This window comes from Urocampus carinirostris, chromosome 3 (assembly GCF_059441175.1).
Source record: "Urocampus carinirostris isolate Australia breed hairy pipefish chromosome 3, RoL_Ucar_1.0, whole genome shotgun sequence".
Classification (NCBI taxonomy): domain Eukaryota; kingdom Metazoa; phylum Chordata; class Actinopteri; order Syngnathiformes; family Syngnathidae; genus Urocampus; species Urocampus carinirostris.
This window is the reverse complement of record NC_142351.1, coordinates 16,123,327-16,180,097: the sequence shown is the minus strand read 5'-3', so window position 1 is coordinate 16,180,097 and position 56,771 is coordinate 16,123,327. Positions and strand designations below refer to the sequence as shown.

At 40.6% G+C, this 56,771-nt stretch overlaps 1 protein-coding gene and 1 pseudogene across 1 annotated transcript; both read right to left on the bottom strand.

Moving 5' to 3' along the window:
- Nucleotides 1-799: 799 nt before the first annotated feature.
- On the bottom strand, nt 800-56,286 carry LOC148368927 (protein bicaudal D homolog 2-like). Its single transcript, XM_088330846.1, has 10 exons — nt 55,755-56,286; nt 26,058-26,270; nt 13,889-14,041; nt 13,155-13,369; nt 12,847-13,078; nt 12,384-12,641; nt 12,107-12,310; nt 11,479-12,027; nt 10,788-10,939; nt 800-2,948 (listed from the first exon to the last, which is right to left on the bottom strand). Exons 1-10 carry the CDS (start codon nt 55,992-55,994, stop codon nt 2,615-2,617), a joined length of 2,550 nt encoding a protein of 849 aa, XP_088186972.1. The 5' UTR covers nt 55,995-56,286; the 3' UTR covers nt 800-2,614.
- LOC148368928 (U2 spliceosomal RNA) lies at nt 46,573-46,729 on the bottom strand (annotated as a pseudogene).
- Nucleotides 56,287-56,771: the final 485 nt, after the last annotated feature.

The window sequence follows — 56,771 nt, the reverse complement described above, 5'->3', positions numbered from 1 at the left end:
ATCGTAGCGTTCTAGTTTTCCCGAATCGCAACTTACCGATTCAAACGAGAGCGTTGTCAAGTTTCATCGAGTTAATTTGAACTATTCCTAGGAATAATAAATACGTCAACAACCCCAGAATTAGATCACCCTGGATTTTTGTAGCGAATATGGCAGTAGAACGAACAAAACAGATAAATAACAGCACAAAATGCAAAGAAATATAAAGTAACTTATGTAGAAATCCTTAAAGATTAGGCAAAGTTGTAGCTCTGTGGTTTGTGGAGTAAACTTTTGTCGAGTACATATTGTAAGGGACACACACTTTAATAACTCATATGGAGAATCCTATATTGGATATCTCACAAACCATAGTACTACCACACTTCCCTAAAGGACAGACATGGGACCAAGTCACACATGTGCAAGTCTCAAGTAAGTCTCAAGTCTTCACCTTCAAGTCCCAAGTAAGTCCCAAGTATTTTTTTCTTGGGCAAGTCAAGTCACAAGTCAAGTCCCGAGTCTTAGATTGCCAAGTCCAAGTCAAGTCACAAGTCATAAAAACAGCGACTCGAGTCGACTCGAGTCCAAGTCACTAAGTCTCAAGTCCCCATGTCTGCTAAAGGATATCCGTAATCTGTTAAAATTCTATATATATAAAAGTGCACAGGTTAGAAACAAACTAAAACAAAATATAAATGGACAAAAAAACATGTTCTTCTCCTGCTGGATGTAATTATTATTTGTATGAGAAAAAAGAGAATATTTGTTATACACAAAATTAGAAGTTAATGCTTTGTGACATATAAGGTACGTGATCGAATGATGTGGAGAAAGACAGAATAAGAAGGAGGTAGAGAGAGGTGACATGCTATGATAGACGCAGATTTAGCCAGGTAGTGAAGACCACGTATTCGAGGGTCAATTTAACACTCAGGTTTTGCTTACCGAAGAATGGTCGACTCAGCTAATCTGAGACTTGTGTTCGGACAACCACTCTTCAGTTGTTTATACTCAAAAATTGAAACGCGCCTCATTCCAAGAAAAGTCACCCCTCTGTGCCCGACATTACTCCATCGCGTACGTGAAATAAGCCAACGGTTAACTGAAGCATGACTGAGGTTGCTTATCTTCTCCGTCTCCATGCTTTGAACTATCAAGCAGGGTTGACGCGATGCATACGTAAATACTTAAGCGAGATCCTGCAAGATCGCTCACCTGAAATAGATCCCTTTAAGAATATAAAGTTGGAAATTTATATCTCTCGGTATAAAAACAATTGCAAAATTTGCTCCATCTTGCAGGAATCCGTCACATCAACCCTGCTTTTTGGAATCATAAAGATAATGTGTTTATGATCCACAAGCAATACATCGAGTATTAACACGAGCCTCATTTTAACTATTTGCGTAACAGAAGTTCGGCAAAGGCCTTAAAGCTATTCTGGCTACTAGGACAGTTTTTTGCTGTCGTCCTGGCACACTGAAAAATAGAACGTGGTTCTCAATAGACCACACATTAGTCACTCACTCACTCAAGTTCTAAAAGGTTAACCACAAGAGTGAGGGCCTTAAACTGACACGAATCTTTTGACTTTGACCGCAGAAGGGAAGCTCTCAATTGAACGCTCCTCATGGCGGATTGGAGATAGAACAGGAGAGGAGGACACAAAGTTACTGGATTAATTCATCAAGTGTTTGCTTCGTCAGGCACTTTCACTTTGCGGTTTGGAGATTCGTCATCCGATGTGTGCTTTTTCTAAAATTGAAAAGAAGAATTTAGCTTAAATCGAACACACTCATGCCAGAATGTTAAACTTGAGGCACCTATGCCGAAGCGCACTTATTTTAGGTAGGGTGATCAATTTGTCAATTATTCCGAGTTCCTGTGAAGTAATCCACAGCAACATGATTAGGCCGCATTGGAAAGACCCCTGACATTTTAATGACTGTATAGTACACAAATTGATTATGTACTTTGATTAAAAAGCACTTGAAAGCCACTACAGCTGCAAAGCCATGCCTTTTCTACTTGTGCATGAGCCCTACTGCTGCACTAGCATCACAGCTTGTAAATGAAAGCAATCTCTGACTATAAACAGCTGTGATCAAGGGTGCTCCTTTGCTGGTTTTCATCGATTCAAACAGCACTCTCCTGTTCAGAATGCACAATATTCTTCTTGTAAACAATTACCGGCTGTATGAGCAGCACCCGTGCGTCACAAGATGTCATCTTCGTACATCATCGCGTTCGACAACACATCTCCATGGTTTGTGATTGTTGCTGGGCAACAGACTAACTCAGGAGACGGCCGCAAAACCCCGCCTGGTACTTGCCACGTACAGCACAAAGACTATGGAAAGAATAGACACTCCGTTCGGTATAGCCCTGAACGCAATCAGGGCTGGGCGACCCACATATTTGTCTACCACAGTCCAAACGTCTAGTGCACCCTGCACATATACCTGTGCGACACCACACCTTTACAGAAGCACACGCAAGCAGATGGTTAGTCACACATGATCTCATAAATGAGCACAGGCCAATCAGGGAGCGAAGCGAGCATGTGGGGCTCTTAACACTATGGCGGGGAGGTTCCGCCCTCCCCTCTGTACAAGGCGATCCCTTGCAGACTTCAGTCGCAGTAGATCTTGTATTTCTCACTGCAGAAGACCACCGGGCCTCCCAGCAATTCACTGGGCTCAGCGCGTCTGGTGACAGGGAAGGCCGGGACCTGGCTTAGGTTGGGATTGCCGGCGGCGCTTGGGGAGGCCTTGACACGGGTTCTGGATCGTACGCCCGTGCGGCGGGTCTGCTCGTGGTCGAACTCCAAGTCTTCCAGGCGCTGTGTCAGGGCCAGCTTCTGGTGGATGGCCATCCGCAGCAGAGAGTTGAGGGTTTTCTTTTCGTCCTCTGCTGCAGCCAGTTGCCTCTGCATGGCCTCCAATTGAGTCACGTATTCGTCACAACTGCAGAACAAAATAAAACAATGGAAATTAGGCTTTGAAGTGATGTGAACAAAGCCAGGGTGGTCAAGTCAAGTCATATTTAGCCCTTAATCACAAAGAGTCTCAAAGGGCTGCACAGACCACAAAATTATTGCAACCTACAGACTATTATTACACCATCCCCTGATCTAAAACCTACACGAGGGCAAGGAAAAACTCAAAAACCTCAACATGAGGAAAATGAAAAAACCTTGAGAATGGACCGCACATGAGGTAATCCCTGTTCTAGGATGACAGGGCTGCAATGGATGTTGCAATAACAATCAATACACAGATAGTGTCAACATAAAATATAGGTCATTCATAAGCTATAGACTAGAAGTGTGTTTTAAGCCTAGATTTAAACAGTTCCGCTGAGGTTGCAGATTGAATCTCAGGGGGCAGAGCATTCCACAGCACCGGGGCTCAAATAGAGAACGCTTTCAAACTTGCGGTTCTCTTCTTGGCTCTTGGGATCACTAGTAAACCAGCATTTTCCGAGCAAAGGCTCTGAACAGGAACACAGGGGGAAATTAAATCTGAAAGATATGAGGGAGCAAGTCTTTGCATGATTTTGTATGACACCAATGTTGGTGACAAGGTTCTTGTTTTGGATCCAGGAATATATATACTTTTGTTTGTTTAGTGTGTCTGTCTATAGGCAAAAAAGAAAACAAGACAAAAATGAAAAAAAATAAAAGTAAAAAATATGAAAGAAAAAGAGAAAAACGAACAAAAACAGGGTGGGAAAGGGGGGGCATGAAAAAGAAGTGGAAAAGCAAAAAGGAAAAAAAGGAAACTACAGGCCAAAAGAAGAAGAAAGGCAAGACAAAATAAGAAACACCTCAGGAAAAAAGAAATAAAGAAAAAAAGAGTAAATAAAGAAGAAAAACAAAAGCAAGAAAATTGACACGTTTTTCTGGGTCTCTGATCGCGCTTGGGTGACATTCAAATAATTCGTTAATTATTTAAATGTAACAGTCAATCTTTTTGCCAACATTGTACAACCACTAAAAAAGAGAGTGTGATTAAATACAGTCCTGTATTGTGCAACCAACTACATAAATCCACAAAATGTCAATTATGTAACAAAAGATACTTTTATAAAAACAAATATCTCATGTGATATTTGTAATAACTCCCGTCGGAGCCGGGCAACCTTCCCAATGAACTAACAATTCATTAAAGTTTAAAAAAGTAACCAGCATTGCCGGAAAGCCAGCAAAATGTAACTTGATTTAATGTCAGGTTTCTGACATGTTTGATAATGATTTGGTTGCCACACGCCAGATTAATGTTGCTCACTGTTATTCCAAGCGACTGTGAAAGCTTAAAGGGAATAACGCTTGAGGGTCTTTGTACAGTACTCTCCTGTTCTCCTTGCAAGTTCAAAATAAATGATGTAAAACTGTAATTGTATCAACTTGATAAGCTATTTTACATTTTCTGCAGTTAAATTGTATACAGTATGTGCTAATTTGATTGGTTGATTGGATTCCTTTACCACAGAAGTCATAGGGGCATCATTTCCTGTGGTGTGTCTTGGGCATGTACAGCCTGGTGGCGCCCAACATATGTTTCTACTCAGTTTTGAACCGAGGACCTTTCGCGTGTTAGGCGAATGTGCTAACCACTGCTCTACTCACCCACTATCGTACCAGTTTGTTCCGGACTACCACCAGGTGGTGCAATTGAGCCTCCAAACTTACACTCTGGCAGCAGCCAGGTTTTCTTTCAACCTTGGCCTAGCCTCTGTTTCTTTTAATACAATTAGCATTACTTATGGGACTTATACTCTCCCAACATGAAAAACAAGAGCCACTGAAACAATACAGTACACAGAAGAGCACAGGGAAGAGAAGGGAACTTAAAGCTTGTTTTAGGAATATTATAGAGACTTAAGTGTGTAAGCGTGTGTGTGAATGGGTAAGTGTGAAGCACATTGTAAAGCACTTTGGGAAGTCTTCATTGACTTGAAAAGCGCTATATAAATGCAGACCATTTACCGTTTACCATTCCTTTCAGCAAACTTGGGAGTGTGCTTGATGAACGGATGAAAAACCTGGGTCAAATTTTGTTTAAAAAAACAAAAACGCTCAAATATTAGGGTCTTATAGGTCCAAATAACTCCTAAAACTGGATTTTTTCACTAAACTGTAGGTTTTGATTGTCATCAATAACTTCATAATGTACATTGTTTCACGAGATTAGATTAGCACTCCAGGTTCAAAGTACATGTAATTAATGATTTGAAAGAATATTTATAGGAATAGACACTATTTACAAAATAAGGTTCATATTGTCTGTCCCTGTGTGCCCTGCGATTGGCTGGCAACCAGTTCCCAGAATGTCCCCTGCCCACTGCCCGATGATTGCTGGGATGGGCTCCAGCACCCCCGCGACCCTACTGAGGATAAGCGGTGCAGCTAATGAGAAGAGATGAGATTAGTAGACATTAGTAGCAACATAGTGCAAAATATAAGAAAATATGAATATAAATTTTATGCATAGGCAAGATGTTTTTGCAATGTTTTGTGTGCTTATTTAGGGTGGTGATGGTTCTGGGGAAGGTGGCCCTAAAGTTCTCCCAAAATAGTTATTTTGTACAAGACAAATAAGCAAGAATGCAGTTACCTCCCAAAAGTATGTCAAAATTTGCAATACAACCCAAAAAACGGCGGCGCAGTGGTTAGTGCGTGTGCGGCACAGTTCTAAGGTCTTGGGAACCTCCTCTGTGGGTTCAAATCTAGCTACCGGACTTCCCGTGCGGAGTTTGCATGTTCTCCCCGTGCGTGCGTGGGTTTCCTCTGGGCACTCGGGTTTCCTCCCACATTCCAAAGACATGCATTTCAGGTGGATTGACCGGTCCAAATTGTCCCTAGGTGTGAGCGAGTTGTCTGTCCTTGTGTGCCCTGTTCAGGGTGTCCCATGCCCACTGCCCGATGATTGCTGGGATGGGCTACAGCACCCCCGCGACCCTACTGAAGATAAGCGGTGCAGCTGATAAGATGAGAACCCCAAAAACTGGCTTGTGCAGTCAAGGAAACCCCTAAAAACTGGGACATTTTATGTAGAAATACTTAAAAATTTGGGTGTTTTTTACAAAAAAATAAATTTGGATAAAATGGATTGATCAAAATGTTTTGGGGTGTCAGATTGGAATTGCAATCCCTTTTTCAGAGGTTACAACCCCTTGAAAAAACTTCTCAGATGTTTGGCCTGTGGGGAGAATTCAAACTCATAACACCCTTTTCAAACAGTGAGCTCATATTGCTGCCATTCCTTTTGTGCAAAACAGATGCAGAAATGTCACCCGTCACATGGTGCAATTTAATGCTTGTCGCATTACAGTTCAAAAAGGGACAGTGAATTACTCACAAGGTTGCTAACAAAGACATCAAAGAGCCATTTCTGGTTGGACAACTCCCTGCCTTTGAAGGAGGAATCTTTTATTTAGTATGTTGTGCAATTATTACCTCACCCTTCTCTTCTTTCAAGTATCACCGCCACTGCATATTTACTTGGGTTTGGTTTGGGGATTCCTTAAATGTCTGCATTTATGTAGCACTTTTCAAGTCACAGAAGACCTCTGAAAGCGCTTTACAATGTGCTTCACACTTACCCATTCATATAGTTTTGTTTTCACCTCGATCAGGTCAAATCATTTTTCTTATACAGGAAAACGCGTTGCACGATGAATTGTAGAAATGGAATCAAAGAGAGTATGAGAAAAGTAAGACCCCATTGCCACAATAAGAATAATAGGAACATAGGAACATGGGTCTCACCAGTGCTTGGTTTTTGGGGTTCTCTAGTAAAATGATTTTCTTATTGGTTGAGAGTCTATCAGACCCCATTTTTAACAATTAACCTGGTAATAACATAGTAATAACATTATAAGTTGTCATTTTAGAAAAAAAACACCAGGGTTCCATTTCCTGTGGTTGGTTTTGGGCAAGTACAGCCTGGTAGCGCCCATCCTTGTCTAGGCTAGAAAATGCTTCCACCCGGTCTCGAACCTTTCACGTGTTAGGCGAATGTGCTACTGCACAGTGTATATTTCCCTAAAGGCATTTTGATTTGGTTGCTATTGTCTTCTATTGAAGTTTAATATTTCTGCTTCGTTCAAAAATTCACATTTTTCAATTTGGTCCCAAGACATTTTTTGAAGTGCAATTCGGAGAAAAAAGTTATTTTCTTTTCCAGTCATTAAACACATGGTCATGCTGTTGTTCTCAAGGGGCCCAATTTTAAGGGAGTGAGACCATGTGCAGATGTTTTTCCATGTGCGTGTTCCACGTGCATGCTGAGGGTGAACCCCGGCTGACTGCCAGACAAACACAACCTTAGACCCTCCCCTTGTGTATGCACTTTTATTCCCAGCGGGACACACACACCCAGACAAAAAGGATCAGTCTGCTTTATTAAACCCACCATGATGAGGGAGGGGCGGTCAAGTCGACTTAATGGTGGGTGGGTCTAAAAGAGGTTTTCCCGGGAAAAGACTGAGGCGCCTATTCTTTGGGCGGCTTGGACACAATAAGAGCGCTTCTGTGGTGAAGGTGGCGTGAGAACAACAATGCCAGAGGGAAAGCTGCAAACTAGTTATCGTATCAACATATGTAACAAACAACGACTTTTTAACATGATCCGATGACGATCTCCTTGACACATGATCCTTCAACTATTGCATCATTCATGCATCCGGAATTCTGAATCACTGAAAATGCACACAGCATTTGTTCTCTGGAACTGGATTGGTCATGGCGAGACAGAAAGATGACGAGGGATAATTAAATAATTAAGGTATACCAGCTCAGTAGCCTAGATGGTAGTGTGCCCGCTTTGAGACTGGGAGGTCGCTGGTTCGCGCCTCGACCGAGACATACCTAATTGGTATAATGGCGGCGCCCTCTGGCTGCGGCTGCATCGACCCGCTACAACGGGTCAGGTGTATCGACATTTCGTTCTGTGTACATTGTTACAAAGAATGACAATACAAAGGAAATTATTATTATTATAATTATTATTATTATTATTATTAGACAAAAACTGACAATGTAGCACCAAGGTCTGACCTGGGCGAGGAACCAAAGTGACTCAGGCGACTGGGCTGCAATGACAAAATATCTGAGGAATCTTTAAGAGGCAAGAGCTAACATGACACCACAAGCTGCAGCAGGGAAGACACAATCTCAGTAGTCCTGGTAAAAACCACAACCTAAAACCCCAAACTATGACTACAGCATTTACAAACCGCACATGCATGTCTCCCTTAGTTACCCTTCTGACAACCTATTCAACTCCAACAGTTCACAGGAAATGCCGAGTTGGGAACAACAAAATAATTGAGCATGTGAAGGACTCTTTCCTCCCTTTCTTTCTCGGATAAGAGTGTAAGGGGCTGAGGAAGGATGGAGACTTGGCTACACAAAAGGAAGGGAGTGTGGGAAAACTAGTCCCTTGCACAGTCCCCCAACCTAACCTCTTGCAGTATGGGACAACATTTACATACCAATATGCGGATCCCAAAAACAGAGTGTAATTCATGCGCAGGAAAAAAGAACACAGGCAGAACCAAACCCTGACAGATATCGTCATCAAGGGAGGTGTTTTGAATGAGAAAACGCATGATGAAGGGCAACAAGCGTGGTTAAAGATTTGGTTAGACAACCCGGCCATGTAGCTCCGCAGTTACAAAGCAACAACAGTCTTTCAAATTCGCAGCTAAGGGAGTGTTACCCACACTGAATCCCAGAGCACTAAAACGCAACCAGCATTCTGCAATGCTACCCCATCCCCCCGTTGACATCCAGATGAATTGCAGAGTAGTCATAAATCTGAAAAAGAGAGTAGTCTGGGGGTAGCCATATGAGCAGTAGATGATGTTTACAGTCGCATAAGGGTAATGGAAAGAAGGTATGGAACATGACAAAAGAGCTTGATATAGAAGGGTGGTAACTTTATTGTTTTTAATATTGGAGATTGCATGAGATGACAGTTAATTATATTGACTATTATACCTCACTGTTGTTTGTTATTTTGACTATTATGCACTGTTTAAATTATTGTTTCAATCTAACCTAGAAGATTTTACAAAAGGAAACAGAACAGAAGATGGCTTTTAAAACATATTTGGAATTTGCCATCGTAAGGGGTTTTTATACAATCCCCTCCCGTTTTCCTTACTAATTCAATCAAGTCTTCTCTCCTTATTACGATTGTCTTCTAAATTTTAAACTTATCAAAAGGAAAGGCGTTTTCAGAAAACTCAATGAACATGTCTGGGGAAGTAACATTTATGAGGTAAAATTGTGGGTGGGTTGTGTGAAAATATGGAATAAAAGACTGACGGGATTTTGATATGTTTAAAAGGCCCATTCTATTGTTTTTTGGCAGTCATTAATGTATCAATTTATTTATGTATTGTACTTTTGTTTGGGTTTCCTTGTGCCTAGCTGTACCAGAACTGTAGGGCTTGCCCACAAATGCTTTCACACACATCTTTACTATTTACCACAATTACCAGCAAGTCGCGACAGTGAACCCCATTGGATTCCAACACCTTCCTTAGTTTCAGTAAAGCGACTGAAAGTTCAATAGTAACAGTTTTCAGTGATTTACACACGAACACAGACACCCACAGAAGTCAACAAACTAACGAGATCCGGAAGTCCATAATGGGTGTAGTTGACTAGAAGGATAACTGTTGTTGTGTTTTGTTGAATAAAATAACCTTAAAAACCGTTTCTGGACAACGTATAACCATACTAAATGAATATTATATATGTGGATAGCGGCAGTCCTTTTCTCTCTCACCTATGGCCCTTGGCATAAATACTGAAAAGGAGGGGACGAAGTACTAAGCCCTGTGGAACGCCACAGGTAACACTAAAAGGCTTAGAGGTCATATTACTGTATATCTTGCACAATGCATCCTATCTGAGAAGTACGATTGAAGCAATGAGAAACCAATCCATTTTTCCAGCCCCTTCTCGAGTCTTCTTCAATTCCCTCAAGATGAGGTTTTGGAGTTTTTCCTTACCCCATTGTAGGTTTCAGATCAGGGAATGCTGTTATGGCGGTCTGTGCAGCCCATTGAGACGTTTTGTGATAAAGGGCTATACAAATAAACATGACATGACATATAAAATGAGAACAGAACACTAAAAATGCTGTCTGAGATGCCAAAGTTAAAGACATGAGCAGTGATTAGAAAAAGTTTTTCCCCCCATCAACTTGGGAATTATTTTTGCATATTTGATTTAACATTGTGCACATCTGAAATTTGCATGGTTCCATTATTCACCATCAAATCTGTTCATGAAGCATACTTGGCCTAAAAATGTCATTTTTTTCTCCCTCTTAGTTTAAGATGAAAGGAAAATGTTTGACGTATTAGTCTGAAAAGGGGTTTAAAAGGAGTTGTGATCAAATACATAATCTTAACAAATCAACTACCCCTGAGAAAATAACTTAAAAAAATATACAAAAATAAACCAATGGAAAAAAAAAGACATTTTTTTCAAGGAGTCGAGATGTAATCCAGACGGATAGAAATCATAAAGAAGACCCATCACATTTTACCCGTGTGAATATCCCCGCTGTTTGGGATCAACAGATTTTTTTTACTTTATGTTGGTTCTAGTACTGATATTGTCTGGCAACGAGTCCCGGGTAGCCCCTATCCACTGCAAGCTGGCATGGCCCCAGCACCCTGTGGCCCATTAAGAAGGCACATCTTAATTTTTGAAAATCCAAACACTGACAACAGACTACACAAAAGTCCGAGTGGTGGGACATTTCTGACAAGTATCTTACCGTGTGGCGAACATAGCTCGGAGGGAAGAAAAGGTAGCCGCATCCTCTTTCAGGGTTTTTAGCTCATTCCTCTGTTTCATCATAGTCTCTGTCACCAAAGCCTTCTCATTTTCGTACTTGCTCTTCAGGTTGGCAAGAGCAACTTCAGCAGTCTACAAGCAGTAAAAAGATCAGACAATAAGAGGGAAATTGAGAAACAAGTACAACTATTTAACTTGAACTATAGAAGTATTTATTTCTGCAATATGCATAGCTTGGTGACAAAGCTTGTTTTTATTTTCAGACAGTGTTGAAAACGGGGGTCATGTTTTAAACTTTGAAGGTTCAACAACTGTGTATACCATTTGGCTTTATTTATTTATGCAGCTGACACCACAGCACTGCTGTCCTTCCTATGTTAACCATGGCATCCACATTTGCTCAGCAGCTGAGAAGCCAAGAAAGACCTCCTGTCTTTTGTCCTTTTTCTCCTCAAAGTCTTCATTACTTGTTTAAACCCTGGAGTGCCATGTCTAATGTCATTGCATACAATGTTTCACAAACTGATACAATGACAATAAAAAAATTTCCGTTCTATTCTATTCTATTCAGTTTTCATTTTTGTACTCCATGACAAGCTGAGCTGTATGGCATAGTAAATTGTGTGCCAAAGACATCCACATTGGTCAAACTGTGACAAAGACAAACCAACCTGCTTGTTGGCCTTCAGAACAGTCCTCAGGGTAGCAATCTGTTCCCTCTTCGTGCTGAGGAGGGATTTCAGCTTGAGGATCTCCTCCATGCAGGCCTCTTTGTCCTTGTCGGCCACAGTGCCAAGCTCCAGAGAGGCCACCCTTTGGCGTGACAGTTCTGTGGTGCGGTCCACGGCCAGCTGCAAGTGCTTGATCTGGTCCCTTATGATGGCCACCAGGTTGTAGATATTCATGGGCTCACGGCGGTGGTCTGACACAGGGGAAGGCAGGGAGGAGGCTGGAGAAGAAGCGCCATCATTGAGCTCGGTCTTGGCAGGCTCTGGGAAGAGGCCCTTGGTGAGCAAGATGGGGGAACGGCGGCCACGGCCTTCGGGGCTGCTCCGTCCACCCTTTCCCTCCTTATAAAAGTCGAGCATCACACGGTTGGGGGTCTCGTTGTTACACATGCACACATGGTTGTAGAGGGTGGCCAGTTCTTCACTAAATGTGACCAGTTCATCCTGAGCCACACTCAGACTGCCCTGAGATTCACCGGCCACATCACTCAGCTGAAAGGGACAGAAATGAAGTGTGTAAATTGAGTGGATGTTGACTTCCTAGTAGGATGTAGTATAATAGTGAATTTACCTTGCGAAGCTCCTTCTCTAACTTAGCCTTCTCGTCTTTCTCGAAACCTCTTGTTTTCTCGAGATTGGACAGCTTTTCCCCGAGTGTAGTGACATCATTCTCCAGCCGTGTGCGGTCATCTTCATACTGGGACTTACACGCCTGGTATTCAGCCTTTAAGGTCTTGAGTTCTTCCCTCAGCTCCCCAGCTTCTGAAACAGCAACCTAAAGCAAAAACACAATGAGTAAACCTTTTTCAGAGGTTGCTGTTCCTACTCTATCCAAATTATCATCTCACCTTGTATTTGCACTCCAGGATCTCTGGCCCGTTAATATCCACCTCATAATAGTCTCCATCTTCATTGCTGTCACGCTCCTTCTCATTATCCAGGGCAGACTGGCGCTCTTTGCTGGCTTGAAGCTTGCGGATGGCATTTAAGTTCTCTGTCAGACGGTTCACCTTCTCTTGGTGTTCCGAGAGGGCACCGTTGGCTTGTTCAAGTTGTTTCTGGGAGTCCTGCAGAGTGGACAGCAGGTTCACCTTCTCGCGCTCAATCTGAGAGGGAAATGACCAAGTCAAAAGTTAGAGATATCGACCACTGAAAAACACAGCTGACATTAGGTTGAAGACAAACTAAGTACTAAAATCTATGTACAAATGTAAACTATACAGGAAATGACCTTGTAGCCCATTTAGTGTTCATCTCTTAGCTTGTGTTATGATGCCTTCAATTCCAAACGTGATGTATCAGAACACAAACCTGAATGAGCTGCTGCTTTAGCTTCTGGATCTCAGAGATGTTCAGTTCACTCAATAAGTCATTCACAAGACTGGGTGCCGGGTGGAAAAGCTCTTCCTCCTTGGTGATGCGATTGTCATCGATGAGGAGCTTGTTGAAACCATTCTCAAAACCATGAAGAGCGTCGTCATTGTTGGGTTCAGTGGTGGCATCATCAGAGAATTTCAGACCATCCAGGGAGATGCTAATAGGACTTTAAGGAGAGGAGTGAGGGTGCTGTGAGAACATTCAAAAGGTATTTGAAGATCCACGAACTGTTGGTTACCTACCTGTTGTAGAGTGTATCTCCGATGTTCATGTAATGGGACAGCTCTTTCCTCAGAGAGGCTTTCATCTCACGCTCTGTTTTGATGGTCTCCAGAGCCTCACCCAACTGCCTCACAGCAATCTCTTTTAAGCGGATGGCATCCTCCAGTTGGCTGTTGAGGAACTGCATATCCTCCTCCAGACGACGGATTTCATGTTTCAAACCCTCAAACTCAACCTAAGGGATGCAATAAAAGCAGATGCTCCGATGAAGTATTCTCTAGTAGGAACTGAATTTTAGTGACATAAACTTGACAAAAAATATATCGTAATTAGATTTTCGTGTTGGAATTGGTAGGTTTGGTTATTTATGTTTTTAAATTACAATTACTAGCAAAGCGGTAAAGATGAAAAAGTAGATTGACCAAAAAATGGCCTTTGATTTTCTACCTTGTAAGTAGCAGTATTGATAGGGCACTTGATTGACTAGAATATGAACCCAAAAGATTTTCTTCAAAGCCTCACGTCTCACATCCATGTTTGGATCACCAGGGCTGCAATCTACTTGGCCTAATAAGGTCCTCCTTCAGTTTGAGGGCATTACGATAGTTCTACACATGATTTAAAGCACACTGAAGGACAACCATGAAATTTGGGCAAGTTAGAAAATAATAAAGGAAGTATAAAAAAAATCTCGCTGTCTGTGTTTCAGAGTTAAGCAATCTCTTGCTTCTTTTCGGTTTCTCCCGAACCTCACCTGACTCTGCTTGAGCCCCGAGACCTGCTTCTGCAACGAGATGTTTTCCTCCTCCAGCTCGGTGTAGTCCTGCAGCAAACGAGCCTCCCTAAACTTGTACTCCTTGACGTCATCACGCAACTGATTCCTCTGGAGCTCCACCATCTGGCTGCTCTGTTGCATTAGAGCATTGTCCCGACAGACACAGAAGAAAAGAAGGATTGTCAGTGGTCACCTTTTTAATTTATTTCTTAACATTGAAGGAAATTTCAACTTCTTTCAATGTCAACTACTTTAGTGTAACTATGTGTCAGACTGTCTTACTAACTAAATCCAAATCTCCATCTGGTCGTTGGCATGTGCTTGCTGCGTGAGCTTGATCAAGACATTAGATCCCAGGTGTCATCCGGGAGTGATGTTCAAAAATACACAAAAGCCTGCTTGATGACCAACTTTAAACATAGCATGCTTGAGAATCTACACCATAGCGCAATGTAGAAGAGCCTTCATTAATTATAAAAAGGGAAAGCCCTTCCCCCAACTTTACAGACATATTTGAATCTGTAAGTATACCATCGGGCCTACTGAGCCACCTTGATTCTTTAAAGAAAAATCCTCAAATATTCATGATAATAAGACACCCTCTATTTTTTGATGGCTGCATTGCATTGATAAACAGCATAATAGCAAAAATGATCTTGAGATCAGGTGATGTGAGAAAGAAGAAGTAAAGGGCATATGCTCACACAGATAGTGTCAGCGATAGTGTCATCGCCTGACCTGGGAGGGAAACACGTGGGACTTTTCTCAGCAAAGTTGGCAAAGACAACCTAATGGAGGTATAATTAGCTTAATGATCCCTTTGCCAGTTGGCCACCACCGTGACGCTATAGGCAGAGCATGCAAGATCGTTGTACCAAATCATAGTTGGTGGGCTGACTGTCTGATTTACAGTTATTGTAAAACTAATGCTGGCAGGAAGCCCTGATAAGTTTCCTCCATTGGTTTCAACATCATTGTTTTCTTCAGTCAAACTCCAAAAAAACAATTTTACTAACATGGCTTCGAAGCAAACTTTCTATCTATCTATCTACCCTCGAGAGGGGTGACCGACAGCATGACAAACACATACAAAAACAAAGAAAATTTAAAAAAAATGAAAAGTAGCAAAAAACACACGCAAAAATGTTTGGACCATGGCCAACCCAAATGCCCCAAAACACCCAAACAAGGTAAGCACTTTGGCACCCAAGTTGGTCATGCTTTCGTCCCTCCAGATGAAATGGGACACAAGAAAGCGGCCATGTCACTAGAGTCAGGATGACACAACACACTCTTCTATTCAACAACAGGGACCGACAGCTTTCACTGGTTTACCCCTGCCGCATCATACAGGTGCCCTGCCCATCCCTAGAACACATCTGAACATCCCACTATCCTTTTAAAACAAAGTAAAGCAAAAACAAAAGAATAATATCATCACTGATATACCTCTAGAGACATAGTATGTATAAAGCAGAACTCATGATTTTGAACTTTTTTTTAGTAGTAAAGACATGATATTTGTTACAAATTCCTTGAAACATTCCCTGCTATCAACCCAATGTTTATTGATAAACGTCAGTAGTAGCAATATGTTAGCACCTATACCTCAAAAAATGTCCTGCTAACAGTATTGATAAAAGGTACACAGGGACATATAACTTAGTCACTCATTCACACCTAGGGACAATTTGGACCTGCAAGAGGAAATCGAAGTGCCCGCAGGCAAGGGGAGAACAGGCAAACTCTGCACGGGGAAACCGCGGTAGTGGAATTAAACCCTGGACCTTCGCACAGTGGGGCTGTGCGCTAACCACCTAGCCATGGAAATATTTAGATAGAGGCTATCATAAGAGTTAGCTAGCCACTTCTTGCCTCTTAACCATTAGGGTCGTGGGGGCACCATTTCCTGCTGGGGCCCGTCCCTCTCTAAGCCAAGTATTGAACCATGGTCCTCTACGTTTTATGGGGAATGTGCTAACCACCGCACTACGGAAACACTTCATAAGTCAAGTCAAGTCATTTTTATTTGTATAGCCCTAAATCATGAAGAGTCTCAAAGGGCTTCACAGATTATTACACTATATTACACAGACTATTTTTCAGCCGACGAGAAGAGTAGGTTATTCATATGCTATGGAGTAGAAGTGAGTTTTAAGCTTAGATTTAAACATTTCCACTGAGGTTGCAGATCGGATCGTAGGGGGAAGAGCATTCCACAGCACTGGTGCCCGGATGGAGAACGCTCTCGAACCAGCAGAACACTTCTTTGCTTTCCCAAAAGCAATCTTTTGGGAAAAAAAACAACAACCTTTGTATGAAATGTTTTAAAAAGTTGTTTTTTCTTGGGCATCTTGTGCTGTATTAGTTTGAAATTTAATTTCCTTGTCTAGTAATTTTCCTTTGAAAGGTAAAGTTTTGTTTTGTGGTTTTGGTTTTGAATATGTCTAGGCACATGTATAATATTATTGTATTGTTCAACAGTTTTTTGTTTCATGCAAATATTTTGTTGATCCTTTTTGTTAATTAGTGGTTGATGCTGGGGTTTTTTAGGTCCTGTGCACAATTAAACGTCATCAATCATTCAAAACATACACTAATTCATTAAAATTGGAATGCATTTGAACTTGATCCGGTATCCTACGAAATAGTAGTCATTATTCTCCACAGGATGCACTGCATCATTTTTATAAAAGGCTAATATAGATAACATAGATTTATACAGCATGTGGTGTGTTCATTACAAAGCTTAAATGAGGATTTTAATTTTTTGGCAGCTCCAGACAAAACTGTCTATTTAAATATAGCAGGTAGTTATGAATATATCAGAAAATAGAATTTTGACGTTAATGAGATTGTTATCGACGTGTAAACATGGTCTAATATGCACAAACAGAACAAAGACATTCCCTTATCCATTTGAAGTAATACCTACAAATTAACTATATTCTCACTTTAATCAGAAACGGTATTTACTTTAATGTCCATCTGAACAGCAAAAAGGTCAGCAAGTACAACAAGAGACGTTTCCTTTTAAGACTAATTCACAGAATCTAAACTTCTTAAGATTTGTCCCAGCTGCTTGCTTAAGTATTTACTGTGTCAAAATTCAAGAATCAGCTGGAGAGTCTTCATTCCGTATTTGAACTAAATACAGGCCACAACCAAACATGATTAAAAGCCCTCTGCTTCCTATAACACAGAATGAGTTCTGACCTTTCATCTCCGTAACCTTTGTGAGACAATCACTCTTTCTCAAACGGGGGGTGCATGGGACAGATTGTACAGCTGCCCGACAGACTGTCATTTGGACCGAAAGCAAAGCACTGTAAACGAAACAGGCAAGGGGACACTAATATTCTCCTGGGGAGGTGAGAAAATGTGTGTAGCTGATTAGATAGCTAGGTGTGATTGACTGCCATTTGAAGGATGACAAAAAAAGAATTGGCTCCATCCCCCAACCTACCAGACGACGTCTGGACTCTGGGCAGCTGCTCAGTAGCCACACACTAACCGACAAATGTGCCACTAACATTCAGCCTGGGTGAGCATTTTTTGCAAGAATCCACTGAGGCAGCCATGTTTGAAAAAAGATCCAGAGTACTGTAGATATGTATGCATGATAAAACAAGCCATTTTGATACTATTTGTATTTTCTAGGGCAGAGAGTGTGGAAAAATGTCACAAAAGCACATTACGAGGAAAGGCTATTAAAGGACCCGGCTCAAAAACGTCTGTGGACCCACATAGCTGTCAAGTGCATCAATGAAAGCTTAAACAGTATGGCTGATCCTGCTTAAATCACCCCAAAGCTTGGAGTTATTTCCCAATGTCTTTAAGCTGCAACAGTTAAAATTTCAAGAGGAAATAGCTCAGTCACAGTGGAAGCGTATCAGGATTATGCCAAATGTAGATTAGGATTTAAAGGCTATTTTCTTGACACCAGAGAATCCAACATGCCATTCTACAGTCAGTATTTAATCAGTTGACAGTGCGGATGGAAGAAGTTGTTGTTCACATTCAGGCAAACACTTAATACAAAGATCTCCAACCGATCATAGACTGACAATTTGACTGCAGACCGCTGATAGATAGCTAGAGTGAAAGTATGCCATTACAGCTTTTAGGCCATTTGGACATAGGTGGTAAACCTGCTCCCATTACTGAACTGAATGTGTCACACGATAGTGAATATGGTGTGACTATATTTGAATCAATTGATCCAGCACAGACATTTACAACAGTCACTTTGGTTGTGTCCTAAAAAAAAGACATCATTTAGGGGGTAATGGCAAAGCTGTTATTATCGAGTTGTTATAAAACAGTAAGGTTGTTTTTTTTAAACGTGACTGACAAATTCAGTAATGCTTTGAGTTTTGGAGTTGCCTCTTTTGTAATATTTCTTGTTTGCTTCCCCGGACTAATAGCCCATGAATGTATTATCATGATGGGTTGGATTCAGTTTTTCTGGCAACTGTAACCAACTAAACTACCACCACACAATATTTGGAGTGTTTGAAATAGTTAAGCTGTCATAATCCACAAAGGTGACGTTAAGGAATTTAAATGCAAATGACAGATAGGACTTTACTAAGCTATGGGACTCTGTGTAAAATTATTTTTGCGTATGGAGGAAAAAGTGATCGACCTTGCGCTGGGGCAATGCTTAAGATTAAACAAGAAAAAAAAATCGAATGTCTTTAGAATCAAGCCTCTCGTGTTCCCAAAAGGCCCAGTGTGAGTGGTCTTGACTTAATGATTTTAAAATATTGCAAAGGCTGACGACTCCAAGAGCCTAAATATGTCAAGGAATCCTGTTAAATTTCCAATATGCTAGAGAACTACAGACAGAAAAAAAGATGGCTCGTTTTACCGTTCGGCTCTGACCTGAGCAGAATCAACCTCAAACGAGGATACAGGGGGAAATCCATCCATGTGCATCTGTTCTGTAAATCAAACCATTCTACTTTGTCTCCAAATCTAGCCTAATTTCTAATACTTCTGTAATCAATCGTGTTTGATACTTGGCTGACCTTTGCATCGTAGCGATTGATAAAGTCTTAAAACAGAAAACATGTGAAAAATCCACAATAAAAAGTGAAGCTAACACAGCAAGAAAACATTGAAGGCCTATACCAAATGAATTCTAGGATATGCAGGGAATAAGGCAATTACTCCTAACAGCATTTTCAGTAACACATAGCAACATAAATCCCTATTCTGCGTGCACAATGTAATGTGAGTAATCACAGGCGTCATGTAACACTGAGGACATACAAATGAGTTTAAATATGTCATTCCTATCAAAGCACATCTCTTTGTGACAGATAAATCATGTTAATTAGAAAGCAGCAATTAAAAGTGTGTTGTGTGAAAAGGGTGTTTCTATAGGGCCATACATTTGGATAATTGGCATCAGAGACAGCCTGTGAGATTTAGCTGGGATATGCGCAATATGCAAATATTTTCAAGCTCTGCTAGTGCCTTGAAAGCTTTTACTGTTGAGGAAATACGAAAAGCCCATTTGCAGCTGTTTTCTCCAATGATTTGAATTATTCAGTCAAATTCTGCTGCAGGTAAGGAAGGCTGTTTACCATCAGATCAATTTTACTCTCAATAAGCCTGTTTCCTATCCAAGAAAATGTGAGGTTTCTTTCGTTTTTTTAATCGCTTCCTGTAACACCCATTTAAATCCCGGTTCATTTTCTGTGCCAATTCAAAATGGAATAAACAAAAGCTTCTTTCAATTATAGTCACAATGCCAACATGGGCACCCATGCTGCCTCCCTTTGCTTGCCACACAAAATCTGCCAGGCACTCGCAGAAGCACCATTAGATGGGTCATTATCCACAATTGATGGGGGCATGGAGCCATTTTCTGATTCAAAAAGCTGAATTAAACCAATTGGAATTAGCAAGTCTATGGATAAGTGCATCAATTAGATCACATGTGTCAAACTCCCGGCCGCAGGGCCACGTCCGGCCCGCCGTGTAATCATATCCGGCCCGCAAGACCATTTTACATTATTGTTATTAATGGCCCGTCGATATGAACAACGCCGTCTCATCCCTGGACATCATATTCTGACGTTTTAGTCACAGTACCTATTCCTTCATATATGACGTATAATATACTATACAGCAGGGGTCGGGAACCTACGGCTCGCGAGCCAGATTTGGCTCTTTCTATGAGTACCTATGGCTTAGAGACAAATTTGATTGCATGCAAATTTTCTCCATCTCGTTCAAAACTTGAGCCGTTGATCCTGTTCGGATACACGCAAAGCAAAACCAAAGCTGAAATTACAAAGCAGTACCTTTCAGAATAAATAGGGAACGTTTTCACTACAATTTACAGTCAAGGTGTCACACAAAAAAAACTCGTTTTGGCTGTACAACGCTAAAGAATCCTTTATATAAAAGCTCACTATATAATCTGTGTTCAGTGTTCAGATACTTTTTGATGAATCCACGGAACAAATTGTAAATACGCCAGAACACCGGAAAATAACTTAAAGTTATTTGATTGGGTGAGTGGGAGGGATGGGTGGAGCTATGCAAAAAGTGTAAGCACTCCCTCCCATCTCTCGCCCTACTCCGTCTGCGCCAAAGGTAAGCACATCAGGCTCCCTGTTCTCAGAATGTTGTGACGTTTTTACAAAATAATTTGTGTAGCATTTTCATATTTCTACTTTTGACAGGAGATATATTAAGGAGAGCAAAATCTTTTGGGATATTTAAGTTTTTTTTTAATATATACATTGACATAGGAGCAAAGGAATTTCAATGTTATTTTAATGTTAAACAACTTAAGTTAAGTTCTAAGTTGTATAATTTAACAAGATATTTTTATTTAGAGCAAAATAATAAATACTGTATAAGTGATTTAAGGTTTAAATTTAATATTCTTGTCTGTTTTTATTCATATTTATGTTCCAAAAACATTCAGTTTAAGTGTGTTCAATAAATGTTTATCCTGGTTGGCCCGCAACCTTAAGTGTGTTTTGAATTTTGGCCCCTTGTGCAATTGAGTTTGACATCCCTGAATTAGATGGTCTACTTATACTGTGTAAATGCTAGTCATTTGCAAGTGTACAGTGTCTATCAACCCATTCATCAAAACAGCTTATATTTAGACAGTATTTTTCCATTTATCTTAGGGAAGTTTAAGGGGTTTGGCAGATTGAGCCTACGCCAGTTGTCTTTGGGTGCTAGGATGGGTACACCCTGAAGTTGAAAGCCAATCCCAAGCACACAAAAGGACAAATTAGACTAGAGTTAATCTAAAATTCATTTTTCAGAATGTGAGAGTAAACTGGAATATCTGGTAAAACCAAAAATATTTTTTTATGAAATTAACAGAAAATATTTCCGTTCATGCTTTCAAATGCTTAGAATATATCACAAACATGCTATATTTGGATGGCTAGCATTTATTGTAATACTGAAAACAAGATAAACATAGAAAATAAAATAGTATAGCCCCTCTTAAAATTAATGACCTGCTTACTCTGCCGTCCGAGCTCATCTCAGAGAGCCCTTCTTAAAGATATTCTTAAGCTGCCCCCAAGCCCCACCCGTAACACACACAAACCCACCTTCACTTACGGTAATTGAGATATTTGCCGGCTTGTTTTGTGAAATAATATGTAAAAATGGTGATCCTAATAACCACAAATACATTTTACAGCAGGCTCAATGAAGAAAATTGGGTGAAGTACATCTATATTGACAGTCATCATACAGCAACATGAAGTCGGTGCTCAGCACCAGTTGACCCAATTAAAAAGAGGGATTCTGAGATTTTCAGAACTTAAGACGTGGTGAGAGACATGCAATTTTTAAGTATCTCACTAATCTCAGAAATAAACATTGTTGACATCTGTCTCAAGTGGGATTCGCCAAAAACAGCAGTTTAACCTTTGTCGCTATACTGTTTTTTTCCTTTACTCCTCTGCGACCATCCTACATTGTAATATAGTACACTTAACATTATGTCAGGACCAGAACGGAAACGGGACCCAATTGCGTAGCGTTTACCACAAGTTTTATTGAAGGACAGAGGAAGGGCTGCGCCCACGATCCGATGTTCGCTGGACGTGGGAAGCAAGTCGCTCTCGTACTCGGATTGTTATCCGAACACGGAAGTGGATCTTCCGTAGCGAGCGATGGCGGTGTCAGTAGCCGGGACTGGGAGAGCAAGGCGTGGTCGGGGTCGGAAACGAGTCGTAAGCCAGAACGGGAGAGTAGACGTAGTTGGGGACAAAAAGAGGTCGTAAGCCGGGACGGGAGAGCAGACGTGGTCAGGATCAAAACAGGTCGTAGCCAGGGACAGATGGGAGCAAAAACGGGACAGGTGGGAGTCAGGGTCGAGAAAGGCTTGCGTAGTATAGACTGAGGTTCGCAGACGGACTGACAACAGGGCACTGACATGACTGGGTCCAAACAGTGATAGGGAGCCAATCAGAACCCGCGGCGGTTGGCGCCAAATGAGCGGGCACAGGTGATTCACATCAATAATCATGACACATTAAGGTTCTGCTATACTTACAGAGACAAACAGATATTGCTGCTGTGCTTTACGGTCCAATTTTCAACCCTTCAAAATAACAGACAAGCTTAAAATTACCCCATCAACTCTTAAAAAAAATTGTCATTGATGAAAAACTGTTGGTTAATGTAACCTCTGTTGACACAGAATTATAAAAATTATAATTATTATATAATTTTAAAATATACATATTTATGCAGTCTTGTTCATTTCAGATCATTTAGTAACAAAAGACGTGTCACAAATATTCAACGTTTATTACTTACAATGCTTTTTTTTAGCTAACAAAAAGAGAAACATTGTGTGTTATTCAAGGATAAAAATGGTAATGCTTTAAAATATCCGTTCTTTCATTGTTTAAACACTTATCCTCATAGCCATTCTTTAGGGTGAAGAGGAAATTTCTCATTATACCTGTATTGGTACTTTGTAACGGTATCAACAACTACTCAATTGGGTATTTATATTGCGAAAAAAGTTCAACATAATTTTATACCGAATTAGGGTTGCACGTATATACAAGTGTGCATTATACTCAAATTAGTACAGCACTTATCCTTACTAAGTTCACAGAGAGCCAATCACAGGTGACTTAGGGCAGTGGGTAGAAGACACCTGGGATTGGTTGCCAACCAATCACAAAGCACATTTAGTCAGACAACCATTCACAAATTCCTTCTCAGGGACAATTTTGACTGGCCAATCGACCTGCCACACAACAAAACAAACAAAATACTCAAGGTGATAAGCAAAGTGCAGTCTGGTGACATTCTCTTCTTACTCCTTATGCTTCCTCTTCAAATTCCCTGTGCTTCAAACAGGAGGACTCTCTAAAGCTCTTCAAGTTTAATTGTCTCCTTCCTCATCATTAGCTCCATCGAATATCACACGACCCAAGACACGCAGGGCACACTCAGCCTCTGTACGGCTCTTTTGTCTCCGAATCAGGTCAATTGTGAGTGTGATTGATGGAGGTGATAACGGGGTCAAACATTGTCCAAAGTAGGACATAGACAATGAAGATATGCATTAATAGTGTTTGGGAAGATGACACGACTAGAATGTGTTAGGTATTTTAGCTCAGTGATCCGCAACCTTTTCTGTACCACGGACCGGTTTATCCATTAGTCCATTATCTCCACCGCTTCTTCAGTAGGGTTGCGGTGGTGCTGTAGCCATCCCAACTGACTCCGGGCAGTGAACTGGTTGCCAGACAGTCACAGGGCACATAGGGACAGACAACTCACTCGCTCATTCGCACCTAGGGACAATTTGGATCGGCCAATTAACCTGACATGCATGTTTTTGGAATATGGGAGGAAACCGGAGTGCCTGAGGGAAACCCATGCAAGCTTGGGGAGAACATGCAAACTCCACATGGAACGGCTGGTGGCTGGATTTGATGGCATGATCTTAGAACTGTGCCGCGGACACGCTAACCACTCAGCCGCCGTGCTGCCAGACCGGTTTAATGTCAATATTTTCGCGACGTAGCCCAATAATAGCATTCGTGATGATAACATTGACAACAATAATAATAATAAGCAGAAATCCACTGAGTGATCATTAGAACACTTGCGGTGACGATTTAATAGGAAAAGGCATTAAAATTCATGTCATCGTCATCCTATCTTTACTCACGCTACCACAGTATATAAAAAAAAAGGGAACATTTTTTCCTCACGGTTCGTTACCGTCCGTGGCGCATTAATTGCTGACCACTGTTGTAGATCATATATGAGTGTGTTAAAAAACTAGATGTTTTAGTTCTCATCTCATATCTCATTAGCTGCACCGCTTATCCTCAGTAGGGCCGCGGGGGTGCTGGAGCCCATCCCGGCAATCATCGGGCAGTGGGCAAGGGACACCCTGAACTGGTTGCCAGCCAATCGCAGGGCGCACAGGAACAGACAACTCGTTCGCTCATTCACACCTAGGGACAATTTGGACCGGCCAATCCACCTGAAATGCATGTCTTTGGAATGTGGGAGGAAACCGGAGTGCCCGGGGAGAACATACAAACTCCGCACAGGAAGTCCGGTAGCTGGATTTGAACCCACAGGAGGTTCCAAAGACCTTAGAACTGTGCCGCACACGCGCTAACCACTGTGCCGCCGTGCTGCCCCGATGTTTTAGTTCAATATGCTTAAAAGTTGCACCAAATGACCAGGAGACAGACAGACTTCTATTTCACTTCTAAAATTTCTTGGCCTGTGGTCGGAATCCCAAATTTCTTTTTAGCCATCAAATATGGGTTACACTCTGTAGCATTGCAAAATGAATTGAATAAAATTGTCTTTACTGTCATTGATTACTGTAAAGGATATATATATATATATATATATATATATATATATATATATATATATATATATATAAAATATCTCTCAGCCTGATAGTTCCTGTAACGTTTGTCTGTTAATTGAACACCATGTTACCAGTGTCTCCCCTGCCTCCCTCTACACTGCCTCACTGCCTCATCCGCTTCAGAGATGAGGCCAACTATGGTAGTGTCGTCAACAGAATATTGCCTTAGGTGGGGATAAAGGAGCAGATAATTTTGTCTTATTGTACACTACATGTTTTTGTACAGCAGTTTGAGATGCAATCCATTGAGTAAAACGGGCTCTACAAATACATTTGATTTTTTTATTCCCATCTTGGGCAGCACGGCAGCGCAGTGGTTAGCGCGTGTGCGACACAGTTTTGAGGTTATGAGATCGAACCTTCCTGTGTGGAGTTTTCCCCGTGCTTGTGTCCTCCGGGCACTCTGGTTCCCTCCCACATTTCAAACACATGCATGTCAGGTTAATTGGCCGGTTTGAGTTGTCCCTAGGTGTGAATGTGAGTTGTCTGTCTCTGTGTGCCGTGCGACTGACTGGCAACCAGTTCAGGGTGTCCCCTGCCAACTGCCCGAAGATAGCTTGAATGGGCTCCAGCACCCCCACGACCCTACTGGGGATAAGCGGTGCAGATAATGGATGGATGGATATTTCCATCTTGTAAAGCGATGCAAACAAGTACAATTATCCAATTAAGGTCCCAGTGCGACGATTCAAATTAAGAGGGTTGGGTTAGTCGATTAATATTCCCACTACTTGTGAAAACGTTGTTGCAAACTCCTGGGGTCTGCCAACTTCAAAGCATGCAAAGAAATGATTTAAATCTTCTGCCAGTCAAACAACAGCCCCAGCAGCTACCAAGTTTTTGCTTCTGCAGTTTGTTTTTTGTTGTAGTCCCTGCCACACCCTCAGTTAATTTCTAGCGAAGTGGTCCTAAATCCAGTTAGGACTAAGAAAAACAGAATTCTTAATCCCTGTAGTTTTACTTTACTTGGTAAATTACAATGGACTGGCAATGCTATTTAATGCAAACAGTCATCCCCTTGGTTCAATGTTTCCATCTAAGATGTACGATTAGCGGGAGATTTTTAAAAAGTGTTAAAATGTAAATGTTTGTCTATGTCAGTGAATAACCCAGTAAGGTAAAAATACACAATTTTATGGTGGCTGTATTCAATAGGCAGAGCAAAATACACTTCCACCCTAATGAGTTAAAATTTCTTGCAGAGTAAGGTAATTTTAGCTAATTTCTTACCTCTCTTATCTCTTGGGATATTGTGCTGAGGCGCTCATTCTCAGACTGAGTGTTGGTAAGAATATTGCGAGTTTGGCGTAGCTCATTCTGGAGTTCAAGGACCCTCTGCTCGTAGTAGGCCTCCTTACAGGCCGACTCCTGGATAAGAGACTCTTCACGGCTCTCCCCATCAGCTGCCACTTTCCGGTGGTTGGAGTAGGCCTGTCCAAATGCCTGAGGATAAGAAAATCTAAGTTACTACATATATAAAAAAAACATTGTTTTAAAACAAGACAGTTATTCAAACTAAACAGGACTCTTTGGATATTCATTATCAGGTTTATCGGTGAGGCTTAGCAGTGGACTGGGGCTCGCATCACCCTGGAAAAATAATCAGTTTAGCTCCATCTGGGCTGCTTCATAAATTCCACCCCATCCCCCCAAATCCTCAGCTCAGCACGTGCACTGCAGTGACTGAACCGAGAGGAAAAGTAGAGCAATGGGTCGAGTGGGCGATCGTGAGAGGCCTGCATTCTAATACTCTTAATACGGTAGGAGGGAGATCATAACAGAGTTGAGAAAGGTCAGTGGCTATTTGAATTTTATATAGATTAAGTAACTAAATAGGGCACATATGAAAAGAAGTCTACATTCTGCCCGGATTTCATACTTCCTTGTGAGCCCAGAAACAATAGTAAAACAACACACAAATTTGACAGGAAATTTGGGTATAGCCAGCAATAAAGTAGGGAATTATTTTGATAGAGGTCTTGCCTGTTAGAAAGTGGAAATTGAAATTGCTGATGGTAAAATCTAGGTTAGGCAATTCCCTTTCATTAGGTTAAACGAAATACTCCAGTATGTTACCATCCGCATTCCACAAGCAAATTCAGATTGCCATCGTGTTTCACAGTCAAGTGCATTTCATAATCTACAATCACCTGCAGGGTTAATCTGACCTTGCCTGCAGATACATGGTGCCCTCGTCTAGGAATGCAGACCTGCACGTGCATGGTGGCTGCCAGATCAACTTAGTTTAAAATTAAAATGTAAGCCTTTCTGAATTCTGTCCCAAAAAGTGGGTATTTTCATCAAGTCAAGTTGATTGACCGTATTTATTTGCATTTTTTAATTAATTTTTATAATAAAATTTAGCATTTTTTTCATCTTAAACTAAGCATTGTAAGTGACTAACGTTGAATAAGTGTGGCCATGATTAATATTTCACCGACAACATAAACTATGAACACAACACCAACATAAAATTTGCAATCTATTTATTTAATGTCTTTCATTTTTCATCAGTTGCAGATGTATTTATATCTTTCAGGACGACTTTGTTTTTTTCCCATTCTCTAACATTTTTCAGGTAATGTGAATAAAAAGTAGTGTGATGAAGAGATTAAATTGAATGCCTTTTCATACGTCATATCTATCACTGGTGATCTAGTGGTTAGAATTCGTCACTCTTATCACCGAGACCTGGATTCGGTTCCCGTTGCAACCAATATTATGCTATTGTGGTCAGCGATACTTTCAAAATGATCAATCACTCACAATTACAGTAAAATACTACCGTAAAACCTCATGTATAACATGCACCTACATTTTTAGGTAAAAAGTGGGCATTATACATGAATGATTAAGGTATTCATGGGGCATTTTATAGTCTAATATCGTTTTTAAAGACACTGAATCCCTAATGCTCCACACAGGAAGGTTCAATCTCATGACCTTATAACATGGCTGACTCCCTATTGGCGTGTGAGTGAATGGGTAAGTGTGAAGCACATTGTAAAGCGCTTTGGGAGGTTTTCATTGACTTGAAAATCTCTATATAAATGCAGACCATTGAAAGAAAACTATACAGCAGTGTAGACATTTCGTAAAATAATGAAAGTAGGCAATTTGATAAGTAAAACTGGTTTTGTGTGCACCAAAGGCAATAAAACTATTAGCGGAAATACGCTCCAAAATACTGAGTCATGTGGTTTTTGTTTAATCCTATTCACAGACAGACAAACTAACGCTGGCAAAAACAACCTTCCTCCACAAATGAAGATAATGGATTAGTCTGAGCAGGCTATTGAGAGAAAGAGATTTCCTCCTTAACTGGTCTTCCTAACCAATCTAAATTTTATCAAAACAAGACCATATCAACCAGGACAGTTTGGATATCACTGCACTTAGGCATTCTTAGTATAGCACGTTGACATATTTAAAGCAAAAACATGGATTAGTGAAAAAAAAGGACAATACTTATGATAGCTCGTCCAGTGTTTTGACTTCTAATCACCATCCTTAGAAAAATAAAACACATTTTTACAGGAAATGACAGAGTACAAACAGCACCATCAAAGGTCAGTCCTTTGAGTCATTTGCACCCCACAACAAAAACCTGCAAACTGATGCCTCTAATCCAAATATCCAAGCACGGATTTAAGGACTGCAATTTTGGGACACACGCCATCAAGCCTCTAATCTCAGGGTGGGCTGCAACTGCATCCGCATTTTAATATTAATTGTAAGACCGCCATATGCTGCAGTTTTACATTGTGCATGAGAGCATGGATTATTAATCTCCCGTGTAGCTAATCAAAATAGGTTTTTAGTCATTATTACACTATATAGCCTGGAATCCGGATTGCATGACATATTCCACTAACACCTATGTAGGATCAAAAGCAATTTGTCATTTGGGGGTGGGCGGATAAGTGAAATGTTCCCTAGCGACATTAACATTACTATGTTTTGAGAAACTCAGAAGAAGAAATTCAGAATAGAAAAAAACTTAACTCGGGGTGTTCCATTGCACATGAGTAGTCATTGATACATATACTAGCCAGAAACACAAATATAATGTAAAATTTCTTCTTTTTTTAACCAATTTATACGTATTATTGTTATTTTTTTGGGCTGGCCGGATGAAAAAGCAGGCTGCATGTGGCCCACGGGCCATAGTGTGCCCACCCCAATACTAGAAGGACACCAATACTTGTATTGGAACCGGTTGTAAGTACCAATATATTAAAAAGGGTTGGCATCGGCCCCAATATCATTTTCCAGTATCACGCAAACTATTTCTAGAGAAACCTATATAGTCATTCTATGCATTGTGTTTATATGAAATCCACTGTAAAAATCAAAAGATGTTTTTGTTGGTCACAATATTGGAATGTGCTGTAAGAGAAATTTAGAAGAAAAAAACAAAGATAGAGATGTTGCTATGGTCTGCAAAGCATTGTAAATTAAATCTGCCAACCATCTTTTGTTTGCTCAGCAATCCAAGGGTTGCTTGTACATTAATGGGCTAATCCTTTATCAGACTAAACAATGCCTTTTGTTTTATAACACGCTAGGACAGGAGCTAAAAGTGCCTGTCGTTAGAGATCCATTGTTTTTTAATGCACCTGTATGGGTAACCTTAAGTCGGTTCACAACCTTGGTTGTCGGGGCACCACTTTCTAAGGTTTCTCTTGGGAAACTGAAGCATCAGTTTCCATGGATACCAGTAGCAGGAGAAGCCTCCTGATCTGACTCATATACAGCACATTCATCATCTGGTAACCGTGGAGTACGTCTGCTGCAGCCCGTCTTCGCGCTCTTTGCCCCAAAAGCTTTCTGTTACGCGAGGGATGATACCGGTACTGAATCCTAAATCAGGGAACCTTTTCGACTCAAAGAGCCATAAAAGCTAAATATTTTGATTTAATTCTGGGAAAAAAAACACACCAAATGTTTTGTGACCACATTTAACAAAACCACTAAAAACCCGCTCTCCAGACAAAAACCTTATTCTTGAGAACATTTTATTTCACTGTGGGACATTTGATGATATGATGAAATTTATGAAATAAGATAAATGCCTGTGCTTGAGTCCCAAATGTAAATAAATATACCACTATAAACTTGTCTACCTCCCGCAATTACTTATGATCGTCGAGGCTCATTTTGACCTTCATTTTTTTCATAAATAATGGTTTAAAAACAATGTGCAAGCATTTTGGAAAAACTTGAAAAAAATTGTGCAGACAAGGATTCGAACGTGTTTACTTTCGGCACAGACGGCGCACGGCGAGAGACAGCAGGGGGTTCTTGTGCTCTTTGCATAACTCCACCCATCCCTACCGCTCACCCAATCATATTGCTCTGGGTGCCTTTCTTGTGTTTTAGCGTTTTTACAGTTTGGCATGAGGATTTTTATCATATGGTGTCTTCTTAGATAAGCTTCCCTATAAAGGATTCTTTAGTAATGTATATCCAAAACTGTCTTTTTTGGTCAGACACCTTAACTGTAAACTGTCGGTAGTGATACGAAGGAGAAGGACGATTTGAAATGAGTCAGCGGACCAGCGTTTGACCTGAAGCATCGACCAGCCATCGGAGATGGGATGCTGCGTCATTGCTGTTATGGACTTTTTGGACTATGTTACAGACTTGAGCCGTCGTTTTTGTAATGCACTTTCCGGACAAATTTCAACATGTTACCTATTGTTCTCTTTTATTGATGTTTACTATGTTTGTGTACTGTTACCCAAGGCTAAATCTATTCCACCCTGGTAATCATCATGGAAGGGGGATTACCACTTGTGAGGCCCCTTCAAGGTTTCTTTTATTCCTCACGCTGAGGTTTTGAGTTTTTCCTTGCCCACATGTTGGTTTAAGATCAGGCAATGGTGTAATTGCAATCCGGTGCAGTCCTATGAGACATTTTTTGTGATTAAGGGCTATACAAATAAATTAGACTTGACTTGACAAAAATGTACTTTATGTATACTGGACAGTACCACCTTGCGCTTTAACGTTGGTTTGACTGAGCGTGCATTTCTGTAGGCTCTGGTCATTTAAGTTTGAAACAATTTGGAAACAATTTGCAAGTCATGTACTTTGTCTCCGAGCCATATGTACTGAAAAGAGCCATATATGGCTTGTGAGCCATAAGTTCTGGACACCTGTCCTAAATCATTGTCCTGAATCATTGTTTTGTTTTCGACAATTAAGAAGGGAAAATAAGCTTGATTATTTTCCTAAATCAGGATATATATGTACTATATATGTTTGTGTCTATACAGTATTAGAAGTTAAATATATGCATGTTATTGCTCTTAAGGTGGTGGTAAAAGGACAAGGATGTGAACATTTAGGTCACAAATTCCATTGTCAATCGAGTCGGGCTCAATTTTGACATCCAGTTGCCTAAAGAAGAATCAAAAATAGGCGTTAGGTATCTCGCAAAAAAAAAATTCTGTCATTAAAGGATGTGGATAGTGTGAAATAATACTTTATAAAAGTATGTTAGAAGATCAGTCTCTGTGTCTATTTTTTCTTTTAAGAAAGTATGAGGACACTGTCGCGGAAGAACAGTGCTGCAGGAAGAGGAAAATCTGACGCGCACTGTGAATGGAATCTCCTGCCTCGTGAATCTCAGCTCACGTGGAGGAAGACTTTGCTATGATAAACAGGAATGGCATCCTCCTCCCTCCTTCTTCCTGTGTCTATGTATTCATTCACGGGCCACTGAGCAGTCCGTTACACGGCTCCAAGACGTGTTGCAATTCTTAAATAAACTCAAGACTATCCCATCTTTACAATGCAGTACTGTTTTTATGGGTCATATGGTTACAGCAGGCATAGTATGGCCCTTGGACTATTTAATCTGGCCTGCTGAATGAAGTGGTAAAAACATAAAATGAAAAGATTACTACTAAAAACAGGGTTCCTAAAGCTTTAGGCAAGTTGTGCAACTCCTCCGTAAAAAACAAACAAACAAACAAACATTCAAAATAAAATGTCATGCCTGCATTTTATCTGAATTTTATAACTGCATATATATTACATACAATGACAGTGTTTCCCATGCCATCTAAAAACTCTGGTGGGCCGCTAGGGTATACTGTGTCCCCGCCATGGTTTCGTAAACTTGTATTATTAAAAAATATAATAATGCTTTTAAGTACAGACGCTGCCCTACTTACGAATAAGACTATCGTTCGTAAGTTGAATTTGTTCGTAAGTTGCTTTAGTGCTATATTTTGTATGTTTATAGGTTTATATAAGTATGTTTAAGGCTTGTATATGTGACCTGTATTGTTTTGTACTCAAAATAATCATTTAATCAAATAATATACTCTATAAAGATAAATAAAGTTACGTTTAACTTACTTTTGGAAGATGAGCTTCAAGAGTTAGGCGACTTCGTCCTCCGTGATAGAAAAGTGACCGAATCAAAGTAATTTTCTCAACCGCATCAAGCTTTCTTGTTCCACTTTCATTTGAAAAAAAAAAAACTGTCTCGCCCCTTCTTTACACTTTACACCAACCATATTGAATGGATGCACGACATATGAAACAATAAAAATGTCAAAGTTCTTAGCGCGCTGGAGATACAGTAAAGTATGTTTGCACACGAACTAGGAAGAGGAAGCAGATTTCTTCTTCGGGGTGGATGCTGGGTGACCCCTCACAGCGCCACACGCCGGTAGCGGCGGAAAGAAGCACTACAGCAATGTCCTGTACTCGGAAAAAGGTGCACAATACAAAATCGAACTTACAGCAATGTCCGGATATTTTTTGACATTCCCAAAAAAATGTTCGTATCTAACCTTGTGTGCTTGCTTGCACGCTTTTTTTTTGTGTTCAGTCGCTATTCGGTTAATTGGTTTATTGGTTAATTTACATGTTTTTGTCTGACCGCTCCTGTGCTCGCTGAGGGGGCCGGGGTGCTGGGTTAGAGGGAGTTGAATGATCTCAATCGCCGGCGTGTATATGTGCACTGTCACTGTCAATATACAGTGAACTCAGCGTTTCCTACCCACTTTTTGTTAATTGGATGATTGGATAATTAGTTTGTTTGTGTTTCTGTCGCTGCCGCTTTTTTTTTCTTTTGCTGAGCAAAGGGTGGAGGTGGCATTCAGCACAGGAACGGGGCTAGAAAAAGATTGCAATACAAAGGACCAATAGAAGAAGGAGCCAACGAAGGAAAATCCTTATTTGGACTAATTTTAATTATATTATTGGTTCCAGATCATTGTGCATTGTCTATCCCAGACAGAAGAATCTGGATCAGGCCCTGTTCCTAAATGCCAATATACAGTAGAGACTGATTCCATTTTTGTTTTTGTAACAATTTTTGTATGAGAAAAAAAAAACACTATTTTTTTCAACAGTCTGCCTTGCTGCGAATAAATAAGTGCCATGTTGTGTTTGTAAGGTTTACTATCACTTAATAAGGAAATTTCAAGGGAAGAAATTGCCTGAGGTTGACAAGTATGAAATAACCTCCTGGAAACCATCAAAGAGGAACTGGTATCCTATCATAGCAGCAACACAAAAGCAGCAGTACTGATATTTACAACTGTAATTTACTGAATTACCGATATGAGTATTAAATTACGTTTAAAATTCATATCTAAGCTTAAAACACACTTCTACTCTAAAGCATATGAATAACCTATTCTTTTTGGGGACAATATATCTGTATTATTTGTAATTGCAACATCCTTTGCTTGGTAATCCTGAAAGGGGGATACCACATCCTGAAAGGGGGATACCACATGTGCGGGGCGGCAGTAGCTCAGGAGATGGAGCGCTCGTCTTGGGATCAAGAGATCGCAGTTCGAATCCCGGCTCCTCCGTGTTACATGTCGAAGTGTCCTTGGGTAAGACACTGATACCCCCAATAAGCAGGTTAGCACCTTACATGGTTGCACGGCCGCTATTGGGAAATGTGAAGCACATTGTAAAGCGCTTTGGGATGTCATTGACTTGAAAAACGCTATATAAATACAGATCATTTCATTTCATTTCATTCTCAAGGTTTCTTCATTTTCCTCATGTTGAGGTTTTTGAGTTTTTCCTTGCCCTCATGTTGTTTCCAGATCAGGGGATGGTGTAATTATAGTATGAAATAATAGTCTGTGCAATAACCTGTGCAGCCCTTTGAGATTATTCTATTAAGGGCTATACAAATAAAAATGACTTGACTTGACTTGATATCAGTGATTTGGTCCGTTTACCCGCCGATATGATATCTTAAAATAGTACAGCATTGAAACAAGTAGTTATTTTTAGTGTAATTAGATGATGAGCAGATTTATTTGCATTGATCTGCTGCGTTTATCAAGCCTTGTGGGTGTGTCTTGTTTTCTGTATCATTGCTTTTCAGAACTAAAGTACACATGCCCCTGCCACGCACCCGGGGAAGCTCTAAGCCCCCTCTAGACTGTCCCCCAACAGGGGTCTCACAAAATTCCATGGGAAAAACTGTACATTTTATTTGTACAAAAAAACAGTAACAATGTGTTTGGCTACGAAAATCAGATGCGATGCACTCAAACCCCCCTGGGCAACGGTTGCGCTTTCCCTCTAGCGTTTTATGTTTTTCAAAGCATTTCATTAAATTTAGTGCTTAAAAAAAGACATGCATTATTTTTTTCTTTAAATCTTATTGTTTCAAAATCAATTTGATGAAAAGTATCAGATAGAGACTGTATCAGCAGAGTGTTGAAATCAAATCAATCAAAATGCTTATTTTCCCTTGTGGCTTGGCTCCTCTGCCAAATCTTAGAACCTGATAAGGGTCAAAAAGTTTGGCAATTCCTGGTTGGAAGGCTTCTTGAGAATTGTTTTATTCTTGAGACAAACTGACGAGGCAACTGTACTGTGCACACAACAACACTATTCTTTTAGCATGCTCCTGTGACCAAAGCACACAATGTCACGTGCCATTGTGTGCCGGCAGGAGTTAACTCATTTTACAGAGTTACTGATTAGTAGATGCCATTTCAACACAAATGTTAATGCCTGAATGAATAATCGAGAAACTAAGAATTGCTTTAGAATTTAGTCTTCTGTGACCGTTTGCAGAAATGACTTCATAGATGGTTTGAGTTTTCTCTCACCGGTGCTTGAGTGAAAGCTTCTTTGCCAATTTTTAATTCGAACAAACAAGCATTGGTGAAAACTATGAGGCACGTATGCTCCTTTGAACTCATCAAATATTATATATATATTATATATATATATATAGATAAAACAGGAACAGGACCCAAACGCGTGACATTCTCACACAAGCCTTTTATTTCACGGGAAATGGGGAGTCATGCACGTTAGGCAGCGGTCTGGCGTAGAAAGACAGGAAGCCAGAGACCGACGAGATCAAGTGCCCAAGTTGATATCGGACAGATGGAGTCGATACCGGACAGGACGGGCAGACAGGATAGATAATGAAACAGGATATCGAAAATAAACAGAACAAACTAGACGGGAATGAAAACTGGAGAGAATAATGAACAGGACAAAAATAGACAGGAGCAAAACTGTAAATCGATATTTAACAGGACAAAAATAAACGGGTAATACTGGACTGGAAATACAGACAGGAAAAAAGGACCGAGTCAGAACCTACGTCTTGCGGGGCAGAGGTTCGTTGACGGACTGACAAAGTAAGAGAGAGCACACTGAGCTTAAAAAGACGGAAAGCCAATCTGTTTATGAGCCGCCGCTGGCGCCACACAGGCGGGGCCAATATATATATATATATATATATATATATATATATATATATATATATATATATATATATATATATAAATTTATTGTCACGGTTGCCATGGCGCCCAATTGGCCCCGCCTGTGTGGCGCCAGCTGCGGCTCATAATTAGAATATATATATATATATATATATATATATATATATATATACATTAAAAATATATTAACGTAACGATTAAAAATCCGCCCTGCGCACGCCCCCAAGTGTCAAGCCGCGTTCTTCCAACAAACGAAGAAGAGTAACCTTCTTTTCCTCAGGCTAACCTGCCCTAGCATGTTTGCGATGGAAAAGAGAAAGAAAACACGTTTAGGCGGACCCTTTCGCTTTAAAACATTGCCCGATGGGAGTCTTGACAAGGCGAAAGTGATATGTATGCTTTGCAGAAATATATTTAATTACCATCGCAGCATTTCTTCCCTGATGTATCACTTGAAAGCCAAGCACCCCGGTGCGGTAGTACAGTCAGGCAGGGGACCTCGTCAAACAACTTTGGATCAGTTTGCTGCAAGTGGTGTTATACGATGTTTACATAAGGAACTTGAATATTTTGTTTCTGGAAGATTTTTCTTTGACACCACAAACTTTATGCACTTTTCTTGTACTTGGTATGCATTCTTTGTTGAAATAAATACAACATTTTCACAGCAAATTTACAGTTGAACAGTGTTGACATAATTTTTAAGTACTTGAATATATTTCTTATGAAAGCTATCTTTGGCATTACAGTCCGTATGTACTTGGTATAGGCCTATACCATTTGGTATAATAAATGTCATGTTATTTTTCTAAGCATTTTTTTTTATATTTACTGCCATTTGTTAAGAAGTCGCAGATTCGATTCCCGGCTCCTCCATGTTATATGTTCGAAGTGTCGCAGATTCGATTCCCGGCTCCTCCATGTTATATGTCGAAGTGTCCTTGGGCAAGACACTAAATCCCTAATGCCCCCAATAAGCAGGTAGGCGCCTCATGGCTGACTCCCTATTGGTGTGTGAGTGTGTGTGGGAATGGGTAAGTGTGAAGCACATTGTAAGGTGCATTTACCATTTGTAAGATCTGGATTTAATAAATGATATGCTAGAGTCAAGAACACATTCATATTTTTGACTCTTTCTGGGAGATTGATACAGAGGAGGGAAATTCCCAGCCCCCCTACTCCCAACTGATGTGTTGCAACATCTCGTTGGGAGTGATTAGGTGACCAAACCCCCCAATTCCAACCCTAATGCCGTGCACCAAGCTGGGAGGCAATGGGTACCAATGTTGTAAGTCTCAGGTATGACCCGGCCAAGGCTCGAACCAGCAACATCCCAGTCTCGAAGGCGGGCACTCTACCCCCAAGGCCACCGAGCTGTAAATCATTTTAATTAAGATGATCTATTTTTCATACATTGATACAGCAGAAGCGCCAACATAACTATTTGGAGTCTGACTTTTATTATGGAGAAGTGGGTCCAGAAGAGCATGCATCAGCAAACAAATGAGTGTGAAGATTTACACTTCTTTGAAAATCAATATCTCGCCTCCGGTTCACAGACTATTCTCTGACACTGGAAAAGGCTTCATCTACCCTGCCAAATTGTGCCTCACAAGAGGTTCTTTTGGCAGATAAAGGGAGAAAGCCTGAAGCAATGGAAAGCTCTGGAGTGGCTGTAGAAAATATGCCAAGTTCTGGCCATGATTGAAGCTAATTACATTCCAGAATGTGAAAAAATACTTTCTCAAGCATCAAAAATATCAAATATTTAGAGAAACCTGCATTAATACCACCGAGCTGTTATTCTGCACCATTCCACACTTAGTTCAAATATATTTGAACTAATCTCAGGTCTAGTTCTTGAATATTAAAAGCTAATAATCTAAAACAAAAAAATTCCAAAATATTATCATGAAAAACAGCTCCGGATGAATTATTTGGAGCCATTTATTTTCTTGAATTGTTTTTTCAGATTACAATCTCGTTGAATGTTCGATCGATCTTTTTTTCCCACTCCTAGTTAAAACTGATGAAATGAATCGTTGTTTGAACTTGTAATAGCCTAGAATGACTGACAATATATATAATTTTGGAATGTATCGCCAAACCCTACTCTTAATCGCGTTTCTGCAGTCTCTTTGTATTTTTATCGTTTTAATTCCTAATACAGTCTGGGGATGGGCCTCAATTTGCAATGCAAAAACGGCTTTATCTTGCCTACTGCATGTCGTCAGGTTATAAGACCCAGATCCACGCGCCTGTCCCTTGCCAATTGGTAAGCTTGTTGTGCTAATTACTGTGACTGAGCATGAGGCGCTGGTCAATAGCGGCAAGAAAGAGGCTAAAAGATGCACAGATGGTTGGTTTATGGCTAGGCACACAGAGCCAGTTGTGTCCTTCTTCCGGCTCTGCAAAACGCCAATACCAATTTCCTTAAAAACAGAGTAACTTTTGACAAGATCAATATTTTCATTATTTTTTTAAGAGGTCTCGGTGCATTTCATTCAAGGCGTAATTTCAAATTTAATTATTGTACCACAAATCTATTGGTACTTGAGATTTCCAATGATATAATTTTGTCCTCATGTGCAGAGGTCAGCAACCTTTTCTGTTCCACGAAGTTTAACATCTATGTTCTAATATTCTATATGTACTCTCTAAAAACAATAATAATAATAATAATAAAAACCCAATCCAGTGTGTAATCACCAGGGATCTAGATGACTTAGGAAAAGGCATTTGATTTTATTGCATTAAAACACACTATTTTTTACTCAAGGAACCACATTCTACTGGCCTAAAAAGGGATAGGCGGCACCAGGCTGTACTTGCCCAAGACAAACCACAGGAAATGGTGCCCCTATGACCCTAGTGGTTAAGGGATCTAACCAACCAACAACATTGTACAACGATGTTTTGGCTAAACTCTTCCCCACAATGCTCCTTTATAAAATTGTACAACGTGGCACTATGAATAAAAATAAATGTATGATGAGATAAAATATAGTGCCCTTTCGTTTGTCATCTACAATACTAGTGGTCTTTTTTGACGCTCTCATCGCCACAGTTCAGGATCTACTCCCGTCTCAAACAATGCTGAGGAAAAGTGGTCAGCGATAATTGCCAAAAGATCGATCAGAAAAGTACGGTAGAACATGCACCCAAACATTGAGAGTTTTGGGGGTTAAAAAAGGCGAGTATATACAAATATGCCAAAAAGTAGGCTTTTTCTTCTGTGCGGCCTGGTACCAAACGACCCAAGGCCTGGCACTGGTCCGTGGTCTAGAGGTTGCCAACCACTGCTCATGTGGTCGGTGGGTGTGAAAGGGGGCACCCTGTGCTCGTGGCCATACGAGCGTTTTACTTTTTCACCCATGTATTTTGATAAGATTGAAATACTGAACATATTGCTATTGAATTAAACTACTTTTTGGCATTTGTGGAGCCTGTACGAGTGGCCTGTGCCTACCTGGGTTACTCCGGAGGTGAATATGTTTGGCACTAAATCAAGGTCCTATCTAATGCCATGCTTCAACCATTTTTTCCCGAGGTTTTAGCCAGGAGCCTTAGAAACAAAACAGACTTTGAGAACAACCAATGACGATAACAGAATCTGAGCTGGTATCATGTTTCTAAAAACAGTTTGGGTGAAGCGGGTCAGACCCTTGAAGGGGACTGGTTATCGGCAGTGGAAGGGTTGCAGATTCTGCTGCTCACTGATAGTACTGTGGCGTCAAGGGAAAAAACTTGCAAGAGGAGGTGTCAATTCTTTAAAATTTACATACATTTAATTACGTGTCCACATAAATTTAAGAGCTTGCTTTCCTATCAAATATTGCTTTTATTCGGTAAAAAAAAAGTGGCGCACAATTCAATAGTATAGTAAACAAAGACAATCTCTGAAAATGCAAAAACGGAAAAAGAAAAAAACAAACCAATAAGATTCATTTCCTCTGTCTTTTCGACTGATATGACTTCACTGCTTTGTCAGATGTGATCATTTCCTCTCAGATGTTTAAGCTTATCCGGCCTATTGTTAGCAAATATTTCAACGTGCTTCCCAATCCAGAAATTCTAAAAATATCTTTCATATAAACAGGAAGTAGCGAAGGAAAGAAGTGCTGATTATATCATACACGCAAGATTCCCCTAGAACTACATCAATTTGACTACCGTATTTTCCGCACTATAAGGCGCACCTAAAAGTCTTAATTTTTTTCAAAAGTTGACCATGCGCCTTATAACACAGTGCGCCTTATATATGGCTCAATATTAAATTCGCAAGGTCTCGCAACTTACTCAACAGCCGCCGACTCGATTTTACCCCGAACGTGGAGTAGTCCGCGGTGTATGCTGGGATTTATATACCGGCGTTTCATTGGCTAACCAATGTGTCAATCATCATTTGAATCGATCACTATTGGCTGAAGTTATTCGGATCCTCGGATTGGCTAGATGGTCAAAACAAACCCTGCAAACGGCCGAGTTTAGCAATGGCGTAGCAAGTCCGCGGTGGATGCTGGGATTTATATATCGGCGTTTCATTGGCTAACCAATGTGTCAATCATCCGTTAAATCGATCGCTATTGGCTGAAGTTATTCGGAGCCTCGTATTGGCTAGAGGGCCAAAATAAACCCTGCAATTGGCCGAAAAAGATGTGTCAATCATCCGTTAAATCGATCGCTATTGGATGAAGTTATTCGGAGCCTCGAATTGGCTAGATGGCCGAAACAAACCCTGCAATCGGCCTAGTTTAGCAATGGCGTAGCAAGCTTTCTAAAGTACGGCATAAAGAAACATGTTTCATTAGTCTGTATTTGTAAATATTTTACTCTCCTGGATTTACTACACTCACGGTTGTAAGAAGACCATGATTGCGTATCATTATTGAACGTGAGAACTTAGGTGAGTTATGCGGCTTTATATTTTCCCGGTATCTTGTTTTAGAACGATCTTGATGTTGCTGTGATGAGTTGAGTGAATTAAACTCAATTCCAAGTGTTTATTATCATATGCACAGTAAAGTTGTGAGCGAAAAAAAAAAATAGAAACATAGAAATGTTTGGCATTTCTTGAATCCCAAGACTTCAACGTTCCGAATTATATTTGAAATGACGCATTCAAGTGACATGGTCCGGACACTGCATCCGCACGTGTCTACGACACGTATTTGCTTCTTTGCAAGCTTTGGGAATGTTAAGGGGGTAATCAGTTTGACTGAATCATCTGACTGTTTTGTCGACGTTCCCATTGTAGCGCCTTATAATCCGGTGCGCCTTATCTATGGAAGATATAGGACCAAAAACTATTTTTTGGGGGGTGCGCCCTATAACCCGGTGCGCCCTATAGTGCGGAAAATACGGTAATTACATTTTCGTTTCGTATTTGGATGGGACTGGAAGTAATTAACTCTTCCCTTTGTTTTACAACATTGTGATTGGTCTGCATTTATATAGCGCTTTTCAAGTCACTGAAAACCTCCCAAAGCGCTTTACAATGTGCTTCACACACACACACACACACCAATAGCGGCCATACAGCCATGCAAGGCGCCGACCTGCTTATTGGGGGCATTAGGGATTCAGTGTCTTGCCCAAGGACACTTCGACATATAACACGGAGGAGCCAGGAATCGAACCTGTGATCTCTTGATCCCAAGACAAGCGCTCTACCCCCTGAGCTAATGCCACCATATCACATAATCAGAAGGGCCAAATGTTCCAAATCAGGTAATGTAACCGGACAGACACGATAAACAGGCAGAAAAAAACGGCTAAAGAAAAAATCCAACCGCTTATCTGGAGTCATGCAGTAGTCTTTGACTTTCTTCTGCTCACTTGCCATTTCAAACTACAACCCTGTAAATGTTTTAGTGCTTTTTGTTGTTGACAAAATGCTTCAAGGTTGAAAGGTGCATCGTAAGCATTGGTGGTAAGTGCCTGTTAGCATCGCTAGCGTGGTCAAACAATGCCCAGCAATAAGACTGCAGACAATGTTCCTTTAAAAGTTTCAAACAATGGAGGAATTTCTAAATCAGTGTTTCTCAACTGGTGGGTACGGACCCAAAAGTGGCTCGCGGACCGGTTTTCAGTGGGTGGCGGGCCTTTGCCTTGGCAAAATAATGCCAAGAAAAGAAAATAATAACTGATTTAACTCCATAACAGTAGATGGCGATAATTCCCTGCAAATGCGAGCTGGCACCTGCTTTTTACCAGCAACGAAAAAGACAGACAGCTTTTCCTTATATACGTTGACAGGGTTGGGAAGGGTTACTTTAACTTGATTACTTACAATTACTTTTGGATTACTCCAATACCAAATATGCTAATAAAAGACAAAATAAACTAAATATGAATAAAATTACTAAATTTTGTGCAGGCTTGGGGAGTAACGGAATACATGGATCGGTAAAAATGATGTTGGCAAACTGTTTGGATTTATTTTCATTTTGTTTCTGTTGCATTTTATGTTAGTTTTCCCGGAGATCAAAGAGATCAAAGCCAGGAGAGAAAGCTTACCACGTGTTGTGAGTCATAATTTGATTCATATTTAGGTTCTTTTGTCTTTTATTAGCATATTTGGTATTGGAGTAATCCAAAAGTAATTGAAAGTAATCCAGTTAAAGTAACCCTACCCAACCCTGTACGTTGAGCATGTCAAAACGCAGATAGAGCAGAAAATAGACGAGATAGGGATTGTATTATCTTTAAGACAAAGCGACTGAACTGCAGCGCATTGAATTTCATTAAAAATGCTGCTAAATGAAGATTGAAGGGCATATTTATTACTTGAAGTCGTTTTGTATTTGCTAGTCATTCACATTTTTTTATTTTATTATTTTACTGTAAATACGTTCCATCTCTGGTTTAAACTCCACAAACCTATTTATAATCGGGGTTGGGTAGGGTTACTTTAACTGGATTACTTTCAATTACTTTTGGATTACTCCAATACCAAATATGCTAATAAAAGACAAAAGAAACTAAATATGAATAAAATGATGACTCACATCACGTGGTAAGCTTTCTCTCCTGGCTTTGATCTCTTTGATCTCCGGCAAAACTAACATAAAATGTGACAGAGACAAAATGAAAATAAATCCAAACAGCTTGCCAACATCATTTTTGCTGTTCCATGTATTCCGTTACTCCCCAAGCCTGCACAAAATTTAGTAATTTTATTTATATTTAGTTTATTTTGTCTTTTATGAGCATATTTGGTATTGGAGTAATCCAAAAGTAATTGAAAGTAATCCAGTTAAAGTAACCCTACCCAACGCTGTTCATAATACATTTGAGTAGAGAACATTTTTTTTCTCAATTTGGGTCACGGCTTGAAATTGGGGTTGCGATGGTGGATCCCCAAGTCAGACCACTTGAGAACCACTGTTCTATATCCTTGCAGACTGAGATGCTATCTGCATCTTTCGCACGCAATACCATTTAGGTGGGCTATCTAGACCACAAACTGGCTTATAGGCTCCTAAACAGCTGAACCAATTTTGGTGAGAATTTACACAGTTGTACCATATGCCACTGGGAATGTTTTTAGCTAAGTTTTGTGTCAAAGCACCCCCAATAAATACCAACAAAATTCCTAAACATATGTCTTGTTGTGGCAAACAAAGTTACCACCCTACAAGGCAGGCTGTACTCGTCGGGATGACACGTCCTTTCCTATTGGGTTAGGTTGTGAACCATCGTTACTTCACAGTACACACCCTGCAATCAGTTGGCTGGGAGTGGTCGCACGTAAGGCCAATCTACTAATAACCCAGGGAGTAGTAGTTAAGGTCAGCAGCGCAGCTTTAAGAAGAGAGAGAGCACCAGTATCTCCAAAACTTTGGGCGGCAAGTGGCCGTATCTTTTTAGGAGACGTAAGAAGAGGAAGTCAGTTTTGTTTAGCGTGAAGAGAAGTCAGGTCAGGACGGAACCCTGGCATTTTGGGGAATGCTGGAAGGCAGGACTGATTTGAATTTAACTGTGCTCTCTTTGCCACCTTCCACAGATATCCTACCTCTGATCAGAGAAGAACGTTTGTTTTCTGGACATCATCTTCCCTTTCCCCGAGCGTTTTGTAGTAGTCAATAAACCTTCTTTTATTCAAATGTGAAAAACTGTCTCTGTGTTGTGTTTTTCCAAGTGTAAAACCTGCCTTTCATTCCCCGAGTTGCTACATCGTGTACAAACGGCTCTAGAGATTCATGTGGGCATGTGGCTCTTTGGCACTCCCAAGTGGCTCCCTGGTGCTTTTTAGGCAAGCCACTGCCCCAACAACCTCGCAAAATGAGAATGCCCGGCAATCCTAGGCCATTCTGCTTGTATTACACAAATCAATGTTCTCAAATTAACATATTTGAGGTCAATAAAGTCATTATGATAACAACGTTTCTTGTGGGGCTCACATAATCTGGGAGACATGAACAAGAGAATTTCTGTCAAAGAGTCTTTTGATTCTCAACTGATACTTAAAAAACACATAACATACGTAAGTTTGTTTCTCTGGTCATATGTCGGAAATCTGAAAAATCATAATTGACACGCAGGATTTTCATTGACACTGTTGTGCTCATGAGGAAAGTTATACCAAGAATGAAAATGGAGAATTTGCATTTTAAATGGTATGTTTACAAGGGAAAAGCTCATAATTCAGACTTCAGACTTGGCATTCAATGAACTAGGCCAATGTCTAAACTAAGTAAGTACCTGCCAGTGTTATAGAGTGCTATCCTAATATTCCACCTGGCTGCCACTGGCCAGACTGCAGATAGAATGGTTGGGTCTGGCAGATGCCCAGGACCCTCTAAACCCTGTGTAGTGGTTGAGATTCATCCTCTTACGCCCCTAGAGAAGGGGATTTGGGTCTTTATTTAGGGTCATTTAGCAAAGATTACGACTCAACTGCAGACTCGCAGTCAAGAACGATAACCCAGCTGATACAAATACCTAGGCCAGGTTCAAATTTGGTCCAACTTTCAGGATAACAGATTTAATTCATTGTTTTTTTTTGTTTTTTTTAATGAGTCATAATTTTGTCAGAGTAAAATTGTATTAAGCATTTCAGACAGTTGAAATGCAATAAATATTAGTTCAAACTTTGTTACATGTGTATTTGGAATTACTTTGGAGGCTTTAGACCACAGGTGTCAAACAGGCGGCCCGCGGGCCATATGAGGGATTGAATCCGGCCCGCGAGACAACACTCAGAGAAGCGCAAGAGAAAAACAAGCTGCAGGTTGAAATATGTCAACTTGATGTTGCCAAAGCCAGGTGCCTCTCACAAAGATACTGTACTTGTATTTATTTTTCTCTCTCTCTCCCTTTTCCACCCCTTTTCTCCCAGTCTGTCTCAGTCTTTCACTCTCTGTGTCTCTTTTTTTTCCTTTGTTGCTCTTTGTCTTTTTCTCTCTGTGTGTCTTTTAACCTATTTTACTCTAACTTCCTTTTTTCCTTTTCTCTCTTTTCTTTTTCTCTTTTCATACCCTTCGCGCTTTCTTTTCTCTTTTCTCTCCTTCTGACTTTCTATTTCTCTTTGGATTTCTTTCTTCCTCTCCCTTTCTTTTCCCCCTCTCTCACGACATTTTATCTTTTGTTTCCCACGCTCTCTCTCTCTTTCTTTTTTCTTTCTTTGTTTCACCCTCTCTCCTTTTACCTCCCTCTTTCTCTTATTTCTTGATCTCTCTTTTTCTTTCTCTTTAATCTTCTAGTCCGGCCCCCGACAGAATGTTTTTTCTATCGTGTGGCCCCCTAGTTAAAATTATTTTGACACGCCTGCTTTAGACCAACTGGAGGTAGCACCCAAGGACAGCTGAGTAGCCCGCAGACCGTTTCTTAAAATAGCTCACAAATGCTGGGTTTTTGTGATTTTAGTTGACGGAGTCCATGCAACCCTACTTCCAATAATGAATCTGGTAATTACAGTAACAACATAGTAATAGCATCATTAGTTGTTTTTAGAAACGGATATTGAACTGGTAACCGTTTAGTTACAAAAAGGAGCTCTCAGCTTGAAAAAATTGTGAGACGCCTGCTTCACACTAACTCCAAATATCAAGAATTTTTTGGTTTGAACAAATGTATTGACACTTTTAACAGCAATTAAGCATATTCACAATTTCGTAATATCTGACAATATGACGTTTTAACAATTTTGTCCGACATTTTTAACAGCAATTAAACACACAATTTCATTATATATCCCAACAATATGAGTTTTTATCGACACTTAACAGCAATTAAATACATTCACAATTTCAGTATATTCTATTCTAACAATATGAGGTTTAAACAATTTTATCGACACTTTTAACAGCAGTTAACCAATGTGTAAAGGGCAATACTACATGGATAATCGTGACAAAATTCAAAATCCTTTCAAATGTAGACAACGAGGATCTGTTAACATCAACATGCCCTTGAACACACAAAACAAAACCCCCACACCCCTTAGATCTAACACGCACAACCATCACAAAGAGAATCAGAGCTGACTACACAGCTGACAACGCTTTCAACAAACCAAACAATATTAAGGGCTGTGATTGGTCAAATTCTCCAATGCACAGCTTTTGCCAATTTGACCCGAGAGACAAATGGCTTGAACCAAAGTTTCTGTAAGTGAACTGAATGATTCAAGACATTATACTGTCCGTGAAATTACATAGGCGGGGAAACTACATATTTGGCTACAACATACTGACATGAGTTACGACTAGTACACATGTACATTAACAGTTGAAAGTGTGGCACATGATGCCATTTGTGATTGGCTTGAGATAAGTCTATCAACAACAGCTAAGGAGAGATAAGCCTCGTGCCTACACACTTATACTGTTCAGTGTGGGGTTTTGGGGTTTTTAAGGGTTATTGATCTATCTTCGTTATTCATTATCCATTATCCGTTATCGGTCAGTTCATTATATGCTACAAAGCCTAGGAGCCGGGACACTTACTCTCAGCCAAAAGGCTAAGCTAAGGTCCTAGCCCTAAAGCCTTGTTGCGATCATTGCGAATGCACCGTTCCCGGAGGTACTGCAATACCGAGCCGATGTGTGGAGTGGACAGAGCAAGCTCTTATTCCATCTCCGGAATGCAAAAATCAAAAAGGCCAAGCTAAGGACCTAGCATCAAAGCATTGACGTAAACTTCTGGCCGTGAAGCAGAGGCCAAGCTAAGGACCTAGCATCAAAGCCTTGCTAAGGCCAAGCTAAGGACCTAGCGTCAAAGCCTTGCTAGGCCAAGCTAAGGACCTAGTATCAAAGCCTCAGAATCCTAAACACTAGGCTACTGGGATACTGTTCAGTGTAGTGCGGTGCTTCTCAACTGGTCTGACTTCAAGAACCACCATCCAGCTATCCATCCATTATCTGCAACGGTTATCCACAGTAGGTTTGCGGGGGTGCTGAAGCCCATCCCAAATATCTTCGGGCAATGGGCAGGGGACACCATGAACTGGTTGCAAGCCAGTCGCAGGGCACACAGAGACTGAAAACTCACTCGCTCATTCACACCTAGGGACAATTTGGACCATCCTATAAACCTGACATGCATGTTTTTGAAACATGGGAGGAAACAAGAGTACCCGAAGGTTTGCCACGTAAAGCACAGGGAGAATATGCAAACTTCGCACAGAGAGGATAGTAGCTGGATTTGATACAATTATCTTAGAACAGTGCTGCGGACACGCTAACCACTCAGTCGCCGTGCTGCCTCAAGAACCACCATTCCACCCTAATTACAAGCCGTGACTCAAAATAAGAAAAAAACTCTCCCTCTCAAATGTGTGCAGTTTGAACAAGAAATAGTAGAATATTTTCATGTTTTTATAAAAAACAACACGAGCAGCAAAACCAAAACGATTTCAAGAAATAGCATTTCCTCGAAAGCTCAATTAGCTACAAATTTAATGAAATCCAAAACGCATCACTTCAGTAACTTTGTCCCGAAATGAAATGAAATGATCTGCATTTATTTAGCGCTTTTCAAGTCAAGACTTCCCAAAGCGCTTTACAATGTGCTTCACATTTCCCAAAAGCGGCCGTGCAGCCATGTAAGGCGCTAACTTGCTTATTGGGGGCATTAGGGGTTCAGTGTCTTTCCCAAGGACACTTCAAATTGTAACACGGAGGAGCCGGGATTCGAACTGCGATCTCTTGATCCCAAGACGAGCGCGCTACCTCCTAATCCTAATACCTCACATATCAAATGTAGATGTAAATCGTCTGTATTTAAATAGCGCTATTCAAGTCACTGGAGACCTCCCAAAGCACTTTACAATTTGCTTCACACTTACCCATTCACACACACACTCACACACCGATTGCGGTGTCAGCCATGCAAGAGGCATTAGGGATTCAGTGTCTTGCCCAAGGACACTTTGACATATAACACGGAGGAGCCAGGAATCGAACCTGCGACCGCTTGATCCCAAGACAAGTGTTTTACTGTCCCGTCCATGCCAATTTTGTTCGTAATGATGCAATGTTTAATAAAAAAAGTAAAAAACATTTTCTTAAAAAAAAGGAACTATTTTAGAAAAACGATCTTGGCGTCCTCTGCCGGGCCAAAATGGTACTACAATTATCAGCGTCATAGCAGAATTGTGTCCTCGCCTATTTGCATTTCCAGACGCTCCCCGGCTTGTAGTCTAAACAAACTGTAGAGGTCTTTTTCTGTGGCTTGACAATGTGGTAGCTAAACTCGCATTTTCGGGGCTTTATCGCTACCTACTGCTAAGGAGTGTAACTGAACCTAAGCTATTTCTTTCTTAGCATTATTTTCCCAAGGCATTGCCCCTCAACTTGCGTTAAAAGGGTCTGAGACTCACTTTTGGGACGCGACCCCAGCAGTTGATAAACACTAGTGTAGTTTATTTCAGTGGTCTCCCTTTTTGTACCAAGAAAACGTTTAAATATCTGAGATTATTTTCAAGGACCAGCCAGAGGTCGGCATTAAACATGTTTGTACTTTTTGTTAAGTTATATTATTAATCACAACGATAATAAAGCTCCGGGGACAACCCAGGACACACTGAAGAGAGTCTCTCGGCTGGCCTGGAAATGCCTCGGGATCTCGTTGGATAAACTTGACAAAGTCTCTATATATATCTATGTAAGCCTTATATGAATATAACTCGTGTCTCTATTATCTATATTGGCCTACTATCAAGGTTTACGGCAGCGCATCCTATGGGGAATAATACACCACCTAAACTATTCATCAATTATATTTAAAAAAATGTAAATTAATTAGTTTTCAATTAATGAGTTACCGTAAATTCCGGACTATAAGCCGCTACTTTTTTCCCAAACGTTCAACCCTGCGGCTTATTCAGTGATGCGAACAATTTATGTAATTTTTCTAACGGCCGCCAGCGGCGCTCGAGTACAAAAAGTAAGATTTAGACCGGTGGAATATATGCGGCGAGGAAGACTGCAACTTCTTGGCTTGACTAGCGGCGAGAAATCTTTCACTAAAACTGGCCGCATGCGAAAGGCAACTTTTTCGCAAGTCTGCCAGTGGATAGCTGACAGCGAGGGGCAGCATCAAAAAATCCACCATCACCAACGGGTTCCGAAAAGACGGTCGGAGAGGAGGGCACAGAATCAGGTGTGGATGGGAGCGTGGGACGACGTCTATATGACAACGTTTCTTTCCGACACTGAGGAAGACGACTTTGATGGCTTCAGTTCTAAGGAGGAAGATGAGGACGGTTTACCGTAATTTTCACAAGTACAGTATGTTTTTTTAACAGACCCGTTTACTGTGTTGCGAGCGTGTTGCTAGCGTGTTGCTACCTGTCACAGGCACCGTTTGGGATGAAAGTTATATTATTATTATTAAAGCTTTGAAAACTCTCTCGGTGTACCGTCTTTCTTTGTAAATATGTGTAACCATGTATAATATGTATTTGCAACTGTATATTTTTGTAATGTATTTATTTTAGAGACTTATTCTGATATGTTTTGTACGGGCGAATAAAAAAGAAGAGGCGAAAACCACGGGGGCTGAGGGGAAGTGGAGTAAACGTGAGACGTGTTTGTGGACGCGGCGGACAATAGTGGATGTATATTTTTCCCACCCTTACCTTTGGAAATCTACACTTTTTTCCTTGGATTACTTTCAACGGGACCCGGACTCTGCAGGTCTGCATCAAACCTTAAGTACCGGTATCATATTCCGTTCATTTTGCCGGCTGTGAATCTTGAACTGTGTACTTTAATGAAGGACATTCAGTTTCAATCGCAGGATTTAAAGTCAGGTTTGGGTTAATTTTTTGTTTGTGTTATATTTTTTAATGTGGGTGCGTGCGGCTTATATACAGGTGCGGCTTGTGTAAGTACAAAAACGGTTTTCCTCTTAAAATGTAGTGGGTGCGGCTTTTAATCAGGTGCGCTCTATAGTCCGGAATTTACGGTAGTTATAACATCTCTTATGAATAGTAATAACCAGGAAATAAGTAAGCATTAACGTCAAGATTTAATAGTAGTAAAGTATTTGCGTCTAGCAATATGAATAACCTTCAGCAAATACCAATCAACAGACTCCAACAACAGCACCTACTGTGGAAGCAGCATGGCAGCTTACATTCGGGTATAGAAGTGTGTAGTTACTAAGCAACGCTGGAGTACTAAATTCCTCCATCGCACTGCCTCGAGAGGGGTGTGAATGTGTGGGTGGGATTGATACTGGCCTATCTCGCAGAGAATATCAATGTGAGATCCGACATGATCGGAATGAATACCAAATGTTCAGTGGTACACGTCCAAGATTCAAAAGATTTGCTAATTGGATGACGTTAGGTATACATAAAGGATCGACTGATATTGGTTTTTGAGGGCAGATACGATACCGATTATTAGTATCAAGAGGAGGCTGATAGCCGATAGTTGGAGCAGATATTGGGCGGCAGTAGCTCAGGAGGTAGAGCGCTCGTCTTGGGATCAAGGGATCCCAGTTCGAATCCCGGCTCGTCCGTGTTACATGTCGAAGTGTCCTTGGGTAAGACACTGAACCCCCTAATACCCCCAATAAGCAGGTTAGCATCTTACATGGCTGCAATACAAGGCCGCTATTGGGAAATGTGAAGCGCTTTGGGAAGTCATTGACTTGAAAAGCGCTATAGAAATGCAGATCATTTCATTTCAGATCAATTCATATTAATTTGCCGTAAAATCTTAAAAATGGGTGTGAGAAATGTTCAATAATGCAAAAAGAATTTTTTTTTTTTTATAAATTCCAAATGAAACTTTAAAAACACTCTGAAACATTTTACAGAAAATACATTAGAATTTTAACCCAACATGACCTATGTTTCACTTTCACTTATGGTATGCCAATGTTGTCTCCTAAAACCACACAACACAATAGCTTTGAAGTGTGTCTTACTTTGTAAACAGTGGATAAGGGAGTCAAGAATTTGTATTCATTTCAAACATTTGTTGACCAGGTAAAATCCAATAAAACCAGGGTCTGGTTCACAATTGTGCTCTAGTAACAGGGATACGTGAACAACTAAGTATAATAAACTGCCATGAACCAGAACAGGATCAGGACCCAAACGCGTGACATTCTCACACAAGTCTTTTATTTTATGGGAAATGGGGAGACAAGCACCTTAGACAGCAGTCTGGCGTGGATTGATAGGAAGCCAGAGGCCGACGAGATCGATACCAATTGTCCAGGTTGATATCGGACGGATGGGGTCGATAACGGACAGGACGGTACAAACAGGATAGATAATGAAACAGGGTATCGAAAATAAACAGGACAAACTAAACGGGAATGAAAACTGGAGAAAATAATAAAGAAAAAAAAAAAGATGGTAACCAAAACTGGAAACCAAAATTAAACAGGACAAAATAAACAGGAACAATACCGGACAGGAAATACCAACAGGACCAGGACCGAGTTGAAACTCATTATATAGACAACAATTACTTTTTTTGTCTTAATCAATCTAATAAATATTTTTTAATAAAAAAAATATACAGACTACGATCTCAACAATGGTTTTATTGGAGGCGCAGAAAAGCTGTTGCTTGGTGTTGGGCTTAATAATCAGCGTGTCAAACAGGCCGATACCGATATCCATCAAATCCTCAAAATATCAGTGCCGATAATCGGTCGACTTCTAGTACACATTTTATATTGAATCCATAAGTTGTTGTATTCATGCATTGAAAATAAGTTGTAGTACTTAGTTTGCAGGAATGGCGGCGGGATGAGGCCCGAGAGAACATGAGGCTTTGACAGAACACGATGCCCACAGCAACCGCCCGCCATTTTAGTATCCTGTTATTTATCTTATTACTGTATTTTTACTAGTATTTGAATGTGTCTTTAGTAATCAGTAAGATGCACTTTATAGCTATTTAGGGTGAACATAGAGGCTTTTGGGAGGCCTAGAACAGATTAATTGGTTTTCAGTTATTTCATATTGCGAAAATTCACTCGAGATACGAGCACATTTTGATACATGCACGATCAGAGAATGAATTGATATTCTTTAAAGAAGTATCACTGTATCTTGTACAAAAACAAGGGAGGAGCGTGAAAATGTAGTGCTGGATGCTTTTAGGGCGAACCAGATATGCCGCAGACCCCATTAATCCAAGGGTCTGACAGGCTTTCTTCCGCTACAAGTTTGAGTAGAAAGTGCCAACAGCAAAATAGCACCACAGCCTTGCTGTCCCCGCCGGTCCACGCCCGTGTTGTGTCTAAGTACCAACACTCCCGACTCCGCCCACTCAACCACAAAAGATTCTTGGTTCTTTTAGTGTCATCGTTCAAAAATGACAACAATGGATCTGTGTGAGACAGAAAAGCATGGGAAAGCAGAGTCCTTGTTGTATCCATCTGTCTATTATCTGCAACGCTTATCCTCAGTAGGGTCGCGGGGTGCAGGAGCCCATCCCACCTATCTTTGGGTAATGGGCAGGGGACACCCTGAAACGGTTGCCAGCCAGTCGCAGGGCACAAAGAGACAGACTACTCACTCGCTCATTCACACTTAAGGGAAATTTGGACCCGCCAATTCACCTGACATGCATGTTTTTAGAATGTGGGACGAAACCGGAGTGCCCGGAGAAAACCCACGCCAACACGGGGAGAACATGCAAACTCTGTACAGGAAGGCTGGTAGCTGGATTTAAACCCTTGACCTCAGACCTGTGCCGCGGACCCGCTAACCACTCAACTGCTGTGCCGCCATCCCTTGTTGTATAAACTAATAATTTATACGGCAACAGAAAAAGAAGAAAACCTTCAAATATGTTTCAATGGACAGTTAACCAAAAAAGAACAAAACTCAACAGTATCTGCAGTTGCTGCTTTCTGGTTTTCTTGGCAGTCTGAGAAACCATTAGCTAGCTTGTGTCAGGACCAGGGTTGGGTAGGGTTACTTTAACTGGATTACTTTCAATTACTTTTGGATTACTCCAATACCAAATAGATAGATAGATAGATAGATAGATAGATAGATAGATAGATAGATAGATACTTTGTTCATCCCCGAAGGGAAATTCACATTTCCAGCAGCATCCCTGAGCTGAGAACAATCGAGAACAATCGGAGCTGCTGGAGTGGCTGCCATTCGCCGGAAGAAAAGATTCAATTTGAATCATTTACAAACAAACAAACAATTGAATCATGTACAAACAAACAAACAAAATATTCATGTTTCAATAAGTGGAGTGTTAATAAAATATTTCTGATACTGATATAACCAGATAAAATATGCTAATAAAAAACAAAAGAAACTAAATATGAATAAAATTACTAAATTTTGTGCAGGCTTGGGGATTATCAGAATACATGGAACGGCAAAAATGATGTTGGCAAGCTGTTTGGATTTATTTTCATTTTCTTTCTGTCGCATTTTATGTTAGTTTTGCCGGAGATCAAAGAGATCAAAGCCAGGAGAGAAAGCTTACCACGTGTTGTGAGTCATGATTGTATTCATATTTAGTTTCTTTTGTCTTTTATTAGCATATTTGGTATTGGAGTAATCCAAAAGTAATTGTAAGTAATCCAGTTAAAGTAACCCTACCCAACCCTGGTCAGAACATTCATGTTTTTTCTCTCCCCGACATGCTTCTTAGCATTCCTTTCTGTCTACAATTTAAGTCCAGCTCTAATAGAATAAACACTCGGACATAATGTGGGCGACTGGAGCCTCTGTTGAGAAACAAGGCAACGCGACTGAAACTAAACTTCGGCTGTCACATTCTTTCCATTCCCTAAGGATTTGAACAAGCGTGCTCTGCTCTTCCTCCTCTTCACTGAGCGGGAAGCTTTCAAATTCAAACTTCAACGGAAACTCGACATTCTTGTTTGCTCTACTCTTTCGACCATAGAAACAAGGCAAATGGAGTCATTGTAAAAGAGAATTGAAAATCCAAATTTTGTTCGAACAAGAAGAGAGGAAATTGTCTCTAATTTAAGTACAGTTTGACAAATATTTATAGCTAACAAATTCAACACAGTTAAACTGAGGCACTAACACGCACACAGGGTTGGGTAGGGTTACTTTAACTGGATTACTTTCAATTACTTTTGGATTACTCCAATTCCAAATATGCTAATAAAAGACAAAAGAAACTAAATATGAATAAAATTACTATGGCTTGGGGAGTAACGGAATACATGGAACGGCAAAAATGATGTTGGCAAGCTGTTTGGATTTATTTTCATTTCGTTTCTGTCGCATTTTATGTTAGTTTTGCCGGAGATCAAAGAGATCAAAGCCAGGAGAGAAAGCTTACCACGTGTTGTGAGTCATAATTGTATTCATATTTAGTTTCTTTTGTCTTTTATTAGCATATTTGGTATTGGAGTAATCCAAAAGTAATTGAAAGTAATCCAGTTAAAGTAACCCTACCCAACCCTGCACGCACACATAATGTACTATAAAACGAAGGCAGAAACTTGTAAGAAATAGCATTAATTATTTAAAAGTTGATGTGCAACGAGGATTCTATGGGCAAGGAGGGGGTTGGGTGTACATTTGCCCATTCTCGTCAAATACCTATCAACCCACAAGTTCCTCTTCTATGTTTTTAGATCATTCCAAATTATGTACATAGTATTACAATTTTTGCACTGGATTTTTTTTTAAATAAACAAACTTCCTTTTTTTGTTTGTCATCCACATCGTCTCAGTCACTGGTTGCAGTGGAATATGTCATTGAAAGTCATTAAAGATTAAGTCTGCAAAATCCGGCACCGCTACTGTCAAGACCAGAACGGAGACAGGACCCACTTGCGTTACGTTTCTCTCAGTTTTATTGGAAGAAAGGAAAGGGTTGCACCCACGATCTGAACGCGGAAGTGGGACTTCTGTGGCGAGCGATGGCGGTGTCGAGAACATTAAAAAAATGGGTCAGGAGAGCAAAAAAGGTGGTCGGGACCGGAAACAAGTCGAAAGCCAGGAGAGGAGAGTAGACGTGGTCAGGATCAAAAAACAGGTCGAAGCCGGGAAACAGACGGAAGCAAAAACAAGCGGGAGTCAGGGTCGAAAATTTTTGCCTACAGTACATTGAGGTTTGCAGACGGACTGACAACAGGTGACAGAGAGATGTGGGTTTAAATAGTGACAGGGAGCCAATCAGAGTCCAAGGCAGTTGGTGCCAAAGGAGCGGGCACAGGTGCATCACATCAGTAATCATGACAGCTACTTATGATAAACAACACTGAATTTACTGCAAGTGGGGAAAAATCTAAGAAATATGCTGGAATAAATGTTCGTGTTGTTTATTTGGCAACCGAATTAATCTTATTTACACTAATTATCTGTTTTTATTCAACAAGCCTGTCTTGCTGTGAGTAAATGGGTGCTTGTAAAGTCTATTATCGCTGAATAGGGGGAGAAATTGGTTGCGATTGACAGGTATATATGTAACCATGGCAGAAACTTAAAAGAAATAGCATGAATTATTAAAAGTTGGGGTGCAACAAGGATTCCATGAAAGGAGGGGGTTGGGCGCCCAGTTGCACATCCTCATCTTGACCTTGCAGCATGCGAAATTTACTGTATTATATGTTGGGAAATAATTCAAAACTGTAATAAAACCGTTCCAAAATGTATATAAGAACCTAAATGTCTCGGACGCGTCAGTTCAGTTCCATAATTGTGGTTCCAACCCAAAATGAACAGTTAAGAACATTACACAAAAATTATTCTCCATACCTCTTTCAGTAGATCAAGCTCTTGCTTAACACCTTCATACTCAATCTCCAGCTCGTCGTACTGCTGCTTAAGCTGCTGCTTCTCCTCCAGCACCGCCAGTCCATACTCAGCCGCCTGGATCTTCTCGTTGGTGGTTTCGCCCAGTTCCCGAGACAGGCGCTGGATCTCGGCCCGCATCCACTCCGGACCGGCCTGGAGCAGCAACAGAGAGTCGGGGTAGCTCTGTTCTTCCACGGACATTTTCGTGAAGGGTGACGAACAGCTGGTTTTGGACAAGAAGGATGCGCAGGGAGTGCAGAAGATGTAACCTTGGAGAACGATAAGGTTGCTCAATTTCGTCTGTATTTGAATTGCATGATTGCTGTTGTGCTTGCGCCTTCCGCTGCTGGTGTAGTGTCTTGGGTCATTTAGATCGCTCCGTTCGATATCCACTTGGGATATGCACGGTAAGCCTCTAGGAAAGCTTCATCGTTGTGTCCGTGGATTTTTTTTCTCCACACTCCATCGACTTGTTCAAGCAGTACCGCAGGAGTGGGAGTGTCGTCAGTGTAATGACCAGAGAACAGATGGAGTCATAATCATTCCGCGTTTCAGTATAAGAAAAATAATCACAATAACACTGTAAAATAATGGTTTTTTGTCTGTTTAAACCATCATAATACTATTTTAATATTTATTTTGTATTTTAAATATGAAATTGTATCAAATATATCAAATATTACTAGAAATTCTGACACGTGTTCTATTATTTTGAAAGCTACACCAGTCAACTTCCGATACACCCCTGCATTTTTAATGAACCAGTGAGCGGGCTGTTTGAGAAATCTGCGCAACCGGTTGGGACAGCCCCTAAATAATCGCTATGCCTTTTGGGAAACGTAGTGTTTTGTGGGATCGATTACAGATTTTGATTCAAACAAAAGACTACATTTACCGTTACATTGTTGGCTTTGCATATGTGGAACCCGGAAATCTTCGTCAACGCCGGCTGTCAAGCCACGGGCGTGCAACGGCTAC

Excerpts from the sequence above, each read along its gene's own strand:
- LOC148368927 (XM_088330846.1), bottom strand. The coding sequence starts at position 55,994 with ATGTCCGTGGAAGAACAGAGCTACCCCGACTCTCTGTTGCTGCTCCAG. Across the intron at positions 26,271-55,754 it reads AGCTTGATCTACTGAAAGAG|GCATTTGGACAGGCCTACTC; the intron begins GTATGGAGAATA and ends TCTTATCCTCAG. Across the intron at positions 14,042-26,057 it reads TATCCCAAGAGATAAGAGAG|AGCAGCCAGATGGTGGAGCT; the intron begins GTAAGAAATTAG and ends CTAATGCAACAG.